The 72089-nt window shown below is 35.1% G+C and overlaps 2 protein-coding genes across 5 annotated transcripts; one reads left to right on the top strand and one right to left on the bottom strand.

Moving 5' to 3' along the window:
• The first annotated feature begins 26649 nt into the window (after window positions 1–26649).
• LOC107948431 (uncharacterized protein At5g41620) lies at window positions 26650–30759 on the top strand. 2 transcript variants are annotated; one of them, XM_041111343.1, is made up of 4 exons: window positions 26650–26809; window positions 27210–27767; window positions 28662–28784; window positions 29027–30759. In XM_041111343.1, exons 2-4 carry the CDS (start codon window positions 27279–27281, stop codon window positions 30419–30421), a joined length of 2007 nt encoding a protein of 668 aa, XP_040967277.1. In that variant the 5' UTR covers window positions 26650–26809; window positions 27210–27278; the 3' UTR covers window positions 30422–30759. The 2 variants fall into 2 exon arrangements, with proteins under 2 accessions (XP_040967277.1, XP_040967279.1); XM_041111345.1 differs by having other exon boundaries at window positions 26653–26809; window positions 27331–27767.
• A 686-nt stretch (window positions 30760–31445) lies between these two features.
• Window positions 31446–34008, bottom strand: LOC107947835 (bifunctional nitrilase/nitrile hydratase NIT4B). 3 transcript variants are annotated; one of them, XM_041111347.1, is made up of 4 exons: window positions 33302–34008; window positions 33067–33168; window positions 31934–32213; window positions 31446–31822 (listed from the first exon to the last, which is right to left on the bottom strand). In XM_041111347.1, the coding sequence occupies exons 1-3, from the start codon at window positions 33830–33832 to the stop codon at window positions 32154–32156; spliced, it is 693 nt and encodes a 230-aa protein (XP_040967281.1). In that variant the 5' UTR covers window positions 33833–34008; the 3' UTR covers window positions 31446–31822; window positions 31934–32153. The 3 variants fall into 3 exon arrangements, with proteins under 3 accessions (XP_040967281.1, XP_040967282.1, XP_040967280.1); XM_041111348.1 differs by having other exon boundaries at window positions 32464–34003; XM_041111346.1 differs by lacking the exons at window positions 31446–31822; window positions 31934–32213 and having other exon boundaries at window positions 32726–33168.
• Window positions 34009–72089: the final 38081 nt, after the last annotated feature.

Here is a 72089-nt window from a genome sequence, read left to right as displayed (position 1 = left end):
CGGAACATCAAGTGCCTTCAGGATTACTTCAGCCGATCATGATACCCAAGTGGAAATGGGATCGAGTCACAATGGACTTTGTGTCCGGACTACCATTGTCAACAAGTAAGAAGGATGCGATTTGGGTTGTTGTTGATAGACTGACTAAGTCGGCTCACTTTATCCCCGTGCGTACGGATTTTTCATTGGATAAACTAGCCGAATTGTATGTTTCTCAGATTGTGAGATTACACGGGGTACCTATTTCTATCGTGTCAGATAGAGATCTGAGATTCACCTCACGATTTTAGAAGAAATTGCAAGAAGCTTTGGGTACCAAGTTGCATTTTAGCACCGCTTTTCACCCCCAAACCGATGGTCAATCCGAGCGGATAATTCAGATACTTGAGGATATGTTGAGATGTTGCATCCTCGAGTTCAGTAGTTCATGGAGCGGTATTTACCTTTGATTGAATTCGCTTACAACAATAGTTTTCAATCAAGTATTAAGATGGCACCTTACGAGGCCTTGTACGGTCGTAAATGCCGTACACCATTGTTTTGGACCGAGCTCGGTGAAAGTAAAATTTTCGGAGTTGATTTGATTAAAGATGCCGAACAGAAAGTAAAGGTAATCCGTGAAAGTCTGAAGGTAGCCACAGATCGTCAGAAATCGTATGCGGATTTGAAACGAAAGGACATTGAATATCAGGTGGGAGATAAAGTGTTCCTTAAAGTTTCACCTTGGAAAAAGGTACTCAGGTTTGGCCGTAAGGGCAAGTTGAGCCCGAGATTCATTGGGCCGTACGAAATCTCTGAACGAGTTGTTCCGGTTGCGTATAGATTGATTTTGCCCCCTGAGCTTGAAAAGATTCACGACGTCTTTCATGTTTCGATGCTTCGACGCTATCGATCTGATCCATCGCATATAATTAGCCCATCAGAGGTTGAAATTCAAGCCGATATGAGTTATGAAGAAGAACCGATACGTATCCTAGCTCGTGAAGTGAAGGAGTTGCGAAACAAAAGGGTTCCGTTAGTGAAGGTGTTATGGCTCAAACATGGGATCGAGGAAGCTACTTGGGAAACCGAGAGCTCGATGAAAGAACGATACCCAAACCTATTTACCGGTAAGATTTTCGGGGACGAAAATTTCTTAAGTGGGGGAGAGTTGTAACAGCCCAAAATTGACCCTAGTCGGGAAGTGGTTTCGGGACCACAAACTCTAATCCATGACCTTATAATGGTCATCTGCCAAGACCTCTACGTAGACTTCCACCTGTGATCGTATAAAGCTTAATCATCCTATAACCCAACTTCCACATGATAGGTTTTCGAGTTAATGGTCTTATCTCGGCAAGATATATGAAATGTGTGTGTCTCGAAGTGATGTCGCATCACTGATAACTCAAGAATACCTCAAACAGGAAATTTTGTTATCGACAAAATTTTTTAACACTGAAGCGAGGAGGAAAATTGAGATAGAGAAATATTGTAAAGTGAAGGGATGATGGCCGAAAGAGATTATGGAGCCTAAAAGGATAGCCCCCTTTTATAGGCATAGGGGAGGGTGAGATTGAAAAAAAAACAAAATCGTGGTTGAAAACGTATTGTAGAAGAGGCATTTTCATTAAATATATAAAAGAGGAGCCTCAAATCTTACCAGGGATTCTCAAGATCAGGGTATTTTGCAATACTTTGAGTGCTGGTGGACAAAAAGCATGTCCAGCTAGGCGAGTTTTCCTGTTGACATGCCAGGGAAAGCACGCCTAGTTGGACACATTTTCTGTCCTCCACCACTCAAACCTTACCAATGGACCTTATCCCTAGGAATCTTAGGTACATTTTCAAGCACACTAAATACCATTTGAAGTACACACCTACTGAGATTGATTCTACTGAAATGCATTTTCGAGAACAAAAGACTCTTTCACTATTATTATTCGATGAAAACGCGTCTTTGACATGCATTTTGAAGCATACCTTCCTTCTCTCCTTGTTCTTTTTTGCTATTAAACTACTAAAGTATTCAATACTTAGTTACAAAGAAAATTCGTTCTTTTTTTAAGAGTTGCATTGCGAGTGTCATCTACATTTCTTTGGATAACCATTTAAAGATTTTTTTTGTTCTAAATATTGAATTCATTCTAAATTGAAACTAGTAGACAAGTGAAATCGTAATTTATTATGACAATCAAATTTGCAATACGGGCATCGGGGTCGTATTTGTAAGAGCCCAATCCATGGAATTGGCTTTCAACCGTACCATTCAATTGCATGAGCTATGGACTAAAATCAGGAAGAAAGTTGGGTGTTCAAGCTAGGGAGGAATTTTGAGCTTGTAATGTAGAAATCTAGCATTAGTAAACCCCTTTAAGTATGAGCTATTTGATGTGGAAGGTAAACTGGAGCTGGAGATGGTCACAGATTCGCACTGCTCAAGTTGAAATGCTATAATGGAGTTATATGTCGAGTTTGCCAAGGTTGATAGAGTTGGTTCATCTTCGACCACTGTTGTGGCTAATGCAGGAACTTAAGAAGAAGAAGAAAGTCCTACGACATAGTTATGTGGAGGGTTCATTGCTTTGTTATAAAGCTCCCATTATGATGTCCTTGAAGCATTAATAGGTAGACATTCTTCATTTTCAGGCATCGATTTCAACTTCGACATCCATTATTAGTTGGGGTGTGAGCATAACCTGAACCTCAACACCCAGGCATGACATTTAGTCAGTGCATTCAATTTCAACTTCGGAGTTCGATGTCTTGGGGAAGAAACACTTATACTGCATGTCCAACAATCTACATCGGTTGGTAGTATAGTGCAAATGTTTACCGTAACATGGAGTATAAATGAGCTGATGATTTACTCTCTACGACCGGGTCCGGCAATGGTACATCAAACCCTTTGGTTGAAGTTGAGGAAGAAGATGCAGGCACATACAAAGGGGTAGCAGATGTTTATGATAGATCAAAATCAGACTTCAATCCAATTCGGCAATCTAGGCTAGATAGTTCAGAAGTAGCACTTTTTTCTGAACCAGAATAGGTTCCAACTAAGCCAGAACCTTACAATTCTAACGATGATGTTTTGGACAATGCTCTGGATCTAGATCCGTGATTCAGGGCATATTAACCTCTGCCTCACATTACCAACATCGACCTTCCTGCCGAGGGTGGTTTAGAGTTCTCGCAACTCCCACACAAAAGACTTGGCAATGCAAGTTCATCATCAAATGTCTGGGTATTGGAAATTAGCATAGAGTATCCTGACAAATATGTTTTTCTTACTGCACTGAAGTGATACAGCTTTAATAATGGCATGAACTATCATGTCACAAAATCCAATTCAGACAAATTTGAGGGAAAGCGCGCAATGCTCAACAGGAGCTGCCAATAGAAAATCATGGCATCTTTTTGGATGAAGACGGACTTGTGGACAATAAAGAAGTATATTGGTCCACATACTTGTGTTGTAGCAAGTGCGCGATGCAATCACTCGATATTTGACATAACGTTACCTGACTAAGGTCTTCGTTTTTACCAATAATGTAACTTTAACTCGTATTTTGCTGGTGTAATTCAGGATCATCCGAGGGTAGAATCTGACATGATATCTAACATAATTCTACCTACAGTGAAAGCGAGTCCCAAGATTCTTGTACCGGTGTCGATTGCCAACATTCTTAGCTAGTATGGTTACACATTATCGTCCTACAAGGCATGGGTCGCAAAACAAAAGGTTGTGGATAAATTGCATCATAGGTGGGACAAATCATATAACAATTTGTGGAAATGGTGTCAGGTAGTATATCAGTACATACCATGTTCCGTAACTAAGTTGGAAACACACCCAGCGTACTTCTGCAATCATCTGGTCCTTGGGGAAAGAGTACTTCATCAATTCCTTTGGACTTTCGATCAATGAAAGGAAGCTTTTTGGTATTACATGCCTTTGGTTCAATTTGATGGCACTGGGCTATACGAGAGGTATGAGCATCAATTGTTGATGATCGTTTCCCAACATGGTAATCGAAGAATTCTGCCAATAGCATTTTCAAGAACTCCAAGAGAAAAGACAGATGATTGGAATTTTTTCCTTAGTTGATTGATTCGTCATGTTTGCCCGTAGCTGGACATACATGTCATCTCTGATAAAGGATCCAAAATCTTGGCCGCTCTTGAATGGCATGGTAGCCTTTGGGATCACACACACTATAGGTATTGTATATGACATGTCAACTCCAACTACCACTCAAATTGGCCTTTGGAAAGTGAGCGAGATCAATGCATTAACATGGGTACTTAGTTGCCACTACTTTTATAATCATGTTATACCATATTTTGTTCATTATTTGCATTCATGGGTATACTTTTCTTGAAAAGGTACAAGCTCGTCCAACACTGTTTCCATGAAATGTTGGATAACTTACGCACCATCAATAGCATTGGTGCATACTATCTCACTAACATAACCTTTGAATAGTGGACACAATCATATGATGGGGGTCTACAATAGGGGCACATGAAGACAAACCTAGCGGAATGCATCAATTCCATATTGAAGGGGACGTGTCATTTGTCGATAACCTCGGTTGTCAAAAAAACATACTTTCACTTGGCAGCCTTATTTCCAAAACATGCTAAGGCATATGTTGGATAGATAATGGACAGTTAGGTTTGGAGCGATGATGTCATGAAAAAAATTTGACAAAATGTAGAGAGAGAAAACACTATGTATATAGTGTGTCACTCACATCCAAACCTAAGATTTCGAGTCACGAAGTAAGCTAGACCTAACCAAGACATGTCAGGGACAGGATACTGTGTTGACCTACCAAAAGGGACTTACGATTGTGGGAGATTCCAGGCACTTTGATTCCTATGCACACATGTAATTGATGCTTGTGTGAATGCAAAAATACAGTACATGTCTTATATTAACAGTGTGTATATACTAGAATGCATGCACAAAGTATGGAGATCTGAGTTCTCACCCACCCCAAATGAGAGTATGTAGCCGCTAGTGTGTAGTGCCCTGTTTGAATTGGCACTGAATATCAACTTGTGTCGCCTCCCAAAGGGTCATCTGAATTCTACTTGGATACGCACCAATATGGATATTTAAGAAAGGGACAATCAACAGAGGTTATACGGCTATTGTAAGAACCCAAGGCATACAAAAGCAATATTTCAACATTTGAGGGATGCCTTGAGGCCTCAACGTCACTAATATATTTTTTTGTACAAAAAATTTGTTCATTCTTTTTTTTTGTATTTCATTTGTATTTTCCACAGTTTACTAAATTTCATATAGTGGAAAAATTACCACTTTAAGTCATACTTTAAGTACCAATTAGAATTTAACAAATACAATTATGACTTGCAACACAAATATAAAAATATTTGATCATATTTATCAATATCAATTATATTTACAACATAAAAAAGTAAATATCATCAGCATCGTTGGGCCAAATGCGTGCCACAAGGGGGTGGCTGGTGGTTGCGGGTAAGATTTCTACGTACAACTAGAGGTGTCGACTCCTCTTCTTGGTCATGATCATCATCTTCATCTTTACCTCGACTCCCATATTCATCTTCATCTTGACCCTCGTCTTCATCTTCACCTCCACCCCTGTTTTCGTCTTCATTTCCATCTCCTTCTATGGTTGACTACAGTGTCATCCTAACCTCCCATTATGTGTCCTCCATTCTACAAGAAGGTGATTTTGACAATGAGCCACCTTGATAAAACAATGATGCGGTAGGTGTTTGTGACACTATCAATGAATAACTATACAATGTCACAAAATCTGGTTACGCATAATATCTGGGAATCGTTGTTGTTAGGGGATACGTCAACATTTATGTCGGAATTGAAATTGACATTTGTGTTGTAATTTGTGTGGGAATTGATGTCGATATCAGGGTGTAATATGCTGGAGACGGAGGTGTCGTGAAAGACATATCTGCAGGAGGTGTAGATTTAGGATGCTGCATATAGGGTTAGTGAAAGGAACAGGAATATATGGAGGTTGGGTTGGAGCTGATGATGAACCCATTGTAGTACTTGCTCCAGACCTACAATGTTGGGGAAGTTGTCATCACCTTTTAGGATGAATTTGCCTACTCATCACCTCAACCGACAATAGATATGGCTTGCTGGAAAGTCTAAACAAAGGCATGTACTCCAAAGAGTCTTTGTGTCCTGTGTGAAAAAAAGGTTCACGAATGGGTAAGAAATTCATCCTACGATCCCAAATGTTGATATACTCATTTTGGAAATCTCGCAATTTTTTGTTGATTTTCCCTCGCAAATCAAGTTTGTACAGTGCTTCGATGTCTTGTAGTGGCGGCAGAATTTTTTGCCTCCACTTGAACTACCACATCACTCAGTCTGATTCGTGTATCTCTACCGTCGCATAAACTATCAATAGCACTTTCGCATCCCACATACTCCAAATGGCTAAAAATTCGAGCGGGACACATTCTATGATATTTGGATTGGCATATGACATCCATTCAAATTGTAGTGCACAATTATAAATTTTGTTATCTACAAAATTTTAATTGCAAATCATTGCATAATTATTACAGGCTTGAAAATTTCAGTAACTAACATCGGCTTCTAAGTGTTGATCTAACAACAATCGAATATCTTCGAGCTACTCCGGTAGTCCAACATAGCTTGTCCAATGGTTCCACCTACTCAAACAATATGTTAATTCAAACATATAATAAATAAACAATATTTGCTATGGTAACTATATATTATTATCAAATGAATTTTACCTTGTCTCTAATAGGAATGTATAAGGATCATTCACTCAAGGACATTAAAATGGTAGTCGCCACCACGCCCATGGCTACAGCAGGAGCAGGCAACCACCAATTGATATCTTATCCAATTTCATCGCCCGACACAACTCCCTTTGTAACGCCCCTTACTCGTGTTCGACACCGAAACAGGGTATGAGTCATTACCGAACATAAACACATGCAATCATATAAAACCGGGTCATGAATTTGCATTCAAATTTAAAACTTTTCACATTTCATCTTAAAGTCCCTAATATGGGCCTACGAAGCCCAAGTCCTGCTTTGGAAATAGGTCGAGACCAAACCGAAAACTTTAGAAAACTTTGAAAAATTTCATGAAAAATAGGGGCACACTCTCATGTGATATTAGGACACAGCCGTGTGGCTCGCATGGCCATGTCCCTAGCCCGTGTGCTAATCTAACTTACCATTGTGAACAAATTTATGTCACATATAGATATCACCACTCATTCATCCACATATGTAAGCATACACATCCTTGAAATGCATCATCATGGACTTTTAATATAGCCAATATACTAACATCAAATGGCTTTACACAACAATGAACTTTCAAATAGCATAGGCCAACATTTTAGGCCAAAACAATTATGACACAAACAAAAATAACCAAGTCCCGTATACCTACCATGACCTTAAGTATAAGAATGATCAATACCCAATTTGTTAGTTTGATAGTGTGATAGGTTCTCCGGTGACTTTTGACCCGAGCTAACCTGAGGATATTATAAACACAGAAAATAAAGGAGTAAGCTATATAGCTTTGTAAGTTGGTATGTAAATAATAAGAAATTTATTAACATGCTTTTAACAATTCTCATAATATGTTCTCAAGATAATACAATCATAATCGTACATAGTTCCACTATTTACTCTTGTTCATCTCAAGCCATCTACTCGAGTCATAGTAACTAAATTATTTATATCTTAAGCTGTGACAGCCCTAAAGTGACCCTAGTCGGAAAGCGGTCTCGAGACCGCTAGGCCGAGTCACCAAATTATTTGAATGTGATAATTATTGCCTAAAATATGTGAATATAAATGTGTGAAAGTTTTAAGCTTCGATTTAGTTAATTGCATGTGAATTTAGTTGATAGGACTTATGTGAGAAAATTTAGAAATGTGCTAGGCAAATGCAAGTGGCCTAATAGTGCATGTAATCAAAGGGGTGGACTTGCATGTCAATTTCCCCCCATTTAAGTACTAGTGGCCGGCCATGACAAGGGATGATGGGCAAAACATGTCATGAAACATGTTGTGTTAATGGAAAAATAAAATAAGAGGCATGGGCAATAAACTAATAAGAAATTGAAGGAAGAAAACAAAGAAAAAAAATGTGTTCATCATTCTCATGCATGACCGAAAAAAAAAGAAGGGAAAGGCTTCATACTTTAGTTCTTCTTAGCCGTGTAGAAGGGGGAAAAGGGAAAAAAAAAGAGAACAAAAAGTCTTTCTCATTTTGTTCTTCTTGGCCGATTGTGAAGAGGAAGTAGGGAGGGAGGCATTCGGTCATCCTAGGCTAATAGCAAGGTAAGAAGTTTATATTAGTTCATGAAATTTTGGTTAATCTTGAGTAAGATATCAAACTACTTTTGTAACCCATGTAGAAATTTTGATTTGTGTTATGGACTAGGGCTTTCGGCTATGGTATTTGACAATGGTGAATTTTGTTGTTCCATGTTAAATTTAGATGAGCAAAGATAGATGAGTGTTTGAACTATACAAATAATCATATGTGAGCAATGGGTGCTAAAGGGAAAGAAATCGGCCACCTTATTATGTACCAAGGCCGAATGTGTACTTGGTAAAGGAGGGGTTGTTATTGAACATTAGGTCATGTCCCTAGTGAATGGATGAATTGATAACCATTGTGTATGAAGATTTGCTTTACTATGTTTTTGTTAGCAAGATGAGAAACGAGTTAAGATGGTCTTGGTGTAATTGCCGAATGCATGTTTAAGGAATTGGTTAAGTACATTGTTATTAAATGCTTGTTGTTAAGGAGTTTTGAGTTGGTTATAAATTGGGTTTAGTGTTCGAGGAACATTGGTTTGGACACCTAGTGCCGAATGTGTTCAAACGCAACTTACCAAGTGCATAAATATGATAATGCTATGATGGTAGACTTAATTGGAATTCGGCATTGTAAGTGATGCTTTGGGCTCTTGTGTTGGTTAGGGACAAAATGTATGTTACGAGGAACTAAATTATGTATATGAATTCGAAAATGCAAGGTATTAAGCTAGTCCTATTATTCGGTGGTGCATGAGTAGAGCACATGTATAATGCTTGAATAACTAGTCAATAAAATTATTCGCACCTAATTGTATAATATAAATGTATTTAATCGAATAGTTAAATTGATAAATTATTAAATAAGCTCTATCTGTTTGAATTAAGCTCAAGAGCTTAGAGGACCAAAGTTGGATAAGGGGAAGGAAAAAGTGATCGAATAGCCGTCGAAACCGTTCGACAACATCCGAGGTAAGTCTTCGAGTAATGACCCTACTTGAATTATATTGAAATGATTAGTCATACTATGACGGATAGCCGAATGTGCATAGAGACTATGTTATAAAGCCAATTGAAATCATGCTCTTTGTGTGTGGCTATTGAGCCAAAATTGGAAAGGTTTAATAAATGTTTTGTGTTTGAGCCTTAGTAACGAAAATGAAATATGGATGTGTCATGATTATTGATATATGTGTGCATGAGCATTTGAATGATATCTGGGCTAGGTCCCGAAGGCATTTATGCTAGTGATTTTATCCGGGCTAAGACCCGAAGGCATTTGTGCGAGTTGATATATCCGGGCTAAGACCCGAAGGCATTTGTGCGAGTTGCTATACCCGGGTTAAGACCCAAAGGCAATTGTGCTTGTGGTTATATCTGGCTAAATTCTGAAGAAACTTGGGTTTGAAGGTGAGCATTTTGTGCTGTAATAAATTCAATTAATACGCTCGAAAAACCCAAACGATAAGGTATGTTTGCATGTGCATCGGAAAAGTCGATTCGTTTTAAATAGTATTCGTTCAATCGACTAACGAACTTTCGGCTTTTAGATAGGTTGATACCTTGTGTGTGTATATGTTGATGAAGTGTGAAGTAAGTATGATTATAAGAATGTGTATTAATAAAGTGATTCATTTAGCTATGTGAATGTAATACTTTAGTCAAAGCCGATTTCATTACTTGAAACTTACTAAGCTTTAAAATGCTTACCCCATTGCTTTGGCTCTCTGTTTTATAGATTTTGTTCGTTAGCTATCGGATTCGGGATCATCGAAGTCGAAGTCATCCACACTATCAAAGCCCTTTTGGTACTCTTTTAGTTGAACTCTGGATATGGCATGTATAGGACTACCCTTTGTTGTTTTTCAAGTACTTTTTGTGATGTATGTGTGTACAGCCATGCGAAAATGGCTCGTAGAAGTGGAGTATGGCATTAGACCATTTGTGTTTATGTATATATATATATGGTTTCATAATGTGACTATGGACTGGAATGGAAGTGTTGGGCAAATGATCAGCCATTGGAATGGCTAAATATGATCATATGTGGACCTATGTATGACAAAACTCTAGTTGGTCCATGGTAACCACGAAATAGGTAAAGTTTACCTTGAAAACAGATGCTGACAGCAGCAGTGGTGTGGATTTGAAAAATAACTAAAATTTTTAGGAATGGAATTAAATAGTTAATAAATTATATAATCGAACCTTGATGAATCTATTTTCATATGAAATTAACGAAACGATCATATGAATAGTATATTAAGAGATATTAAAGTTCTCGTGAAACAGGGCCAGAACGGTTTCTGGATCCCCTGTTTCAACTTTGAAAATTTACCATAAATTATCCAGAGACAATTAGAAGTCATGCCTTATATGTATAGATTCCCCTTTGAGTCTAGTTTCATTAGAAACAAACGGCATGAGTATTGAAGCTCTTTACAGGGAGATATCCAAGTCGTAATATGTGAAGGTCAGAGTAGTCGAACCCAGAATCAGGGGAGACTTTAACTAATAAACTGTACCAATTGGCCCAACCAAAAATTCTAGAAATAAATCCACAGATGGATATATGAGTCTAATTTCAGGGAAAATTTACGGAATTAGTTTTTGAGTTTTGGAACTCGAGATATGATTTTTAAGGCGACAGTGACGCGGTTAGCCAGCCTGTCTGGAATTTTTTTTAAATGGACTGTGAAAACAAAGTAATTAAGTCTGTTAGCACCTCGTGTTCGACTCCGGCAACGGTCTCGGGTACGGGGTGTTACAATTTTATTGGTATCAGAGCTACGGTTTAGTCGATTCTAGGACTACCGTAATACGTTTGGGTCTAGCTATACATGCCATTATGTGATTAATTGATAGTGTGGTGATTTCTGACATTTGAATTTGTGTTTATTTATAGTAATGGATCCCGATCCCAACCGAGCGATAGCTGATGATGTGGAGAGTGTGGCGCCTGCTCCCGCACAAGGGACAGCGCCGGTGGACTCTCAACCTATTGCTAGCAATCCGAATGATGAGGCTAGGCAAGCTTTTTATAGCGTGATGAATGATTGGTTCAACCAATACATTCGAACTAATACGGCTGTTCCACAACCTCCATTCCCGACTAATACAACCCCCGCACCTACAATACCTTCGGTAACTGACCAAATAAGGTCAAATAAGCCCCCAGTTGACAGAATCCGAAAACATGGGGCTACTGAATTTAAAGCTACGAATAGCGACGATGCCAAGCAAGCTGAATTTTGGTTGGACAACACTATCCGGGTACTCGATGAGCTATCTTGTACACCCGATGAATGCCTAAAGTGTACTATCTCCTTGCTACGTGATTCTGCCTACCATTGGTGGAGTACTCTGACTTCTGTTGTGCCCCGAGAGCAAGTAACTTGGGAGTTTTTCCAAACTTAGTTTCGGAAAAAGTATATCAGTCAGAGATTTGTTGATCAAAAACGGAAGGAATTTCTTGAGCTTAAGCAAGGTTCTATGTCAGTTACTGATTACGAGTGAAAATTTGTTAGACTTAGTAGATACGCTCGGGAATGTGTTTCGTCCGAGGCTATCATGTGTAAACGCTTCGAGGATGGGCTGAATGAAGATATAAAAATGTTCGTTGGCATTCTTGAAATACGAGAGTTCGTAGTACTTGTCGAGCGAGCTTGTAAAACCGAAGAGCTTAGAAAAGAAAAACAAAAAGTTGATGTGGGAACTGGAGAGTTTCGTAAAAGATCCTCGGGAAAGTCTCTTCAACAGGTATCGAAGAAATTTCGAGATGATGTGGGCCGGTCTAGAGGCACTTCGGGCCTTTTTAGACGAGATCGTGATCGACCCCCTGTGGGTACACGAGGCATTGTGGGAATGAACGTCGAGACAGAACGGAGTGTCAGCATTGTGGTAAATGGCATTCGGGGAGCTGTAGGTTCCATGACCGCTCCTGCTATAAGTGTGGATCAGTTGACCACTTTATCAAGGATTGCCCGAGGTTGCCTAAACAAAATGTAAGTCAGAGTGGGAAACCAGGTGCTACTACTGCTCGGGGTAGACCGTCTAGAAACACGGGCAATGCTAGTGGCGGTCAGAGAGGATCTAGAGATGCTACAACCAGATCTGAGGCTCGTGCGCCTGCTAGAGCTTATGCTATACGTGCCCGCGAGGATGCTTCTTCGCCTAATGTTATTACCGGTACTTTTACTCTCTTTGATACTAATGTAATTGCTTTGATTGACCCCGGTTCTACTCATTCTTATATATGTGAAACCTTAGCATCCAGTAAGACTTTACCTATTGAGTCTACTGAGTTCGTAATTCGGGTGTCAAATCCCTTGGGTCGTTACGTGCTTGTCGACAAAGTGTGTAAGAAATGTCCCTAGTAATTCGAGGTTCCTATTTTCCGGCGGACTTGATGCTTCTGCCGTTTAATGAATTTGATGTTATTCTCGATTTGGATTGGTTGACCGTGCATGATGGGGTTGTGAATTGCAAAAGCAAGACTATTGATTTGAGGTGCGCAAATAACGAAGTAATCCGAGTTGAGTCTAGGGACTTGGATGGGTTGCCAGCTGTAATATCCTCAATGTTGGCTCAGAAATATGTAAGAAAGGGGTATGAAGCATACCTTGCGTATGTACTTGATAACAAGGAATTAGAAAAGAAACTTGAGTCGGTACCAGTAATTTGTGAATACCCGGATGTTTTTCTCGAAGAATTACCGGGTTTACCACCTGTTCGGGAAATAGAGTTTGGCATCGAACTGGTACCTGGGACCACACCGATTTCGATAGCTCCATATCGTATGGCACCAACGGAATTAAAGGAGTTGAAAGCTTAGTTGCAAGAGTTGGTGGATAGAGGTTTCGCTCGCCCGAGTTTTTCACCTTGGGGTGCACCAGTGTTGTTTGTGAAAAAGAAGGACGGAACCATGAGGTTGTGCATCGACTATCGTCAGCTTAATAAAGTGACAATAAAGAACAAATATCCGTTACCGCGTATCGATGATTTGTTCGATCAACTGAAGGGAGCCTCAGTATTCTCAAAAATAGATTTGAGACCGGGCTATTATCAGTTGCGAATTCGAGATTCGGACATACCCAAAACTGCCTTCAGAACGAGATATGGTCACTACGAGTTCTTAGTGATGCCATTTGGGCTCACTAATGCCCCTGCGGTATTTATGGATTTGATGAATCGGATCTTTAGACCATATTTGGATCGGTTCGTAGTTGTGTTCGGTCTATTCAAGAGATGAGACCGAACATGCTGAGCACCTGAGATTAGTGTTACAAATTTTACGGGATAAGCAGTTATTTGCCAAGTTCAGTAAATGTGAGTTTTGGTTACGAGAAGTTAGCTTTTTGGGTCATGTAGTATCTGTATCGGGCATTCGAGTTGATCCGAGCAAAATTTCAGCCATACTTAACTAAAAGCCTCCAAGAAATATTACCGAAGTTCGGAGCTTCCTAGGGCTCGCTGGTTATTACCGACGATTTGTAAAAGGTTTCTCGATGATAGCCACACCAATGACGAAGCTAATTCAAAAGGATGTTAAGTTCGAATGGACGGAGAAATGTCAGAAAAGTTTCGATCAACTGAAAACTTATTTGACTAAAGCTCCAATTTTAGTGCAACCCGAATCAGGCAAAGAGTTTGTCATTTATAGTGACGCATCCCTACTTGGGTTGGGTTGCGTATTGATGCAAGAAGGTCGAGTTGTGGCCTATGCGTCGAGACAATTGAAGCCACACGAGAGAAATTATTCGACCCATGATCTCGAACTAGCCGCCATCGTATTTTCTTTGAAATATGGCAACATTATTTGTTTGGTGAGAAGTGCCATGTATTTTCGGATCACAAAAGTCTCAAATATTTGATGACCCAGCAAGACTTGAATCTGCGACAAAGGCGTTGGCTTGAGTTGTTGAAAGATTCTGAGCTTGTCATTAATTATCACCCGGGAAAGGCTAATGTGGCTGCAGACGCCTTAAGCCAGAAATCACTGTTTACTTTGCGAGCGATGAATGTACACTTGTCTGTTCTACCCGACAATGTGTTAGTAGCTGAATTAAAAGCCAAACCATTATTGATTCATCAAATTCGTGAAGCTCAGAAAGTCGATGATGAATTGGTTGCAAAACGGGCTGAGTGTGTTCCGAACAAGGAATCGGAGTTTCAAACTGATGATGATGATTGTTTGAGGTTCAGAAGTCGTTTGTGTGTTCCAAAGAATTCGGAACTCATTTCGATGATTCTAAACAAAGCCCATTGTAGCCGAATGTCAATTCACCTGGGGAGTACGAAAATGTACAACAATTTAAAACGTCGGTTTTGGTGGCATGGTATAAAACGAGACATCTCCGACTTTGTTTCGAGATGTTTAATATGTCAACAAGTGAAAGCGGAACATCAAGTGCCTTCAGGATTACTTCAGCCGATCATGATACCCGAGTGGAAATGGGATCGAGTCACAATGGACTTTGTGTCCGGACTGCCATTGTCAGCAAGTAAGAAGGATGCGATTTGGGTTGTTGTTGATAGACTGACTAAGTCGGCTCACTTTATCCCCGTGCGTACGGATTTTTCATTGGATAAACTAGCTGAATTGTACGTTTCTCAGATTGTGAGATTACACGGAGTGCCGATTTCTTTTGTGTCGGATAGAGATCCGAGATTCACCTCGCGATTTTGGAAGAAATTGCAAGAAGCTTTGGGTACCAAGCTGCATTTTAGCACCGCTTTTCATCCACAAACCGATGGTCAATTCGAGCGGGTAATTCAGATACTTGAGGATATGTTGAGATGTTGCATCCTTGAGTTTAGTGGTTCATGGGAACGGTAGTTACCATTGATTGAATTCACTTACAACAATAGTTTTCAATCAAGTATTAAGATGGCACCTTACGAGGCTTTGTACGGGCGTAAATGTCGTACACCATTGTTTTGGACCGAGCTCGGTGAAAGTAAAATTTTCGGAGTGGATTTGATTAAAGATACTGAACAGAAAGTAAAAGTAATCCGTGAAAGTCTAAAGATAGCCTCAGATCACCAGAAGTCGTACGCGGATCTGAAACGAAAAGACATTGAGTATCAGGTGGGAGATAAGGTGTTTCTTAAAGTTTCACCTTGGAAAAAGATACTCAGATTTGGGCGTAAGGGCAAATTGAGTCCGAGGTTCATCGGGCCATACGAAATATCCGAACGAGTCAGTCCAGTTGCGTATCGATTGATTTTTCCCCCTGAACTTGAAAAGATTCACGACGTCTTTCATGTTTCGATGCTTCGACGCTATAGATCTGATCCATCGCACATAATTAGCCCATCAGAGGTTGAAATTCAAGCCGATATGAGTTATGAAGAAGAACCGATGCGTATCCTAGCTCGTGAAGTGAAAGAGTTGCGAAATAAAAGGGTTCCGTTAGTAAAGGTGTTATGGCTCAAACACGGGATCGAGGAAGCTACTTGGGAAACTGAGAGCTCGATGAAAGAACGATACCCAAACCTATTTACCGGTAAGATTTTCGGGGACGAAAATTTCTTAAGTGGGGGAGAGTTGTGACAGCCCTAAAGTGACCCTAGTCGGAAAGCGGTCTCGGGACCGCTAGACCGAGTCACCAAATTATTTGAATGTGATAATTATTGCCTAAAATATGTGAATATAAATGTGTGAAAGTTTTAAGCTTCGATTTAGTTAATTGCATGTGAATTTAGTTGATAGGACTTATGTGAGAAAATTTAGAAATGTGCTAGGCAAATGCAAGTGGCCTAATAGTGCATGTAATCAAAGGGGTGGACTTGCATGTCAATTTCCCCCCATTTAAGTACTAGTGGCCGGCCATGACAAGGGATGATGGGCAAAACATGTCATGAAACATGTTGTGTTAATGGAAAAATAAAATAAGAAGCATGGGCAATAAACTAATAAGAAATTGAAGGAAGAAAACAAAGAAAAAAAAATGTGTTCATCATTCTCATGCATGACCGAAAAAAAAAAGAAGGGAAAGGCTTCAACTTTAGTTCTTCTTAGCCGTGTAGAAGGGGGAAAAGGGAAAAAAAAAGAGAACAAAAAGTCTTTCTCATTTTTTTCTTCTTGGCCGATTGTGAAGAGGAAGTAGGGCGGGAGGCGTTCGGTCATCCTAGGCTAATAACAAGGTAAGAAGTTTATATTAGTTCATGAAATTTTGGTTAATCTTGAGTAAGATATCAAACTACTTTTGTAACCCATGTAGAAATTTTGATTTGTGTTATGGACTAGGGCTTTCGGCTATGGTATTTGACAATGGTGAATTTTGTTGTTCCATGTTAAATTTAGATGAGCAAAGATAGATGAGTGTTTGAACTATACAAATAATCATAAGTGATCAATGGGTGCTAAAGGGAAAGAAATCGGCTACCTTATTATGTACCAAGGCCGAATGTGTACTTGGTAAAGGAGGGGTTGTTATTGAACATTAGGTCATGTCCCTAGTGAATGGATGAATTGATAACCATTGTGTATGAAGATTTGCTTTACTATGTTTTTGTTAGCAAGATGAGAAACGAGTTAAGATGGTCTTGGTGTAATTGCCGAATGCATGTTTAAGGAATTGGTTAAGTACATTGTTATTAAATGCTTGTTGTTAAGGAGTTTTGAGTTGGTTATAAATTGGGTTTAGTGTTCGAGGAACATTGGTTTGGACACCTAGTGCCGAATGTGTTCAAACGCAACTTACCAAGTGCATAAATATGATAATGCTATGATGGTAGACTTAATTGGAATTCGGCATTGTAAGTGATGCTTTGGGCTCTTGTGTTGGTTAGGGACAAAATGTATGTTACGAGGAACTAAATGATGTATATGAATTCGAAAATGCAAGGTATTAAGCTAGTCCTATTATTCGGTGGTGCATGAGTAGAGCACATGTATAATGCTTGAATAACTAGTCAATAAAATTATTCGCACCTAATTGTATAATATAAATGTATTTAATCGAATAGTTAAATTGATAAATTATTAAATAAGCTCTATCTGTTTGAATTAAGCTCAAGAGCTTAGAGGACCAAAGTTGGATAAGGGGAAGGAAAAAGTGATCGAATAGTCGTCGAAACCGTTCGACAACATCCGAGGTAAGTCTTCGAGTAATGACCCTACTTGAATTATATTGAAATGATTAGTCATACTATGACGGATAGCCGAATGTGCATAGAGACTATGTTATAAAGCCAATTGAAATCATGCTCTTTGTGTGTGGCTATTGAGCCGAAATTGGAAAGGTTTAATAAATGTTTTGTGTTTGAGCCTTAGTAACGAAAATGAAATATGGATGTGTCATGATTATTGATATATGTGTGCATGAGCATTTGAATGATATCCGGGCTAAGTCCCGAAGGCATTTATGCTAGTGATTTTATCTGGGCTAAGACCCGAAGGCATTTGTGCGAGTTGATATATCCGGGCTAAGACCCAAAGGCATTTGTGCGAGTTGCTATACCCGGGTTAAGACCCGAAGGCAATTGTGCTTGTGGTTATATCCGGCTAAATTCCGAAGAAACTTGGGTTTGAAGGTGAGCGTTTTGTGCTGTAATAAATTTAATTAATACGCTCGAAAAACCCAAACGATAATGTATGTTTGCATGTGCATCGGAAAAGTCGATTCGTTTTAAATAGTATTCGTTCAATCGACTAACGAACTTTCGGCTTTTAGATAGGTTGATACCTTGTGTGTATATGTTGATGAAGTGTGAAGTAAGTATGATTATGAGAATGTGTATTAATAAAGTGATTCATTTAGCTATGTGAATGTAATACTTTAGTCAAAGCCGATTTCATTACTTGAAACTTACTAAGCTTTAAAATGCTTACCCCGTTGCTTTGGCTCTCTGTTTTATAGATTTTGTTCGTTAGCTATCGGATTTGGGATCATCGAAGTCGAAGTCATCCACACTATCAAAGCCCTTTTGGTGCTCTTTTAGTTGAACTCTAGATATGGCATGTATAGGACTACCCTTTGTTGTTTTTCAAGTACTTTTTGTGATGTATGTGTGTACAACCATGCGAAAATGGCTCGTAGAAGTGGAGTATGGCATTAGACCATTTGTGTTTATGTATATATATATGGTTTCATGATGTGACTATGGACTGGAATGGAAGTGTTGGGCAAATGATCAGCCATTGGAATGGCTAAATATGATCATATGTGGACCTATGTATGACAAAACTCTAGTTGGTCCATGGTAACCACGAAATAGGTAAAGTTTACCTTGAAAACAGATGCTGATAGCAGCAGTGGTGTGGATTTGAAAAATCACTAAAATTTATAGGAATGGAATTAAATAGTGAATAAATTATGTAATCGAACCTTGATGAATCTATTTTCATATGAAAGTAACGAAACGATCATATGAATAGTATATTAAGAGATATTAAAGTTCTCGTGAAACAGGGCCAGAACGGTTTCTGGATCCCCTGTTTCGACTTGGAAAATTTATCATAAATTATCTAGAGACAATTAGAAGTCATGCCTTATATGTATAGATTCCCCTTTGAGTCTAGTTTCATTAGAAACAAACGGCATGAGTATTGAAGCTCTGTACAGGGAGATATCCAAGTCGTAATACGTGAAGGTCAGAGTAGTCGAACCCAGAATCAGGGGAGACTTCCCGACCAAAAATTCTAGAAATAAATCCACAGATGGATATATGAGTCTAATTTTAGGGAAAATTTACGGAATCAGTTTTTGAGTTTTGGAACTCGAGATATGATTTTTAAGGCGACAGTGACGCGGTTAGCCAGCCTGTCTGGAATTTTTTTAAATGGACTGTGAAAACAAAGTAATTAAGTCTGTTAGCACCTCGCGTTCGACTCCGGCAACGGTCTCGGGTACGGGGTGTTACATATGCTACAAAACTCCAAATTAAGATCCGCTAATTTTCCCTGAAACTAGGCTCACATATATTCTTACAATAAAATTTTCAAAATTTTTGGTCTATCCAATAAGTACAGTTTATTCTTTAAAGTCTCTCCTATTTTGTTGTCCAACAGTTTCATTCCCTCTTCACTAAAAATTAATTATCTCCTCATACGGGTTTCAGATGATGTTTTTGTTTGTTTCTTTTGAAAATAGGCTCATTAAGGATTTTAAGAATATAAATTATAACCCATAATTATTTTTTTACAATTTTTAATGATTCTCCAAAATCAAAACCGAGATCATTCTGACTCTATCTCACAAAAATTCAAATATCTCATTATATGAATTTTTTTTGCCTACACCATTTCTTTATATGAAAATAGACTCAATAAGATTTAACTGCATATCTTATTCAACCTCTAATTCGATTTCCACCATTTTTGGTGATTTTTCAAAGTCACGCAACTGTTGTTGTCCAAAACTATTTTATTACCAAATTTCACTCTTTCATGTTTTCTTTATAGTAACTTTCATTGTAACACTTACTCCATATCAATCTTACCAAAGTTCGATCACATATCGAGCACATTGCTCATAAGTTTACACACATGTACTTGCACTTATTCATCATATAGTCATGTTCAATTACACCTAGTCATTTCCCGTTGAACACATCAGAGTAATAACAGATACCCGGTGGGCTGCACATAGTACCACCCTTGTAGTCAAAGCTACCTTCTTCACAAAGTGGCCTTCACATAGTACCACACTTGTGACCAAAGCTATCTTTCTTTACAAAGTGGCCTTCACATAGTACCACACTTGAGTCACTAGTAACATGTCACTTGTATCCTATTCTGTTCCTAATGTTCAATCAGGAAATTTTTCACTTTTCAATACTTGTCAATTTCATTCAATATTCAGCCACATTTCACAAAACATAATAAAATGTTATAACGTAAGTAAAAACGATGCATTATTTACATACAAACTTACCTCGGTGCAAAATATGACGAATTTGCAATTTAGTCCACAATCTTTTCTTTTCCCCGATCAAGATCAATTCCTCATCTTTCTTGACCTATAATAACACATTTAACTCATTTAATACTCACATTATTCAATTTAGTCCAAAAATCACACTATGGCAAAATTACATTTTTGCCCTAAAGTTTCACATATTTACAATTTTTCCCCTAGGCTCGTAAGATGAAAAGAACTTATTTTTTCTCAAATCCTAAGCCTAGCCGATTCATAGTCCCTCTTATAGCAGCTCACATTTTTCACCAAATCACATTTTCTACACATAATTTTACAACTTTTACAAATAGGTACTTTTATGCAATTTCATCAAAAACCACTTAGTAAAAATTGTTCATAACATCCAAAAATTTCATATTCTTCCATAAAACATCAAAACACATGCATGTAATACAAACCGTAGCTCAAAATAATAGTGGAAATAGCTAAACCGAGCTACAAGGATCTCAAAAATGTAAAGAATATTAGAAACGGGGCTAGGATACACTTACAATCGAGCTTGGAACCTTGAAAAACCCTAGCTATGTCTTCCTCATGTGAAATTTGGCCAAGGGTTGAAGATGGAAAAAAATTGGCTTTAAATTTTATTTTTAATTCATTTTAATTACCAAATAACAAAATTACCCTTAATGAAAAACTTTAGAAATATACCAAACCATATTCATTTTTGTCCACCAACTTAACCAATGGTCTAATTACCATTTAAATACCTTCAATTTAAAATTTCATAACAATTGGACACCTCTAACATGTAGAACTCAACTTTTGCACTTTTTACAATTTAGTCATTGACTGCCCAAACGTTAAAATTTTTTAACAAAATTTTCACGAAATCATTCTGTGAAATCGTAGACCATAAAAATATAATAAAAACAAATTTTTTCTCGTCGGATTTGTAGTCTTGAAACCACTATTTTGACAATGCCCAAAATAGGGCTATTACACCCTATACAATGTAGCCAACACGGTCGATCCCTAACTCAGTCAACCGTATTCTTTGAAGTTGACTAGGTGTAGTAGTCACCTTATGTGTACCAAATTTTGAGATTTATCGAGCATTAGAATGCTCCTGATTAAGCTCACGATGAATGCTCGGGCGTATTGTTATTTGATGACGTCAGTCGTGTTCGGAGGAAGATCTTTGAAATTATCTTCCAACCATTTCATATCTATCCGACCACCTTGAAAATTGTTCGACATCTTCCCCAAAAATGCCTCACAAAGGTCCTCTTTACTGGAACGACCATTGACCTTGTAACGACCTATCCATTGGTAAACCAAAAGTGTGATTGTACACTCATCACATGGAAGATGGAATGAGTGTTTCGAGTCTCTATCTTTCCACCAATGCACTGATAAATGTAGGATCCAATTTTCAACCCTCGAGAATACTAGACGCATGTAAGAGTCTTGCATCTTGCAAATAACCATGAATTTTAGTGTCTGGGCTCTTTGATCAATTATGTATGAACCCCTCCAAAACACAATCATCTGCCTATTTAATATTTTAAATTTTCAAAAATTAAAAAAAGCTTTAAAATTAACTTAATTGAAAATAACGAAATTTAAATTTTTTTCTTACCATTACTAATTGAGCGGCGGAAATGTGCTTGTCGTCGAAACGAATCAGAGAACTTGTCATTCATGAAAATTTAATTGAAATTAATAACCTACAAAATAATAAAATAAAATTATAATATTTTTAAACAAGTGTATAATATTTTTAAACAAATGTGTTGGAAAATTTCGAACAAAACTTGAGAAAATTGAAAGAGTTGAGATAATTTAGAGAGAATAGAGAGAGTTGGATTTGACCAATTGACCAAAAAAATTATCGAAATGGGCCGCTTTTTTAAAATATGATGGGAATGGTCCAATTTTACTAAAACGCGCTGAGCTGGCATTGTTTTCAGGGGAAAGTCAAAAAAGCGCATCCAACTCAGCACTTTTCCCTTCGACTTGTAAAGTGCGTCCAAGTTAGTGTGTTTTATTAAAGCGCTTCCTGGTCAGCACTCTTTTGCCCATGTTCCAACAACTAAGTTTCCAAAAAAACATCATTTTATTTTAAAAAAATACAAAAATAGGCCAATTTTTAAAAAAAATTACAAGAATGGGCTTTCTATATAAACCCAAAGTGGTAGCACTTTTTTTTTTTAAATCTTTTGGTGCCACCAATTAATATGAAAATTAAACTTACAAAACAGGCATGTATATAAGCCCAAAGTCTCATTTTCTTATTTTCTTAAGTAATGTGGGATATAAGATATGTGTATATATAGACTCATGAATAGATTTGCAACTTGTTCCTAGACAATATGGGATTCCTTTCTGTTTTAACTGACAACAAAATATTAAAGGCTACACTATATTTTATAATTTTTTTTACAAAACAATTTCTATTTTTTTATATTTTGTTAACTTTTTCTCATATTATAAAATTACCTTTTGAGATCTTTAATCTTGTTGCATTTTAGAATTGTTAGCATATACAAAACGACCATAATAAAAATAAAAAGAAGAAAAAACAAATTATACATATGAAACTTGTACATGCAATAATTTTCTGTTCAATTTTAAATGTTTGAAGTTAATATTCATGCAATTCTATTTTTTAACATAATTTTCTATTATTTCAATTTAGAAGTTATACTTTTAATTTTTAATTTTTTATTTTATTTTATGTTATGAATGTTTGATTAATAAATAAATGGTGAGTATTTGGTACTCAGATAGTATACTTTTTTGTAATTTTAAAAAATTGATATCTCTTTTTTAAAATATTTTTTAAAATATTTTACTACACTCATTAATTTTTTTAATCCTAATTTTAATTTAATTTTCAGTACCTAATGAATATTGATAAATTTATTTCAGATGTATTTTGACTAGATAGATAATCTGTTTAAAAATAGCATATAATTATGTTAAATAAGTTTTTTTTTATAGAAATATATAATATACATAAAATATAATAATTATTTTTCATATTTTTATTTCTAGATTAAATTACATTAATGGTCACTTAATTATGATTTTTTGGCTATCGAATTATAAAAACTTACAAAATAATCACTCAACTATTATAATTTTTTTTTGTCACCCAATTATCTTGAATTTTGAGGTATGTAACAAAAAAAAGAAGAAGACAAATTTGAATAGTTGAATGACAATTTTTTAAACAGATAATTCAAAAAAATATAATTAAATGATTATTTTATAACATTTTATAATTAAGTGATAAAAAATTTACCTTAAATACATAGGAATAACAACTTCATAATCAATTTTTTATGTTACATATGTATAAAATTCTTTATATGCAAATGATTTTTGTTTCAATATAACTTTCATTCGTTTGAAAAGAAAACAAATGTATATGAATCAATTCATTAATAATTTCATACCTACACATTATATTGATTGTTTGCATTAATTTTAGTGTTCAGTAAATAAATTTATATAAAGTTTTTAGTGAATATCTAATAATATTAGTATTGAAGTATATAAAATGAAATTGCTTTTTAAAAAAACAAATACAATAAAACAAGCCTGCATTAATGATAAATACTATATAATCTTCCACACATTCCCCAAACACCTTTAATTCAAACCCATTTGGTCATCTTCAAACAAGAAGAGACCAAATCCCACATCATTTTATATTTTATAATTTTGTTACTTATAGAGTTTAAAATTTTTATTTATAATGTAATAAATGTTAACATTTTGTAAAAATTTTAAATTCTATAAGTAAAAAAAATTATAAAATATAATATAACATTTAATCTTATGTTGTTAGTTAAAAGAGGAAGGAATCCCACATAATTCTATATATACACATATCTCGTATCCCACATTGCTTAAGAAAATAAAGGAAATGAAACTTTAGGTCTATATAAAGGCCTGTTTTGTAAGTTTTATTTCCACATTAATTGGTGGAAAAAAATTTATAAAAAAAAAGTGCTGCCACTTTGGTTCTATACAAAGGCCATTCTTGTAAATTTTAAAAAAAAATTGGCCTATTTTGTAATTTGTTTTAAAATGGCCTTTTTTGGAAATTTAGCCTTTGGAATACAAGCAAAAGAGTGTTGATTTGGAAGCGCTTTACTAAAAAGCTTTGACTTGAATGTGTGTCACAGGTTAGAGGAGAAAAAAGTGTTGAGCTGGATGTGCTTTTTTGACTTTCCCTTGAAAACGACGTTAGCTCAGTACGTTTTAGTAAAATTGGATAATTCCTTTATTTTTAAAAAAAATTGACCCATTTCCGTAATTTTTTTAGGAAATGGGCCTTTTCTGGTCAATTGGTCGTTGGATTTGAGTTATAAGAATGAAAAATGACCTAGTATTTATAGCAAAATAAAATAATTGATGGGCTCTTTTAAAATTTTACAGTTGCCTTGTTTGAATTTTGACTATTAAAAAAATGACTGTCGGAGGAAAGCGCATATAACTCAACACGTTTTTTGTAAAATCAACTTATTTCTCTAAATTTTGAAAAAAAATTATTTTGATCAATTAAAAAAAACTACATAATTCTATAATTTAACCTTATATTTGAATCAATATTTAGTGATCTTGATTCCTAAATCCAAATTTAGGAAACGAAAAAAAAAATTATAAATACCTGATCCGAGTCCACCTATTATTAGTATTACCTCTGATTTTGTGAAGTAAAATCCAGTAATCATGAGATTCGAATATTAATAGCCAGAGATTTTTTTTCTATCTTAATATTACAAAATTTAAATAAAAGACAGAAGAGAAAAAGAAGTGTAGACAGGAAGCTCCTGAGCCAAGTTGCCCTCCACTAAGTATACTAACATGAATACATGATGGAAAGCACGTGCTTCAAGCTGTTTAATATTATAGACAACCAATCTTCTCATTCTCTTTTCCTTTTTTAAACAACATATTTGTACATATATTTAGGTGGGTCAGTGGAGTAGTAAATCTTACCAATTTAACTCATTTATATATATAAGGTCTTTAATTAATCAATCTCGGGTTAGCATAATAAGTAGCATTGAATGAAATACCAATTCTTTTTAGTTATTTTTGTTAGTACTTGTTATTGTTGTATTTAAGAAAAAAACAATAGTTATCACATTATTTTTTAGTTATTTATACATTTTTTAATATTGAAATATACGCGTTTGATACTTCTATTTAAATTGACGAGAAATTATGAATAATTTTAAGCATTATAAAAAAATATTTAAATTTTTTTTACTTAGTGATTATAAGCTCTTATTAACAAAAGTCATTTCTTTTTAAGTTTAAAATAGGAGCAAAAAAGAGAAAAAAAATGTAAACTTCAACCTAAAAAGAAAAGAATTTTTTTTTGTCTAAATTCAATCTCATTTTTTCAAAAGTTTATCAATACCAATTAATATAATATAAAAAAATCAACAAATGAACAATTAATTCAATAAATTAACTCCACTCAAATTAACTAACAAAATTAAATATAAATTAAAATCACACATAAAATAAAATTTGAACATAAATCTCCCATGTTTTGTACTTCATCCTTGTGGTTAAAATTGTTTGGTATCAACATTTTGATATTTAAATACTTTCATATACGGATAATATTACTATTGGCTTTAAACTTTCATTTATGTGCAATAGGGTATCTATATAAAGAAAATATTCAATTTGATACTTATATTATTTCACCATATATCCGTGTACCTCAAAGCTTTAATATTATTCAATTTACATGCTAATTTTGAGACAATAAATAAATGAATGTAACACGTAATTATATAAGGATTTTAGATTTTGAATATGATTATTACAAGTGGATGATTAAATTACTTGATATTTTCCTTTCATTTATATTTTTAAACAATAAACAATTAAAAAACCTTTAAAAATTATATGATTTTCCATTAAAATTGAATTTAAAAAAATTATATTCAAATTTTAAAAAGTAATTATATAACAATATGTGCCATTCATTTGTTCATTATTGTCAAGTCACCGTATAAATTAAATGATGTAAACATTTGAAAGAAAGTTTAGGAGAGATGAACCCTTTCATATAACATCATTTATGAAAAAAAACAATTATTTATTGTTTAAATCATATTTCTTAAAAAAGAAAAAGGAAAAACATATTTCTCTTACTCCGAAAATTTCCATGTCCTAAAGCGAAACTAAAGGGTCCCAACCAAAAAGCCAAATCCAAAATTTTCGCTAATATTTCCCCGTATTTCAAATTGTGGCTCGGCTGATGGGTTCGGCTTCTCCTCCCACCATTGACCAAAAGTCAAATCAACAAAACCTCTAATTTCCAATCATAATAAGACACGTAAGTTTTCAATAATTTGACCATACAACATCTCATATTCTTCTCTTTTTATGTAAAGTCACAGTCTGTATATGATCAGAGTGAAAATACTTAAATTTCTTTTCTTCCTAGTGCTTCGAGAAGCCATCAAAAGAAAGTTCTCTCTTATCTTTTTCTAGGGTTTGCTTCTGAATCTGAAAACTCCAACTTTCCCTCTTGTTTTCTTGCCTTCCAAACACTCCTAAAGTTAACGGTAAGTTCGTGAAAAAAAATTAAAAAGAAAAGAACAATGAAATTTTCTCCTTGTCAACTGATTTTCCTTCTTTTCCAATGCAATAAAAGAAATAAAATCTATTGTTCTTATCCCTCAATTTCCTACAGTTTTAGTTTTTTCTGTTTTCTGAAATCTGAACAGTAAACCGACAACGTTTAACTCAAATCTGTCTTTTTCATAGGTTTAGTTTATTCTGTAGTTTTACTTTACTCTCTTTTTTTTTCATCCCCCGAAAGATATGCTAATAAGATCTAAGCATACTACCACTCGTAGAAAATAAAAGAAAAAGTGGCAATTTTGGAGAAAAAAGTTTGATTTTGTTTTCATTTATTTGACGATTAATAATGGGTTTAATCTTCACTCATTGTCTTGTTTATAGATTTGTAAGATCTGAGAAGCAAAATTAAGCAATTAAAAGGAAGGGGTGGAATTGATTTAAAGAAAAAATATGATGTCAATGCAAAACTTGGGGGAGATTGACATGGAAAATTTACTCCCAGGCAAAATCAGGAAACGAGGGTGTTCATCTTCAGCTTCATCGTCATCATCAATTATGCAAAACTACAGATTCAAGAGGGCGATTCTAGTGGGCAGCAAAAGGGGTGAATCCAGTACCCCCGTGCCTACATGGAAGCTGATGATGAGATCGCCTTCAATGGCGTCAATGCTACGAGCTATGGAGTCTCCTAGGTATGCAGGATCACAAAGTGGGAGTAAATTGAAGGGGCAGCAGCAGCAGCAGCAGCCGGTTTCGGCCAGGAAGCTGGCGGCGACGCTGTGGGAAATGAATGAGATACCGTCGCCTAGAAGAAAGGAAGGAAATGTGGAGAGGAGGAAAATGAAAGAAGGGAGAGAAAAGGGAGCAGCTGCTAGGTCGGTTCATTCGGGTTCTTTGCCTCCTCACTTGTCTGATCCTTCTCACAGCCCTGTTTCTGAGGTCGGTTGTTTTTTCCCTTTCCCTTTTAATTTCTTTTTAGAAAAAAATAAATATATTTTAAAAAATTGCATGTTATTTGTCTTCACCATGGGAATGGAAATTTTAGGAAAAAAGGGTCATTATCAGGAAAGTGATCGCTCTCAAGGGATTTTTTATCTTTTTGGAATATTATGGTTCTTTTGTTCTTTTATTTGTTTTCAAGGAATGAGCAAATAGTTGGGGTAGGTTTGGTTTATAATGTGTATTCAAGATTTGACCAGTTGATAACTAATCTATTGAATTTTGTGACTTTTGAGTCTGAGTGCTGTGTTTGTAGTTTTTGCTTTTAGCTTTTAAAGACTCCTGAATTATCACTTGGATCTCCTTCTTAAAGAAGCACGTAAGATTCTGCTTTTGATGAAAGTACATTTTGATCAGAAAGCTGTAATACTAAAAGTGTTTTAGGATGTAAACCCATCCTCATCAAAACACCAAGTTTCTATGAAATATTGTAGGGTTAATTGCAGTGCTGCATCAAACCAGGCTTAAATTTCACTTTTAAATGATACATTTCTCAATAAGAAAATGGTGCTTAGCACTTCAGCAGAAGTTTGTGATTTAAGGATTTAGACTTACTGGTTTTTTGCCTAGTTGACAAATGTGCTCAAATTTAGTAGCTTGGTGATTTTATCTCTTAGAATGCCAAGTACTCAAATTTAGTAGCTTGATGTTTTCCACTCCAAATATCACTCGTCTGTAATTGATACTGTTTCCGACTGCTAAGCCTCAAATACATGCTGCCAAAATCTACTGCTATTCCTTTTTCAGTGTAATGATAACCTAACCTATTGATTTTGCACAGTATATCTTTTTGCTTGGATAAATGATTTTGGTGTTATATTGATTCCTCTTCAGAGAATGGATCGATCTGGAACTGGTAGTCGCCAGAGAAGAGCGTCATCTGTTTCCCACAGGCTTAGGCATACTGACAATAATGTTGGAGTGTTGGATTCAGTTAGCAATGCCAGTTTAATGGAGGTATTCCTCTTGGATTTTGGAAAGGATGCAATTGCTTTCTTTCTCACCATTTCATGTATAGTTTTTAAGTACAGAATACAAGGTAGAAGAGAAACTATTTATTTTATTTTGAATATTTTTATGAATGTTTACGTACTTTAATCTTCTTTAGCTCGCCGTCATTTCAGAGTTTGCTAAGGTGTAGGGTAGTTGAGATTATGGTGAGTGCAAAGGAGATTAACGATCTTTATTTGGTAATGCAGATTGAAACTAGATCTCATGCCCAGACTCCCAAGGGATCAACTGTTGGTGTTAAGACTCGTTTGAAGGATGTCAGTAATGCCTTGACAACATCTAAAGAACTATTAAAAATTATCAACCGCATGTGGGGTCATGAAGATCGTCCCTCGTCAAGTATGTCCCTTATTTCAGCTTTACATGCTGAGTTAGAGAGAGCTCGTCTTCAAGTCAATCAGCTTATCCAAGAGCAGCGCTCTGACCAGCATGATATCAACTATTTAATGAAGTGTTTTGCTGAAGAAAAGGCAGCATGGAAAAACAAGGAGCAGAAAGTTGTCGAGGCTGCTATTGAGTCTATTGCAGGTGAACTTGAGGTGGAGAGAAAGTTGAGGAGACGTTTTGAAAGCTTAAACAAGAAGCTTGGGAAAGAACTAGCTGAGACTAAGACATCTCTTTTGAAATCAGTGAAAGAACTTGAGAGCGAAAAAAGGGCCAGGGTTGTAATTGAGCAAGTATGTGATGAACTAGCCAGGGATATCAGTGAAGATAAAGCTGAAAGGGAAGAGCTAAAGAGAGAGTCTGCCAAGGTTCTTCAAGAGGTTGAAAAGGAAAGGGAGATGTTGCAGTTAGCCGATGTGTTGCGTGAACAGAGAGTTCAGATGAAGCTCTCTGAAGCTAAATATCATCTTGAGGAGAAGAATGCAGCTGTCGACAAACTGCGGAACCAACTCGAAAATTTTCTAGGTACAAAAAGAGAGAAAGAAAAAGGGCGCTGTTCTCTAAATGAACCTAACAGTGAGGAGATTGCTGCCTATTTAAACAGAGTCCATTTTGGTTCCCATCCTAGTGAGGAAAATGACGAGGATGGAGAAGTTGAAGATGCAATTGAATGTGAAGAAGACTCGGCTGAAAGTGATCTCCTAGAATTAAATATGGACAACAACAGCAGCAACAACAACAAAAACTACAAGTTGGTGTATGCTTTTGCTGCTCGTGATTCAAGAGAACCTCAAATAAATGAAGACATCACAGGTAGAAACTCTGCCTCTAGCAAATTACCAAGGAGGAGTACTTCTCTACAGAGGAGCATATCGGACGGAATTGACTGGGGCATGCAGAAGGACAGGCATCAAGATTCTGTTGATAATGATTTAGAGTGGAATAGATTTACTGAATTGGAGAAGCAAGTAGAAACAAAAGGTTATGGAGATGAAATGCATGGATATAAAGCTGTAAAGGGTCTTAGGGAACACCTTTTATCTGATACAAGGGCTGGTAGGGTTTATGCTAGTCCAACATGTTCTTCAAGAGATATCAACAATGTAGCTCAAGAGAGGCCACCTTTGGTGCCTGGTAGTGTTCCGAAGTCGAGGCTGGCAGAATCCAGGAGTGAAGCCAATAATGCTAGGAAATCATGATGGTGAAATACAATTTTGTTGAGTATTTGCTTTGTTCACTATTCTCTAGTTCCCTTCTGACCTTGCAAAAGTGAACTCTGGGCAAGGGGAAGTAGTTCCGGATCGAGCTTGTTAGATTTGACAGCAAGAAGATTCAGGATTTGGATAGAAACGAGTTTCTTTTTTTCGTTGGTTACTGCTTTGTGTGATGATTCCTCTAGAGGTGCTCAAATTGCAATGATCGCTACTCAACATGTTATGTACCAGTAATTGGACCATTGATATGATCCAGCATCTTTTGTAGAGCCCTTTTTTTTTTGTTCCTTTTTACTTAAAAGGAATCTATGCTAATTGAACCAGTTTTATCTTGTGCAAAGTCTTGCGGTATAATTGAAATGTAAAAAAAATGCTTTAAGTGTTCAAAATCTTCTTCTATACCGCCTTTGTCATTTTAAGTAATTGAATAATGGGGCAATGGCGACCAGGGATCTCTGTATGAATTTACAGACCTTTTAGCGAGTTATGCAGAAAAAAATAAAAGGTAAAAGAGATTCTGTTGGGATCAATACTTAGGATCAATAGAGAGGAAAACAGATATGGCAATAAAAGATATTAGAGTTGTATGATTTAAATTTCTGTTAAAATAAAATACAAGTGGTAGGATAAGAGTATCTGCGAGAGAAAAGATGAGGGCTGAAGGCCGCATGCAATCACAGATCCCAAAAAACCAAAATATTGGACTGGGGTCGCAACCGGAGGTGCAGGGGTCGAAAGCCCCTGCAATACGGTACAAGCTATACAAGTGAAATCCATACAGAAGTTTACTTCTTCTATTTGGTATTTGATTAGAATAAGGTGTTTTAACTTTACTACATTACTTCTAATAGACATGGTCTTTACTCTGCCCTTGGTTTTCCTGTGTGTTCTATTTTGCCTCTTTCTTTACAATTTATTGTCATTATCTACGTTCAATTTTTACAAAAGGATTGAATGGATAGGTCTCATTTCAATGACCATTGACGGCATTTATGGCTACCACTTTATATTTCAGTAAATAAAACTTCATTCCATTCATTTATCGAACTATACAAAAAGCCGTCTCTATACATTGGGGCATACAGAATGTTGATAACTTACCTTGGTGTTTTGTAACAAGGGAGGCTGACAATGAACCATCCACTGCATTTTTCAGAAGATCCTTTTAAGATCAGCAATTATGAAAGTCTAAACTAACTATTTTGCTGTTAGAAAGATATGAACTCAGTTATAGATCTAAGATAAATCAACGAAAGCTGCTGTCTTCACAGCAGTTTGATAAAGAACAAGGTTGGGTTAGTTTGCAGACCAACCAACAGAATCCGGTCCCATACCAAGTCCCTACTTCACCAAATTCTAGCTTTGCTGGAGTTGTCTCTTCAAGATCTAGAAGAGTAAGAGAATGTGTCAATGAAGTGAGGTTAAAGTATCTTCATAGATGATCAATGTTGAAAAATGTTATCCGGTCATGGAGATAAATATTAATAGGAACCTCACCTAGATCAGCTGATATAAGGGACTCTCCTTGGTAATTAGCTCCTGCCAAAATGGTCCCTGAGGGTGAAACAATAACACTGCCCCCACTGCATACTATTGTGTCCAGTAGGGTCACCATTTGAATCTCCGTCTATGCATTTGAGCGGCAGAGAGTAGTCTTTTCTGCAACAGAACTGATTGGCAGATAAAACAAAGCACCTGCCCTCTATGGCAATGTGAATCATGGATGCTCGCCATTCTTCCCTGGCATCAGCAGTTGGTGCACAATACATTTGAATACCTGTGAATACGGTGGACTAAATTTAAAAAAAGGAAAAAGAAAAGAGTTTGATGTTTGTAATGGAAAAATGGCAAGCTCTAGTCAGAGAAAGAAATATGTGATAACAGCAATGCTAGATCATCGTTAAACGATGTGCACAAAGAAATGCTGTTTGTCTATATTGGATTTGCAGGGTGAATCTAGTAGAAAGCCATGAACAAAACATAATTTATCAAGGATTCCTCAACTGGCAACAAACAATAAATTCTACCTTTAGCATACAATTCAGTTCTCAAAGATAGGATCCTATTGTCCAAATAAAGAAGGCCACCAACTTTCCCAATGGCTGTCCGATATAATGGCAATGATGATTTCTCTCCAGAACACCATACTACACATTCAGATGCACTTCGCATTATCTTCCGATGTTTTCCGAGATACTGTCCCACAAGATCAAAAAACAGAATCGTGCTAAAGAGATAGAATCCGTCTTTCTCCACTACTCCCATTACTAAATGAACTTTATATCTACATGAACTTTTCACAAGTCTATCAACTCCAGGACCTGTGTACATAAAAATAACCAATATAAAATCACAAACAAGACGAATAGGGCATCTCAAGTTCTGCATACAACATAATAGATCACAGAAACAAGAAACGATTGCAGCATCATCCATAGATAGACTAACTAACAAGTGCATCAAGTGTTAGAATCTGCTAAACTTCCAACTCAAGGTCATGTTTAAACTAGAAAGTTCAATTCTTTTCATTCTTGGACAACAATGTCTGAAGGTAAATTAATCCGGTATTAATTACTTTCATATACACATATGGATCCTATAAATCTGTTTGAAAGGTGAAGAGCTGGGACCTGCGACCTCAATGGCAGAAGCATGATACTTGGGAAGCTGCTGATTATCTTCATTTGGAGACTCAAAAGGACAGCCCCTTGGATATCCACCAACAAAGGCTTCTGGGAAAACAACTTACTGTGAACCATATGCAGCTGAGCCAGCAACTAGGCTCTCTGCTTTATCTACTCATTAAAAATAATAACAACACTCTCAATTATAAATAAATAAAAAAGAAAAGAAAACTGAGCTCACCATGATATGGGTAGGGACAGTTTCAAATAAGAAAGGGGGAAGGGCCCAGCTAGATTTAAACAAATTTCCCACCACAACCCCAAGAAATAAGACTATTGAGTCAAGTGGGGTACCCAGTGTGGCGGGAGTGTCAAAGAAAACAGTGGAAGCTTGAACCACCGTAGCCCTCACTCGACCCTTTTCCATGTAGGCAGGGGCAGAAGCGAATAATAGAGTCGGATGGGTGATGGGGTCGGGCGGGACTAAGTCGGGGCGGGTTTGTTGAAGGAGCCATTGAATGGTTCCGCCGTTGGTTCGGTGACCCATTTCCCGGGTCAAGCGGAATAGACCGGAACAGCAGGTTAAAGGTATCCTGATCCGCCGATCACGACCTTCTACTTTGATGTGGCGATCGCCCTTATAACGGCGTCGTTTCTTGGACTGTTGTAGAGAAGTGGGTCCACCTTCTTCTGCATTTTCTGGGAGGAAGGGTCTTTGTTCATTTTCTTCTTCCTGTTGTTGTTGGTCCACTGATTGAGTTTGGGAATCCATTTTTGGTTTCTTTTTTTCTTTGTCTGGTTTGTTTCTTCGTTATTCTTGCCGGAGTTGTTGTTGTAGTAGTAAATAACGATGTCTGAATTCGCAGTCGCTTGGTAAAAATCAGTCTCCGCTTTTGTGGGCTTTAATGAAACGAAAAATGCCCCCTTTTTTCCTTTTTTTACAAAGCAGCAAAACCCTAACAACTAAATAATTTATTACAACTCAAACTCAAGTCATGCTTAAAATAATAAACACCTTTAATTATCATATCATTAATATTTATTGAGCAAGAAAGAAAAAATATTTTTTTAAAATTCTATCCACTCCTTTTAAGAGAATGGCTAAACTACTTACAATGTTTAGAATTAGCCATTACCCCTCACAACTCATAAACAGTAAGATAATGCGTTTCAATACACTCGAACTTATATTAATTAATGCTCATGCCAATTAAGTTAAAACTCAATAAATAAGAAAAAAAAATTATTAAAAGTATATTATTCAAGTAATATATATTGAATTTATCCATTTAAGGTATTTTTTATTTAGTTGTAGCCTATTTCATCACATAGTTTGATTTGTAACACTAACACTGTTAGTTTATGATAATATGACATTAATAGTCAATTAGACGATAACATGTGATAATCTCTTATATAATAATTAAAAATATTAATATTAATATATATCCTTCACATTAAGAATAAACTTAGACAAATTATTGTCTTGATGTATTTGATATGAACAACTATTTATCTAGATACATTCTAAGATTTTTTTTAGTAATTTTATATATTTAAAATCATTTAAAAAATATCAAGTTATTTATATTATTATTTTAAAATTTAAAAATATATAAAAACATTTTCAAAAATTTAAAAATATAAATTAATAAAAAAAGTATAAAAAAATTTACAACTAAAATGAATCTGAACATATTCAAATCCATCTAAATAACCATTTGTTCATATTCATTCTAGATATACTTAGTAATTTTATATATTTATAAATTTGTATATATAAAATTTATATACTATATGTAAGAGCCCAATTTTGCCTGGGCTTAATAATAAAACAACAACAAAAAAAAATAACAGTCTATTTAGAAGGCTCGAGAGCCCAAAACAATTTATTACAAGCCCAAATATAAAGAAAGGCCCAATGGCCCAAAATTCTAATCTTTCAGCAGAAACCCTAGTTGCTCTAACCTCTTGCTGCGCCGCTCCCCGACATGTCAGTGAACACGGCGCCCAAAACCTTCCCCCTTGCACCAAAACAGCAGCAGCAACCCTGTTGACTTTCACCGCCCCTGCAAGAAACACAAAAAAGGAAAAGAAGTAGAAACAAACAATCGAAAAAACATATATTGTAATATTATTTCGGTTATAAAAATTGACCTTTGTAACACGCAAAAAAATCAAATACAAAAAAATAGAATTTTAAAAAGGTAGCTCTTTTATTTATTTATTTATTTTTCTTGTAACACCCCTAACCCATATTCATTACCGGAACAGGGTTACGGAGCATTGCCAAAATTTACAGATAAAAAAAACATTTAATATCATTTGTAAATCATATTAGAAATCAATCATATACAATCATATTGCCTCTTATTTAAGCCTTCAAGGCTCAAAACATACATTAGAAACAGGTCGGGACTAAATTGGGTACTTAGAGAATTTTTCGCAAAACTTTAAAATTTTCTAAGAGTGCAGAGGCAGACACCCATGTGGTTAGGCCGTGTGGGTATTCGAAGTAGGGCACACGACCGTGTCCCAACTCGTGTCCGTACCCATGTAACTCTCTGACTTGGGTCACATGGCCAAGTCACACGCCCGTGTGTTAGGCTATGTGTAAGTGTAGGGGTCACACGACCAAGCCATACGACTGTGTGCTAGGCCGTGTGATCAATTCTGAGCATTTTGTTTTGAAATTTTAAAGATGTAGAGGACACACGGCCAAACCACAAGCCCATGTGCTAGGCCATGTGTCAGACAAGGCTTAGAAACACGCCCGTGTCTCTGCCCATGTGGACGAAATAAGGCCATTTCTAAGTCATATTTCTCACTCATTTGGTCTTCCACCTACATTAACATTTTAACACAGTCAATAACCAATCCAAGACATTTAAACTAAACCAAAACCAAGTCATAATCATGTCATATACCTCATTTCTCAACATTCAAATTTACCAGATTAATCAAAACATCTATTTGCTTACTTATACCAACTATACTATCTCATCTCATACATCAATATGCCTATAACTTATCCATCACTCAACCACATCAAACACAACAAACATGAAGAAGCCACACATATATATACACAACAAAAGTATGTCCAACTCAAGCCATTCCAATGGCTATTTATAACTAAAACACATATTTGTTATCAATGACTCATTTGCACCTATACATGTCATTATATTAGTAGTTCCTTACATATACCGAAATGAGCTAAAGGATAGTGTGATGATGCTCCGACCAACTTCCAACCACTTCGAGCTTCTGAATTACTATAAAATAGGAAAAATAATACAGGGTAAGCATATTGTGCTTAGTATGTTAGTATGACGGGAAATTAACTTACCATTCATTTACATTTAATGTAACAGCTCATTTTTAGTGAAATTGGAACAGTGGTTTTAGGACTACAAATCTGAGTTAGAAAAAAAATTGTTTTAATAATATTTCATGGTCTGCATTATGATAGGAAAGACGTACGAAAATTTTGTTAAGAAAATTTTACCAATGACATGTTTAATTATGGAAAGGACAAAATTGCATAAAATGCAAAAGTTGAGTTCTAGTAGCTATGAATATCAAATAGCTATGGAATTAAAAACTTGAGGTCCTTATATGGTAATTAGACCATTAAGAAAATTTAGTAGATATTTTTGATGATTCGTCCATGAAAAATGAGAAAAAGGAAATGACTAAATTGGAATTTGAAATAAATAAAGATGATAATAGCCTAATATCATCTTATTTCATCATCTTCCCCAAAATTTCTATGGAAACCCTAGGAAAGAGAAAGAAAATCAAGCAAGCTTAATTAGGTAAGGAATCATGTCCCGTTTTTAGTAATTTTCATATTTCCAATATCGTAATAACTTAATCTATCTATTTTGGGGATCAATTTGTAAAGATATTAAAGTATTGAAATTTTTTCATGGATAAATATGCTGAAAATTTGAAATTTATGGTAGAAAATGAAAGGTTGTTGATAGATAAACAACTTTTGTAAAGTGAATTATCATGAAATTGTGATTTAGGGATTAAATTATAAATATGTAAAATTCATGGAATTTTTTTTTATCTTTATGAAATATATGTGCTATAAATGTTATATGTAAAAATTGGTTAGGCTTGGAATAAGAATTAAATTGCATGAATTTCATTTTCCAAGCCTAGGGACAAAATCGTCATTTATGAAAAGTATAGGGGCAAAATGGTAATTTTACCTAGGATGTGAATTGAATTAAATTGTGTATGAAATTGATTAAATTGACGTTAAATTCATTTATATAGATCTGAAAAGACCTAATACTAAGTTGGATCGAGGAAAATAAAAAATATCGGATTAGTAGATCCTTGTATATGAACGTTTATCGAGGTAAGTTAGTGTAACTAAATTGTGTACATTTATATATTTGAATAAATTTTGTAATTGTCATGTATATGAAATTTATTGAAAATCTGATAATACCTGATAAGTGTTAAATTACATTTGAACAAATAAAAATCGATGGATACAAGTTTCTCGTATTGGTTGTGGTCTTACATATGTTGCAAACACACCATAGCTCAAAAGAATATCTTGGATTAGCCCTCTCGAGCTTCCTATATATGGTTCTTGCGAGCTTCCCGTTACAGCTTTTCGGATCGTCCCGATAGGTTGTGATCCTACATTTGTTGTGGGTACACCTTAGCTCTTATGAGCATCCTAATTATAGGCTCTTCATGAGCTTCTTTTTTAATTGGCTCTTTGTAAGCTTCCCGATAGTGCTCGCTTGAACTCCCTGATATATGGGTATTTGCAGCTTCCCATTTACATGGCTCTTTGTGAGCTTTCTGATAGGCTCTTTGTGAGCTTCTCGATTTTGGCTCTTATGAGCTTCCCGTTAAATAACCCTGATAAGCTTCCCGATAGGCTCTTTGTGAATTTCCCGAAATGGCTCTAAGTGAGCTTCCTGTGATAAGGCTTGAGAGTGTGCTTCCTAATTATGTGCTCTAAAGAGTACCCCCGTATAAGAATTGACGGATCAATGATAAGTACATCTTGTGTATACTACCTGGGTTATACATCGATATTTCAATGATTCAACGAACAAAGGTCTTAATATGAGAAAATATGAGAATTAAATGAATTATATCATGAATATCCCTGAAATACCCGGAAATGGATGTATGATGAGCTCATCTCTGTTTTCTTGATAATCATATAAATTTCATGACTAACTTGTTTCATGAGAGCATGTGTTTAAGCAATTGGTCACATAGTTTTGGATGCATGTTTGTATGCTTACTTTAAATGAATATGATTGGTAAGTTAATTTCCTATTACACGAACTTACGAAGCATTTGAAATGCTTATGCGGTTTTCTTTTCTCTGTTTTATAGTGCTCGGAAGCTCGTAAAGGTTGGAATCGGTTGGAGCACCATCACCTATCCTTCAGCTCGTTTTTGTATAAATAGAAAACTTATTTTGGTATAATGACACGTATAGGCTAACTTGGTCAGTGTTGGCATTTAAATGGTTGATTGTAATATAGCCATTGGAATGGCTAGTGATGATATATTTAGTGAACATATATATATATACGAGGTTATAATATGGTTAATATATGTGTGCTTGATATGTTTAGATTGAATCATGGTAAACATAAGTGTTTTACAAAAGGTGAATTTAAATAGACGTGATGATATATCATGTATAATGTTAATGTTGGCTTGATTCTAATGTCTTAAATTGGATGGTATATGTATGCAAGTATTAATGTAGGTACAAGACAAAAAAATTTTGGTGAGAAATAAGGCTTGGGAATTGCTTTATTTTGTCCACAAGGATAGACACACGGGCGTGTGTCTCAACCGTGTGCGACACACGGCCATATGTACGGGAGTATAGTTTGGCCGGGGGTATAGTTTCGCCGTGTGTCCCCTGCATCTTAAGAATTGAGAAACAAAATGCTCAGAATTGGTCACACATATAGAGACATGGGCGTGTGTCTCAGCCATGTGAAACACACGGCCCAACACACGGGTGTGTGTCTTGGCCGTGTGAATCTTGCACAAATTTTTGAAAATTAAATTGTCCACACTAGCCTGTGACCCAAGTCAGTAGCTACCCTAATTTGAACACGGGCTGGGACATGACCGTGTGCCTCATATCAAATGCCCACACGACCTAAGACACGGGCGTGTCACTTGGTTGTGTGAGCTACACGGCCTGACCACATGGGCGTGTGTCTCCTGCACCTAAGAAAAATTTTGAAATTTTGTGAATTTTTTTTTGAGCTTTCGGTTTAGTCCCGATTTGATTCTAACATGTGTTTTCGGCCTTGAAGACCCAATTAAGGGACGATATGATTGATTTTGAATATGAATTGTAAATGATATAAATTTTCTGTAATTGATCTATAAACTCTAGTAATGCTTCGTGATCCTGTTGTGACACCCCTAAAGTGACCCTAGTCGGAAAGTGGTTTCGGGACCACTAAACCGAGTCATAAAGATAATTAACCGTCATAGTTGATGCTCATTATATGTACATATGCATGTGTGAAAATTTCATGTTTGAATTTTGTTAATAGTAAGTGAATTTTATCAAATAGGACTTATGTGAGAAAATTTGGAAATGTGCTAGGCAAATGTAAAGTGGCCTAATAATGCATGTTGTGAAATGATGGGTTTGCATGTCAAATTACCCAAAATTAAAGCATAGTGGCCGGCCATGCTATGGGTGGAAACATGTTGCAAACATGTTGTGTTAGTGAGTTATGTTAGAAAGAATAAAAAAAAGGGGTTAGGATTAAAGTAATGCAAAAAGGTGGAGTGATGAAAAAAAAATGGTCTCATCCATGCCCCCCCCCTTTGCCGTGAATGGAAGAAAGGAAACAAAGAAAAAAAAAGTGTTCATCCTTGAACATCTTTGGCCGAATAGAAGAAAGAAAGGAAGGGAATGAGCTTGGAGAAAAATCGGCTATGAAGGCTCACTAGATTAAGGTATGTTTAGTGTTGCTTTGAAAGTTCATACATCCCTTGGATGATTAGTCTAAATTCTAACTATCTCATGGATGGATTTGGGATTATTAGAGAGTTAGTATTCGACTAAGAGGCTTCAAAAGTTTTAGTTGAAGCCTTGAGACTATTAGCATGTTAGCTATATGGATGTGTTAAGTTACTTGAAATGCTAGATAAATTTGAACTCCCTACCAAATTCTTTAGGCAACCCATGTTAGAAATTTCGGTATTGAGATGTCTAGATCTTTCGGCCATTGTAGCTATGGAGGAATAAAGTTTTTGTTTCTTGTTAAATTGGATGAATCTTGTTGTATGAGTGCTTGAACAAACTATGATTAAATGGATGCATAGATTCAAAGTGGGAAGAAATGGGTTATTATATTTGATGCTAATGCCGAATATGAAGATGATGAACTTGAATAAATAATATTCAGCTAGCATGATAAGTTATGAAATATTAAGTAGATGATATAATTGATTGATGAAGTGGCTAATAGGGATTTCTAATGAAATTGTTGCCAAGGCCGAATGTATCATGAAGTAAATAAAAAAAAATTCTAAATGTGCATTATGTGCTTATATGTGTATTCGGCCAGGGAAGTTCGACAAGAAACTTTGATAGGTTTGAGAGATGAATGACCGAATGAGCTAGAGGTTATGTATGGATGAATTTTATGCACATGTGTGTGTGTGGCATTAGTAGCTAATGGCATTCGGCATTGTTTAATTAAAATTAGAAATGAATGCTTGAAAGTTAAATAGGTCACTCTAATGACCAAATATGCTAAAAGCTAATATATGGACAAATGATACGAACGAATTGGTTTTTGAAATGTATATGGTTGCCATATATATGTGTTTGATTGAGAAGTAAATTTGTTTGATTTAGCTCAAGAGCCTAGAGGATCAAAGTTGGATAAGGGAAAGGAAAAAAGTGATCGAAGAGCCGTCGTAATCGTTCGGCAACTTCCGAGGTAAGTTTTAAGTGTTTAAACGTTGAGTAAATTCAATTATAATAGGACATGATGAGTTGATTTAGTAAGATATGATGTGGCCATGATATGTTCTAAGCTCAAATGGTAAGTTCTTAAGTGTTTGAGCTTGGGAATTTAAGGGTAATTTGAAATAGTCTGCTTCGGACAGCAGCAGTAACGTGACTGTAGAAAATCACCATAAATTTATGGACTTGAATTAGAGGCTGAATGGGACATGAAATTAAAGCTTAATGAGTCTAGTTTCTTATAAAAGAAACAGTGTAAGCAAAGGAATTTCCGATAATGAGATATTTAAAGTTGTGTGAGACGGTGTCAGAATGACTCCGAAATCCCCTGTTCTATTTTTAGAAAATCATTATAAATTGTACGAAAATGGTTATAAGATAAAATTTATATGCTTAGACTCCTTAATGAGTCTAGTTTCAAATGAAATCAAATACAACACATTTTGAATTCTGTAAAATGAGAAATTTGATTCGTAGTGAAGAGTGGTCAGATTAGTCAAACAGTGAAACAGGGGAAACTTTAAGAAAAATCTGGTATTGATTGGCCAAACCTAAAATTCTAGAAATTTTATGGATGGAAGATATACGAGTCTATATTCAGGAAAAATTAACGGAAAGTGATTTGGAGTTTTGTAGCTCCAGTCATAAATAATTTAGTGACTATTGCTCAGGAAAAACAGCTTGTGCTGAATTTGAGATTATGTTGTGAACCTTGATAAACTTGTTTTAGTTGCTCACAAGCTATTGATTAAACCCATACTTGAATTGTAAATCGTGATATTGTAAGTTTATGAGTATTCGAATATGAAATGATAGTATGGCCTAATGGCCGATATGATGAATGTGAAAGTGTATATATGTGATAAGGCCTAATGGCCGATGTGATGAATGTGAAAGTGTATATATGTGATAAGGCCTGATGGCCGATGTGATGAATGTGAAAGTGTATATATGTGATAATGCCTAATGGCCGATGTGATGAATGTGAAAGTGTATATATGTGATAAGGCGTATATATGTGATAGGGCCTAATGGCCGATGTGATGAATGTGAAAGTGTATATATGTGATAAGGCCTGATGGCCGATGTGATGAATGTGAAAGTGTATATATGTGATAAGGCCTAATAGCCGATGTGACGAATGTGAAAGTGTATATATGTGATAAGGCCTAATGGCCGATGTGATGAATGTGAAAGTGTATATATATGTGATAGGGCCTAATGGCCGATGTGATGAATGTGAAAGTGTATATATATGTGATAGGGCCTAATGGCCGATGTGATGAATGTGATAAGTCCCGAAGGGCATTTGTGTCAGTACTATATCCGGGTTAAAACCCCGCAGGCTTTATGCGAGAATATTATCACTGGTTAATGTCCGTAAGCTTCGTGCTCGTACTATATCCGAGCTCTAAAGACCCGATGACTACGTGTGGGGATTTTGTCCGGGTAAGACCCGATAACTTCGTGTGGAGATTATGTCCGGGTAAGACTTCGTAATAAGAATTGCTTATAAATATATTCAATGCGAAAGGTTAAACAGGTATGTACTCCAAGTTTATATGTGAGCTTGATTTGCACTAAATCATAAGGTAGTTATGTGACGCATACGAGAGCAATCTATGAGACTATTCCTATGATTATGTGACATCGGATCAGAGTGAGAGGTTATGTGAAATCATACGATATATCTATGTCACATGAGCTCACTTTTATGTGAAAGTTTATCTGCCTATTGTATATGATGAGATGTGCATATTCGGTAAAGGGATGGTATGCCCGAAGGAAGAGTGAAATAAAAATACGAACAACTATGTTATAATTTGATTGTTATCTGTTGACACTGCTTAAAACTTATTACGCATTGTAATGCTTACTCCGTTTACTCTGTTTCCTCTGTTTTATAGATCTCATTGCGAAGCTACAGGCTCGGGGATCGTCAGCAACTAGTCACACTATCACTATCCACTGTTTGGTACTGCTATGTTTTGGATTATCTTATGGCATGTATAAAATAGACTAGTGGCGGAAGAATATTTTGGTTAATGTATATAGCCATGCGAAAATGGCTTATATATGTTTGAGCATAATGTTATAATCATTTGGTATGGAATGGTTAATCACTATCATAATTTGTGCTATTCATGCTAAAAGGGCTAGTTGAATCATGGAAACTATGAAATAGGTAAAGTCTACCTTAAAGGCAGATGCTGGCAGCAGCAGTGATGTAGATTTGGAAAATCACTAAAAATAGTAGGATTGTAATTAAATAATGAATAAATTATGTAAACAAACCTTGATGAATCTATTTTAATAGGAAAGTAACGAAACGATTATTTGGACAGTATGTTAAGAGATATTCAGGTTCTCGTGAGACAGGGCCAGAACGGTTTCTGGATTCCCTGTTCCGACTTTGGAAATTCATTATAAATTAACCAGAGATAATTAGGAGTCATGCCATATATGTATAGATTCCTCTCTGAGTCTAGTTTCTATAGAAACAAACGGCATCAGTATTGAAGCTCTGTGCAGCGAGATATCCAAGTCGTCATGCGCAAAGGTCAGTGTAGTCGATCCCTGTAACATGGGAGACTTTGACTAATAAACTGTACTAATTGGCCCGACCAAAAATTATAGAAAAAAATATGTAGATGGGAATATGAGTCTAGTTTCAGGGAAAAATTACGAAACTGATTTTCGAGTTGTGAAACTCAAGATATGATTTTTAAGGTGACAGTGTCGCAGTTAGCCAACTGCCTGGAAAATTTTAAAATGGACTGCGATAGTAAGCGAATTTAGTCTGTGAACCCCTCGTGTCCGACTCCGGCAACGGTCTCGGGTACGGGGTGTTACAATTTTATTGGTATCAGAGCTACGGTTTAGTCGATTCTAGGACTAACGTAGCACGCGTGAGTCTATTTATACATGCCATAAAGTGATAAAATGATAGTGTGATGATTTTTGGCTATTAAAATGTGTTTGTTGTATTGTAATGAATCTTGATCCCGATCGAGCTGTAGCAAGCTTCTGACTATGAGAATTTACGATATAACTTCATTTAGATATGCCTAAATTATTAAGTTGATCAGGTACGTATCATGTACTCGTATTTGAATTTCGATTTGGATTGAATTATAAGGGTATAAGTGATGCAATTTTGAAGGAGTGTTATGACTATAAATGTGATTTTTGTATGTGGCTATGGAACTGGAAGTTGAATGGTCGATAAGCATGTTGTGTTTGTATTCAAGTAATGTAAATGATATACTAATGTGTATTGCTATATGTGTATATGTATGTAGAGACGAAATTGTCGAATGTAAAAAGGCAGTGAAGCGTATAGAGTGGTTGGTTTTCAGCACTAAGTGTGCGGGCAATAAGTGTTCACGGTTGTGAGATTGGCACTAAGTGTGCGGGCTTGAAATGCATGGCACTAAGTGTGCGAGTTTAAAGTACATGGCACTAAGTGTGCATGGTTGATTATTAAGCACTATGTGTGCGAACCCACTATATATATATTTTCTATCAATTATTTATATTAAGGGTGCGACCTTACCAAGTCGATTTCGGACAGCGGAAAGGGGTAAGTTCTTGAGTAATAGAGCTTAAATTATGATTTGATTAGATCATGCTTTAAGCAAATCAAAATCATGCTCTTTGTGTGTGGCTATTGAGCCGAAATTGCAAGAATGATAAGTGTCTTGTGTTTGAGTTTTGCTAATGAAAATGAAATACGAATGTGTCATGATTTATTGTTAAATGCGCATGGTTATTCGAATGATGTCCGGGCTAAGTCCCGAAGGCTTTGTGCTAAGTGACCATATCCGGACTAGGATCCGAAGGCATTGGTGCGAGTTACTAAATCCGGGCTAAGTCCCGAAGAGCATTCATGCTAGCGATGTATCCGGACTAAGTCCCGAAGAGCATTCATGCTAGTGATGTATCCGGGCTAAGTTTCGAAGAGCATTCATGCTAGTGATATATCCGGGCTAAGTCCCGAGGAGCATTCGTGCTAGTGATGTATCCGGGCTAAGTTCCGAAGAGCATTCGTGCTAGTGATATATCCGTGCTAAACCCCAAAGAGCATTCGTGCTGGTGTTATATCCGGGCTAGGTCCCGAAGAGTAATCATGCTGGTGACGTGTATTCGGGCCTTCGTGCCTAGTAGGCTTCGTGCCGGTAATTTGAGCAAAGTTTAAGTGCTCATTACTATACGAATTTAAATTTAAATGAGATGATATGTTTAAAAGTGTACATACATGATGTTTATAGACTTGGTTAAGTCATATCAATGTGTATTAACGAATGAATAAGAGCACTATGTATGTGAATGATTAGAGGCACTGTGTGTGTGCGAATTCCTTTAACCGAGCACTATGAGTGCGAGATCGGTCAGTGGGCACTAAGTGTGTGAAGTGGAGTTCATGTAAGACATCGTTTGGGACGAAGGCATTGATTTGAGATAGTGTGTAAGACCATGTCTGGGACATGGCATCGGCTCGATATATGAGAATATGTAAGACATATCTAGGATATGGCATTGTAAGAGCTATATGTGCTATTGCTGAATGGACACTATTTTGTTAATCTTGTTCAAGAAATCATTTTGATTAAGTTTCGACATTCGAAAGTTTGAAAGAATTTTTGATGAATGTTGATAATTTTGGATATACGAGTTATGCACTAGAATAAATCTCATGCCAGTGTATTATATTAGGCTTTATGCCTATTCGACTGTATACGGGTAACGTTAACTATGATTGAATGTGCTAAATGAACTAAATGTTCAGGTACGTGGAAGTTGACTTTTCTTTTGGAAATGAGTTTAGTTGAATATTGAGATGTGATAAAGTTATAAAGGATATTTATTGGGATGTTTGAGTATATGTGTACTTTCGGTTAGGTTACAGCTTATTCATGAATGAAAATGTGGGTTACAAATATGTGGGTTGATGATGTGAATTATACATGTTAATATGTGCTCAATATGTGTTTGAAATGCATTTGTGAATTAAGTTAAGTGATTATTGCTTATGAAATCAAGAAAATGAGATATATGTGCATACTTGTAGAAATGTTTATGTATTTGTTTTAAGATAAGAAAATGATTTTATGGATCGATGCGAAATCAGTAATGAATTACAATTGCCATCGATGAGCTAATGTTTATATGGATATAATTCAATAAGAGGACGTTATCCTAAACTATGCATCGGTAGAAATTTTCGAGGACGAAAATCCCAAAAGGGGGGAAGAGTTGTGACACCCCTAAAGTGACCCTAGTCGGAAAGTGGTTTCGGGACCACTAAACCGAGTCATAAAGATAATTAACCGTCATAGTTGATGCTCATTATATGTACATATGCATGTGTGAAAATTTCATATTTGAATTTTGTTAATAGTAAGTGAATTTTATCAAATAGGACTTATGTGAGAAAATTTGGAAATGTGCTAGGCAAATGTAAAGTGGCCTAATAATGCATGTTGTGAAATGATGGGTTTGCATGTCAAATTACCCAAAATTAAAGCATAGTGGCCGGCCATGCTATGGGTGGAAACATGTTGCAAACATGTTGTATTAGTGAGTTATGTTAGAAAGAATAAAAAAAAGGGGTTAGGATTAAAGTAATGCAAAAAGGTGGAGTGATGAAAAAAAAATGGTCTCATCCATGCCCCCCCCCTTTGCCGTGAATGGAAGAAAGGAAACAAAGAAAAAAAAAAGTGTTCATCCTTGAACATCTTTGGCCGAATAGAAGAAAGAAAGGAAGGGAATGAGCTTGGAGAAAAATCAGCTATGAAGGCTCACTAGATTAAGGTATGTTTAGTGTTGCTTTGAAAGTTCATACATCCCTTGGATGATTAGTCTAAATTCTAACTATCTCATGGATAGATTTGAGATTATTAGAGAGTTAGTATTCGACTAAGAGGCTTCAAAAGTTTTAGTTGAAGCCTTGAGACTATTAGCATGTTAGCTATATGGATGTGTTAAGTTACTTGAAATGCTAGATAAATTTGAACTCCCTACCAAATTCTTTAGGCAACCCATGTTAGAAATTTCGGTATTGAGATGTCTAGATCTTTCGGCCATTGTAGCTATGGAGGAATAAAGTTTTTGTTTCTTGTTAAATTGGATGAATCTTGTTGTATGAGTGCTTGAACAAACTATGATTAAATGGATGCATAGATTCAAAGTGGGAAGAAATGGGCTATTATATTTGATGCTAATGCCGAATATGAAGATGATGAACTTGAATAAATAATATTCAGCTAGCATGATAAGTTATGAAATATTAAGTAGATGATATAATTGATTGATGAAGTGGCTAATAGGGATTTCTAATGAAATTGTTGCCAAGGCCGAATGTATCATGAAGTAAATAAAAAAAAAAATTCTAAATGTGCATTATGTGCTTATATGTGTATTCGGCCAGGGAAGTTCGACATGAAACTTTGATAGGTTTGAGAGATGAATGACCGAATGAGCTAGAGGTTATGTATGGATGAATTTTATGCACATGTGTGTGTGTGGCATTAGTAGCTAATGGCATTCGGCATTGTTTAATTAAAATTAGAAATGAATGCTTGAAAGTTAAATAGGTCACTCTAATGACCAAATATGCTAAAAGCTAATATATGGACAAATGATACGAACGAATTGGTTTTTGAAATGTATATGGTTGCCATATATATGTGTTTGATTGAGAAGTAAATTTGTTTGATTTAGCTCAAGAGCCTAGAGGATCAAAGTTGGATAAGGGAAAGGAAAAAAGTGATCGAAGAGCCGTCGTAATCGTTCGGCAACTTCCTAGGTAAGTTTTAAGTGTTTAAACGTTGAGTAAATTCAATTATAATAGGACATGATGAGTTGATTTAGTAAGATATGATGTGGCCATGATATGTTCTAAGCTCAAATGGTAAGTTCTTAAGTGTTTGAGCTTGGGAATTTAAGGGTAATTTGAAATAGTCTGCTTCGAACAGCAGCAGTAATGTGAATTTAGAAAATCACTATAAATTTATGGACTTGAATTAGAGGCTGAATGAGACATGAAATTAAAGCTTAATGAGTCTAGTTTCTTATAAAAGAAACCGTGTAAGCAAAGGAATTTCCGATAATTACATATTTAAAGTTGTGTGAGACGGTGTCAGAATGACTCCGAAATCCCCTGTTCTGTTTTTAGAAAATCATTATAAATTGTACAAAAATGGTTATAAGATAAAATTTATATGCTTAGACTCCTTAATGAGTCTAGTTTCAAATGAAATCAAATACAACACATTTTGAATTCTGTAAAATGAGAAATTTGATTCGTAGTGAAGAGTGGTCAGATTAGTCAAACAGTGAAACAGGGGAAACTTTAAGAAAAATCTGGTATTGATTGGCCAAACCTAAAATTCTGGAAATTTTATGGATGGAAGATATACGAGTCTATATTCAGGAAAAATTAACGGAAAGTGATTTGGAGTATTTTAGCTCCAGTCATAAATAATTTAGTGACTATTGCTCAGGAAAAACAGCTTGTGCTGAGTTTGAGATTATGTTGTGAACCTTGATAAACTTGTTTTAGTTGCTCACAAGCTATTGATTAAACCCATACTTGAATTCTAAATCGTGATATTGTAAGTTTATGAGTATTCGAATATGAAATGATAGTATGGCCTAATGGCCGATGTGATGAATGTGAAAGTGTATATATGTGATAAGGCCTAATGGCCGATGTGATGAATGTGAAAGTGTATATATGTGATAAGGCCTAATGGCCGATGCCTAATGGCCGATGTGATGAATGTGAAAGTGTATATATGTGATAAGGCATAATGGCCGATGTGATGAATGTGAAAGTATATATATGTGGTAAGGCCTAATGGCCGATGTGATGAATGTGAAAGTGTATATATGTGATAAGGCCTAATGGCCGATTTGATGAATGTGAAAGTGTATATATATGTGATAGGGCCTAATGGCCGATGTGATGAATGTGAAAGTGTATATATATGTGATAGGGCCTAATGGCCGATGTGATGAATGTGATAAGTCCCGAAGGGCATTTGTGTCAGTACTATATCCGGGTTAAAACCCCGCAGGCTTTATGCGAGAATATTATCACTGATTAATGTCCGTAAGCTTCGTGCTCGTACTATATCCGAGCTCTAAAGACCCGATGACTACGTGTGGGGATTTTGTCCGGGTAAGACCCGATAACTTCGTGTGGAGATTATGTCCGGGTAAGACTTCGTAATAAGAATTGCTTATAAATATATTCAATGCGAAAGGTTAAACAGGTATGTACTCCAAGTTTATATGTGAGCTTGATTTGCACTAAATCATATGGTAGTTATGTGACGCATACGAGAGCAATCTATGAGACTATTCCTATGATTATGTGACATCGGATCAGAGTGAGAGGTTATGTGAAATCATACGATATATCTATGTCACATGAGCTCACTTTTATGTGAAAGTTTATCTGCCTATTGTATATGATGAGATGTGCACATTCGGTAAAGGGATGGTATGCCCGAAGGATGAGTGAAATAAAAATACGAACAACTATGTTATAATTTGATTGTTATCTGTTGACATTGCTTAAAACTTACTAAGCATTGTAATGCTTACTCCGTTTACTCTGTTTCCTCTGTTTTATAGATCTCATTGCGAAGCTACAGGCTCGGGGATCGTCAGCAACTAGTCACACTATCACTATCCACTGTTTGGTACTGCTATGTTTTGGATTATCTTATGGCATGTATAAAATAGACTAGTGGCGGAAGAATATTTTGGTTAATTTATATAGCCATGCGAAAATGGCTTATATATGTTTGAGCATAATGTTATAATCATTTGGTATGGAATGGTTAATCACTATCATAATTTGTGCTATTCATGCTAAAAGGGCTAGTTGAATCATGGAAACTATGAAATAGGTAAAGTCTACCTTAAAGGCAGATGCTGGCAGCAGCAGTGATGTAGATTTTGAAAATCACTAAAAATAGTAGGATTGGAATTAAATAACGAATAAATTATGTAAACGAACCTTGATGAATCTATTTTCATAGGAAAGTAACGAAACGATCATATGGACAGTATGTTAAGAGATATTCAGGTTCTCGTGAGACAGGGACAGAACGGTTTTGGATTCCCTGTTCCAACTTTGGAAATTAATTATAAATTAACCAGAGATAATTAGGAGTCATGCCATATATGTATAGATTCCTCTCTGAGTCTAGTTTCTATAGAAACAAACGGTATCAGTATTGAAGCTCTGTGCAGGGAGATATCCAAGTCGTAATGCGCAAAGGTCAGTGTAGTCGATCCCTGTAACATGGGAGACTTTGACTAATAAACTGTACTAATTGGCCCGACAAAAAATTATAGAAAAAAATATGTAGATGGGAATATGAGTCTAGTTTCAGGGAAAAATTACGAAACTGATTTTTCAGTTGTGAAACTCAAGATATGATTTTTAAGGTGACAGTGTCGCAGTTAGCCAACTGCCTGGAAAATTTTAAAATGGACTGCGATAGTAAGCGAATTTAGTCTGTGAACCCCTCGTGTCCGACTCCGGCAACGGTCTCGGGTACGGGGTGTTACACCTGTTCCGAAGACGGATAGGGGTTAGGGGTGTTATGTTTAAAGTAAGCATACAAATTCATCCAAAGAAATTTGGAAATTTGCCTAAACACATATAATCTCAAGAAACATGTTAGTCACGTAATTCATGTGAATATCAAGAAATAAGGATGAACTCATCGTGTAACAAATTTTCATGTACATATGTTTTCGACATCATATATTCATATAACATATACATTTCCATAATAATTTATCTCAAATTCAGATTATTCCATATCAGAACTTTGCCCGTTGAATTTATTAGAAATATCGATGGATACACAGGTAGTACACTTGAAATGTACAAACTATAATCTATCAATTCATATTCAGGAGTGCTTCGTAGAGTACATAATCGGGAAGACCTCTCTAGAGCCATATAATAGGAAGCTTATGGGAGCTGTATAACAAAAAGCTTATCTGGGCTATATAACGGGAAGCTTATAAGAGCCATAATCAGGAAGCTCATGCAAGCCAATAACGGGTAGCTTCGATAAGCCATTAATTAAGAAGCTTCGGATAGCCATATATCGGGAAGTTCAAGCGAGCCATATCGAGAAGCTCTGGAGAGCCATTAATTAGAAACTAGCAAAGAGCCTTTAATCAAGAAGCTCACAAAAAGCTATATAACGAGACACTCATAAGAGCTGCGGTGTGCCCACAACACATGCAGGATCACGACTGATCAGGATGCTCCGAAGAGCTATTAACAAGAAGCTCGCAAGAACCATATAACGGGAAGCTTGAAAGGGCCAAATATCAGGATGCTCACGAGAGCTTATAACGGGACACTCTTTCGAGCTGTGGTGTGTCCACAACATATGCAGGATCACAACCAATTCAGGAATCTTGTATCCATCGAATTTCATTTATTCAAACGAGACTTAACATTTATCGAGCTTTGTCAGATTTGTAATCAATTTTATGTACATGGAAATTACACAATTCACATACATAATATTCAATTCAATCATATGATTATATAATTTAGTTACACAAACTTACCTTGACAAGTGTTCGTTGATTGGTTGTTTACTAGTCCGGCACTTTCTCTTTTCCTCGATGTAATTTCATATTTTCTCTATCCGGATTTATACGAGTAAATTTAACTCAATTTAATACAATTCATATTCAATTCAATCCAATTTACATCTTAGGAAAAATTACTATTTTGTCCCTATATTTTTATTTAATTATGATTTCGTCCCTAGACTCGGAAAATAAAATTCATGCAATCTAACCCTTAATCCAAGCCTAATCGATTTTTACATGTAACAATAACAGCCCATGTATTTCACAAAATTTAGAATTTTTCCATGAATTTTACAACTTTTTAATTTAGCCCCTAAATCATAATTTCATCAAAATTCACTTTACAAAAGTTGTTTATCTATCAAAAACCTTTCATTTTTGACCATAAAATTTCATAATTCATGCATACTCATCCATGGAAAAGCCCTAGTATTTTGATACTTTGCAAATTAATCCTCGTGATAACTAAATTAAGCTGTTACGATCTCGGAAACATAAAATTTTCTAAAAACAGGACAAGAATCCATACTTAATTGAGCCAAAACAACTTGCTTGAACTCAACACCCAAAAACTAGGGTTTCCATGTCTTTTAATTGGGAAAGAAGATATAAAATGATGATATTAGATATTTATTTTATTTATCATCTTTAATTTATTTACTTTCCAATTTAGTCATTTTCTTTTCTTAAATTTTCATGGATGAATCATCATACTTATCTACTAAATCCTCTTAACGGTTTATTTACCATATAAGGACCTCCAATTTTGAATTCCATAGCTATTTGATACTTATAGCTACTAGAACTCAACTTTTGCATTTCATGCAATTTGGTCCTTTTATCAATTAAACATATAATCGATAACATTTTCTTAACGAAAATTTTATACGACATTCCTATCATAATGCAAACCATGCAATAATATTAAAATAATTTCCTTACGGGCTTGAATTTGTGGTCTCGAAACCACTGTTCCGATTTCACTAAAAATAGGTTGTTACATTTCTATTTTTGAAGCAAATATAAAAGAGAAGAAGGAAATGCATTTTTTAACTGTTTTGTCTCGCCTCCATCGTGAGGGTCCTCTTTTTCGACTTGAGAGGGCTCCGGATCCCTTGAGATTCGTCGACGGCCCCTTCGGAAAAGGGAGAAACCTTTCGGTTTCTCTGCTTTGGATCGAATTTTGGCTGAGATTTTGGGGGTTTTAACCCTATATTCGCATTTTAAACTTTTAAAAGATAAATAAAAACCTTTTTTTGAAATTTCTGGCCACTGGAGGCAGCAGTCGCCATCCTCGATAACCAGTGGCCATGGCGGAGCATCGACGGCCTTGTGGCTGGACTTACGGAGAGCAAAAAAAAAAAGGGAAAAGGGATTTTTTTTTTGAAAACAAGGCTAAAATGATTTTTTTAAAATTTTTTGACTTATATAGGCATATCAAAATGACATCGTTTTGGCCTGGCTTTAGAAACCCCAAAACGACATCGTTTTGGAACTCAACCCGAAACCTAACCTATTTCCCTTTAGGATTCGCGTGTTTTTGAAAGGAGAGGATATTTGTAGCTTTGGTCCTTCCGCTTTTTTTCACCTTTTTAATTTAGTCTTGTTCATTTTTATTTGTTTTAATTTTCATCCCATAATTTAAATTCTTGTGCAATTTAGTCCCTTGACCCATTGTGAACCCTTTAGGGAGTGACACGTGTCAATATGATAGGGATAATTGCCATTTGACCCCCTAAAGTTTTCTATCTTATTTTAATTTAATCCTTTATATTTTGTTTCCTTGTAATTTAGGCTCTAAATTTTGTTATATTTTAAATTTAGTCCTTTACTTTCCTTTTTCTTATTTATTTTGCAATTTATGCTTTAAGTTTTGTTTAAATTTCAATTTAATCCTTCATTTATTTAATTCTACATTTTTATTTACTGTTTTTATTATTTTATCCCTAAAATTTTATTATGGTTTCAATTTAATCTTTTTTATTCAATTTTTTACATTTTTAATTCCTTATTTATATTTTATCCTTTAATTTACATAACTTGCATTTTTATCCTTAAGTTTCTTAATCATTTCATTTTAGTTCTTTTTTTGTGCTGTTTTTTTTATGTTGATGTTATTATTAAATGATTATTTTTGCTAGTTAATATTTTATTTTGTCATCATTAATACTACACAACCATGACCATAGCATTATCATACCTTTTTTATTATTTCACCAATTTTTGGTTATTACTAATGTTCCACTTATTATTTTACTATTGTTATAATTATTAAATAGTATTATTAATCGGCTAAAAATTATTACGACTATCATATGTTATTATTTTGTTATCATTTTGTGACCATATAAGTTATTCTATATTATTTTTGTCATTTCCATATTATGCAACATGTTTAAATATTCCTTTATTTTTGTACCAACACTTGGATAAAATGATCGCATATTGCATTAAATGTCATATCTATTTTTTACCCGATGCACACAAAAGAAAAATTTAAAAAACCGAGGCAACATTCTTTATTTAGAGATTCAAGAAGTTGTTCCCTAACTTATAGGGTTTGACTTTCTCTTTGAACCTAAATAACCAAACATCTTTTTTAAAACTAAAAACACATGAGATTTAAATAATAATTAAATAATAAGTAATCTTATTTTCGAGGATTCTAGATGTCGTACCCTAACTTACGGTATATGACCTTCTTGTTTTGGTTACCTCGAGATAAGAAGGCCTTTTACATAAGTTTTAATTTAGTTAAGTGATTTTAATTAAAAAAGCACATTATGCAAAGAGGGACTGTGTTTTAATTTCTCTTCAAATTTTTAACTTTCGATACTAAGACATCAAGTAATAAATTTGGTACCAATTTTGGGCATTTTAATCCTTCCTCATACGTAATCGACTCCGGAACCCATTTCCTAGATTTTTGTAAACCAAAAATGAATTTAATAAATCTAGCATTTATTAAAATGACAAAGCCTTGAGGTGATCCGATCACATTTAATTAAAAAAGATTGGTGGTGACTCCATTTTCGTTTTTAATATAAAAATTGATTTCAAAAAAAAATTTTCTGCACTATATATTATATATTTTTCAAAACATTATAAGCTTTTTACATATTTTTAATATAATTTTACATTTTTAAAATTTATATTTTATAATAAACTAAAATGTGATATTTTATAATAAAAACGCATCTCGATGACAAATGATTCTCTAGATAATGTTTTTTGATAATGATTTGTCCAGTTCATTTTAGATGTGAAAAGATAATTTTAATATTTTTGAAATTAAACCAAATCTGTCAATCGAACCAGTTGGATCGATAACCAGTCGATAGACCAATTCAATAATAGACAAAAAGCTTATTGAATTTTCAACCGATCAAAACTGCCTTTAGACCGTGAACCGAAATTCGGACGGACCGAGGATTTGAACCAACATTTTCTCCACCAGCCCACAGGCCTGATCTTGACATTTTGGACCCTAGGCAAAATAATAAATCGAGCCCTTTTAAAAAAGATTATAAAATGTAATACAATAAAATAAAATCATATACTAGTAATTTCATTAAAATAATATGTTTTATGACAATAAGCGAATGATATATTTTTCTAAAAAACTTAAAAATATATATATTTTTCATTCAATCTACTCCTATTTCATCAATTACAAAAACACAAAAAAAATCATAAAAAATGGGTTCTACGAGCATTCTAAGATGTAAAATCATTAATGTCTGTTATCAATATTAGCGCAAGTTCTAGGATCATAAATATCCAAAAAAAGAATTGTTTGTTCTTCATCAATACCAATATTAGGAGGAATTGTTTGTTCTTCATTAAGACCAAGATTTTCAATATTAGATACATTTGGAACATCATTAGGCTCATTTGGCTCATTTGGACCATTAATTTCATCATTCTCATTGACATCATTATGAAAACTTTCATTTGATTCATCCAAATTTTCATCAAAAATAAATTTATCAATAACACATTGTTGTGATTTTTTTTAACTCTTCAGCTTGTTTTTTCTTTTTCCTTTTTTCACTTCTAGATAAATGCTTTTTAGGCAACATTATATATAAAAGATAAATCAAATACTCAAGTAACACAAGAAAATAAAATAATAGCACTTGATAGAAGAATTCTAAGTTGAATATTTTCTTTCACATTTGCTAATTTCAAATGTCAAATTGAGTCACTGGAACTCTGTAAATAAAATTATAATAATCAATTACAAATAAACATTGTAATTAAGAATATCCAATTATTTGTGAGGAAAATGTAACTAAAAAATTAAATGAGTAACAAAAATAATTAAAATTTCAATCACATAAAAGTCATAAAAAAGGGTATGTACTAGTATACTGTACTATGATTAATCAAAAAAGAAATTAGGGGGAGAAGCTAAATATAAGGATGACTTAATGAATTTATTAGTTAAAAGCCAAAAATGTCATCAAATTAAGAATGAAAAGATTCCAAGAAAGACGAGGAAAGAGGGAAACTTATACCTGCAACAATGGTAGATCCCGCAGACCGTGGATGGGAGGCTCTCAATCTCTCAAATATAAAGTAAAAATTAATAACGACAATTGATTAATGCTAATGACTGATGAATGATGTATTATTGAAATCAATTTTGGCCTTATTTAATTTGTAGAAATATTTTCCTATTATCATGGTTATGGGAAAATAAAGAAGGTTGAGTGCCAATAATGGTTGATTTTTTTAGGGAAAATTAAAATTCTTTTTTAAATTTAATGGTAGGAGTTGGAATTTGGAAATTAGAGGAGGTTTGGAGAAGCCAAGGAGTTGAAGATGAAGTATTTATGGCTAAGAATTGAAAGTCGTAGCATTTAATTAATCTATTTTAATTTGAAGATTTTTTTCCCACATTAAAAGATGAATAAATAATTTATTTTAGGCCCCTTTTAGCCTTGAGCCCTGGGCTGCTGCACTTAAAAATAGACCTCAGAGCCGACCTTGCTAGCCCATTGTGTAACACCCCTACCCGTATTCCGGGCCTAGAATAGGGTATGAGGTATTACCGAACTTAATATGATCAATCATGTAAAAATCGGCCATAAAATTTCTTCTAAATTAAAAAATTTCATACATATGTTTAACGTCCCTTATATGGGCCTACGGGGCTCAAAACATACATTCAGGGTGGTTCGGGACCAAACCGTAAACATATGAAACTTTTGCAACACTTAGAAAATTTTCACACTTTGGAGAGTCACACACCCGTGTTTTCAACCTGTGTAACTCTCTATTTATAACTTCATCACCCTTGTCAGTCTTACACTTCATATAAATAACAAGAAACGTGTATGGGCTCATTTCTCATTAAATTTCTCATATATATACACAATTTCACGTTATGTAATCATACAACATATATCAGCAATATCTCTGTAATCTAAATATATTTTCATAACAACTTATCTTGATTTCATACTTAAGCTTAAATAACCAAAGTATTTGAAATATCATCTTTATGCAAATAGTACACATGAGGTATATAATCCCATAATTATGAATAAACACATTTATCAAACATTTTCCATATTCATATATCAATGTCTCATGTCTCCATATATCAATAACCGTCATTTTCATGAATTTCGAGTTCAATTTCATAATTATTTGTCTCGTGTTCAATTTATTCCATGTCGAAACTTTATTCATTAAAACATTTGAATTATCAAAACATATGGACAGTACATTCAAGATGAACAATTATATAATCACAAATTAATTCATTTATCAACCAAGTTCTATACTCATATCTTATTAACTCGTACTTCCTTGTATCACATAATTCCATGTAACACTTACCAAACTTTGTCAAATTAGTGAACGCCTTACGGAATTGAGTACTTCGTTTTCTCGATGCCATAGTTCAACTATGGTCTTACACATCTTCACATAATGATGCCATAACCCAGCTATGGTCTTACACGTAATCACATATCACATATCGATGCCATAGCCCAGCTATGGTCTTACACAAATCACATGTCTCACTGATGCCATATCCCAGATATGGTCTTATACAGTAGCATATATCACACCGATGCCATATCCCAGATATGGTCTTATACGGGAATCACTTGTCACTTGTAGCCGAAGCTACCACTATTCACTGAACAGGTAGCTGGAGCTACCATTTTTCACTGATCAGGTAGCCGGAGCTACCACTTTTCACTGGTCAGGTAGCAGAAGCTACCACTTTTCACTGATCAGGTAGCCGAAGCTACCACTTTTCACTTGGCATTTGTCCTTGATCAAATAAGTGTAGCCGAAGCTATCACTTATCACTTTCACTTGTCTTTGATCAGATAAGTGTATCCGAAGCTATCACTTATCACTTGTTGCCATGGTCCAACCATGGTTTTTTTTCCTTCAATTCATCTTGTCACTGAACTGAAATGCTCAATTTGATCATTTATTCAATTTTCATGCTTTTACATTATTCACGATTTTATCATCAATACATATGAAATAACACATCATGAAATTCATAAAATTAACAAATAATCACTAAAATTTAGCCATATAAACTCACAAGTTCAATTTTTGTATTATAACGATAATCATAATTTCATAATAAATATTCCAAATAAAACATTATATCATTTCTAATCCAACACTTATCGATTATAATCGGGCATGTGATCAATTTATACACAAGTCATTCATATATTTTTCCTCCTCCTCTCCATCCACATCCTTGGTATAAATAACACAATTGTAAGTAACCTTATCCATGATTTTCACTAATTACTTATGTGAATATTCAAGCTATCCACCCGTGTCATAGTCACTAAATTATTTATATCTGAAGCTACGGAACTCAAAATTAAGATCCGCTAATTTTCCTGAAACTAGACTCACATATCTTCTTACCATAAAAATTTCATAATTTTTGGTTAGGCCAATTAATACAGTTTATTCATTGAAGTCTCCCCTGTTCTGTTGTCTGACAGTTCCGACCATTCTTCACTAAAAATTAATTATCTCCTAGTACAGGATTTGAATGATGTTCCCATTTGTTTCTCTTGAAATAGACTCATTTAGGATTCTAAACATATAAATTTAAGCCCATAATTATTTTTATCCAATTTTTGCTGATTTTACAAAGTCAGAACAGGGGAACCCGAAATCATTCTAACATTGTCTCACAAAATTTATCATATCTCATGTTTTACAATTCCATTGCTTACATCATTTCTTCTATAAGAAACTAAACTCAATAAGATTTAATTTCATATTTTATTCATCCTCTAATTCCATTTCTAAAATTTTTGGTGATTTTTCAAAGTTAGACTACTGCTGCTGTCCAGAACAGTTTTAGTGCAAAATGTTGATTTCCATTTTGACCTAAATTTCACAATTCATACAATTCAGTCCTTGCTCAATTAACCCCTCAATTAAGATAATTTTCTCAATTAATACTTTTACTATACATTATAAGTTATTTCACAACTATTGAAATTCAGAATTTCCACATAAAACTCTAACTTCAAACTCTTTTACAATTAGGTCCCAAACATTCACTTTCTATTCAATTCTTTCAATAAAATCAGCATATAAACAATTTAAAGCTCTAATTCCATGCCAAATCATCATATACATCCAGCACATATTCATAGAAACTTTCAATTTCTTTCATAGAATCAAAAACTAATGAGTTCAATAAGTGGACGTAGTTGTAAAAGTCACAAAAACACGAAAATTTCAAGAAATAATCAGGAATTGAACTTACTTGAAGTAAAAATATGAAAAACCAGCTTAAGGGAACTCTTACATGGTGTTTTTGCTGATGAGAATGAAGAAAAATAAAGAGAAATCTAGATATTCCAATTTGGTCCCATTTTTATTTAGTTAATTTTGGCAATTTTCCAATTTTGCCCTTAATTCACCAATTTCTTGATTTTTCTCAGCTATTGCCGCCCAAAATATCTCCTATGGGCTTATTTTCACTTTAGGTCCTTCCTCATTTGACAATTGAGCTATTTAATCCTTTTAGCAACTTTTACACCTTTTTCAATTTAGTCCTTTTTATTTAATTAACCACCCAAACGTCAAAATTTTCTGACGAAATTTTAATACTACTTCACTAACACTCCATAAATATTTCTAAAAATATTTATGGCTCGGTTTCTGAAGTCGAGGTCTTGATACCTCATTCTCAACCCAATTTACCTAATTAATTCTTTTAAATCACCAAATTCACTAGTTCAAAAAATACTTCTATATTCACATTTGACTCATAGGTATTAATTTATTAAATTTTCGACTCAATCATCGGATTTGGTGATCTAAAATCAATATTCCCGACACCATTGAAAATTAGGCTGTTACACATTGTCATTATTGCTTCTTATTGCCGCTGGCCAACAACCCTTTCATTCTGCAACCATTGATCATCGACTTCAAGATCCAGTCAATAACACCCAAGTAGAAAGTAGAAGATGAAAATATGAGCTGAAAAGAAAAAGAGTCTAAGAATGAAGGAAAAAAAAAGATGAAAAGATAATAAGTAGAGGCAGCAATGGATTAAGAAGAAAATAAAAAAAAAATGAAAAGATGGTGTTTTGTAACTTTTGTTAAGTTATTTTATTTTTTACTTTGGGTTTAATATAGTTTGACTTTAATATGTTAGGCCTTAATGGCAACTAAAAGGTTTATTTTAAGTTAGTTTTTTAATAATAATAATATTATTATTAAACAGTAAATCAATTGGGTTGATCAATTGAACTAGTCGTATCGAAAATTAATGGTTTGACTAGTTTGATCATTGGCCCAATTCTAAAAAGATTGAAAAACTTATTTTTTATTTATATTTGCCATGTAGTATGTTGAAATGGTTGTCATGTGTCACCACCTGATTGACTATCATTATCATGTCAGTACAAACTAATGGTCTTACTGCTTGTTGAAAAAATATGGCTTAAAAAATAATTTTATAAGCATAGTGGAAAATTAAAAAATTTTAGAACTGTGTGCTTGTGTTATTTATAACAATAAACCCTAACCAAATTTGTATTTGTGCTTTAAGTTAGGTGGTCTAAATTGTTTCTTGACTTTGGACTAACACGGTCTTCTCAGCTATTCTCGAACTTCAGCTTACTTAGAGTGTAGGCTCTAACTTCATGAATCAATTGCATAAAATGAAAACTTTATTAATTTTTTTGTGGAGAAAAATAATTCTCTTTTAGGGACAAAAACCTGATAAACTAAGCTCTCTAGAAAATATAATTTATCTTATAATAAATTACCACTATTTTTTGACAAAGTAGAAACACTCAATGTGATGTATTTTTTACTTGAGTTATGTCTCCGTATATAAAGAAAAAAAATAAAAATATTTTACTTAAACAAGAGTTAAATAAATAATATTATTTTAATAAAAATACAAATATTCTCCACTAGGAATACTTAGGGGTGGGAGATAGCTTTGTCGCCTCTTGTATAATAGATAGGTTTATTGGGCTTGCATATTGTATTGGATTTAATTATATGCGTTATTTAAACCTTCAATCAACTTATATAATTTCAGTAACCCAATAATTTTTTTCTATTTCCAAAATATTATTTATTTAAATGAATTTAAATAATTTTTCCAGTTAAATAATTTTTTCAACGAAATTCTAATTCCATTAAAATCACGACAATATTACCATCCTAGAATCTATGAGTAAATTAATTTAATCGACTTTTCAATAAAATTGCGATGACTTATTTAATTTAATTTTCACTTCGAACCTTAATTATTTAATTTCAATCAATTAAATAATAATTTGAATAAATTAATTTAATTCTAAGTCATCTCTTGCGTATGACGAGAAAATGCATCTAGTGCGATAGTGATATATATGATATATTTTGCCACATCATTTTCATTTTATTTATCATGTTGATTCAATTGCAAACTGGCAAGAGTTGTACCAAGTTAGAGGAGGGATCAATTGAAGACATAAAATTAGAGCTTAAATAATTTGCAACTAAGTTCTGACTTTTCATCAATTAATTACAAAATTATTTAGCCATTGAGTCATTCTACTAATTCAGGTGCTCGTCCGATGACCTTTTCAGAAACTACTTATTTAGGTACTCGTCCAATGACCTTATCATATGTGTGCTATCTTCGTAGGATATCTTTAATCTCTTTGAGTTAAATCTATTTACCAACATGATCTTATTTTATCTCATGGTAATCGTTACATCTTATTTTATGAAAAAGTCACTTAGCAACACATAGTAATTAAATCACTTGTCTCAAAAAATTGACTCATGCTTTCAATACATTAAAATATATGAGTCATGCTTACATAACCTGTCACTTACTTAGGATTGAGGTAAGCAACATTATGAACATTACAAGTGATTAAATCTATAAACGAAACTAAGATTTTTTTTCTTGGGTCCTATTCGATGTACTATTAATCCAGACAATCAGATTTATGTCTCTATTTTTTAGGAGTCATTTGCTCTAATATATAAGGCAAAGTATCTCCCACTTAGACTTTGATAAACAACATAATAGTCTTTTAATCGAGTTGCTCAATTTATATTAGACTATGAACCATTTAGATTACCTACTAATATAAGTTGTCTTCTCGTACTATAATTAGACCACATAATGCAACTTATTATTAGTTATGTAACATTCCACGCCTGATCCTTAAGGAGGATCCATGAATGGCGTGTCACTTCCTTAAAATCATTATTTTCCAAAACTATGTCTAATGTAAACCTATTTACGCCACAATATAAAATGTAAACTACTAATCATTCAAGAATAAATAAGATAGTACTTTTTGAAAACAAAAAAATACTTCACTGAAATTTCATTAGAACCATAGGTTCATGATCATGTTTTTAGGTACAAAATACATTCCTTAAATTGTAAATGTCTTGACACCACCCCTATATCATGCATAATGTAAAATATAAGAAGTTTTACAGTGACGATAGTCCTCTAGTGTAGTCTTCAGTGATTCCCTTACTTCGTCAGTAGGCTTGAGAAGGAAAAGTAACCAAGTAAGTTCAAAGAACTTAGCGAGTTCCAGAAGAAAACATTGCAATAGTTACATATAATTCAATAAGCCTTTCCAACTCAGTAAAGTCATATAGTTCGCCAGTTGGCGCATACCAAACACAGATAGGCTATACGTCAGACACTATTCCTTTGACATGTATACTACACCCATACAACCATACAAACTACCTTTTGTTAACCACAAACCTTAGTCCATATGCAAAGCCATATCAATCTTTCATTCATTTTCCTTTGTCATGATTTGCCAATCTAGTTTGCAATAACACTTGCCCTATCAGACTGAGGACTTAACGTATTCGTCTAATAGCCCGAGTGACATATACTCTTCAGAAGAGTCCACTAATCATCAAGCTCGGCTATCACGGGCTGCGCCCAAGGGTGCGCTCATAGACTTACATACTTAGTCACAATTAATAACTTCCCACTTGAACTTGCTCTAAACACCATACTTCGATAAACAATATCCGAACACTAGGACTACGCTGGGTAGGATGTTACAAAATGTTCATGTGAGATGGTTTTGGGTTCATAAAGATGGCAATGTGGGTGCAAACTTGAGGGACTAGATTTTACTTTTGACTTGGATTTGTTATTGGACTTTCTATGGACTTTTTAAGGACTTTTATAACTGTTTGTGTGTTTAAACAGTTTGAAATATGCTTGACAAACACATCAATGGTAGATAGATTGTTAAACTGTCAAATGTATTAAGGGGTTCACTATAAGGGTTCGCATGTATCTGGTGATAGGGGTTCATATGTGTCTAGTGATAGAGGTTCGCAAGTGTCTAGTATAGGGGTTTGCAGGTGTCTGGTGATAGGGATTGTAACACCTATAACTTGATTCCGTCATCAGATTTAAGGTTACAACGTATTACCATACTTTATAGAATAATCGAAAACAAATAGCATCAAGTTGTCAATTTAATTAATAGAATTTCATAATAATTCAAATCGAAGTAATATATACATTTACGGACATTAAATCGAGCCTACGAGGCCTTAAAACTAGTTAGAAACAATCAAAGACCAATTCAAAACAAATTAGAAAGTTTAGGGAAAAATTGAAAATTTTCAAAATAGGGATCACACAGCCGTTTGACACAGCCCAGCTGTGTGGCGCAGGAACATCGTCGTGTAGTCAACCGTGAGATAGATTGTGTACCTTTTGAAATAAATCCACACAGCCGTGTCGTAGGCCAGGTGCTAGCCCATGTAGCATTCAAATACCTTTACACGGCTGTATCGCAGACTGTGTGCCAATCCGTGTGAAAACTGCACCTAACACATTCAAGGAACACGCCCGTGTGTGACACACGACCTTGTAACAACCCGTGTCCTAAGCCGTATGTACCCAAAAATGACCCAAAACATATTCAATTCACATCCAAATGTTTAGGTACCTAAACCAATTCTCAACACATAATTATAAGACTTTAAAATGTATTTCAATGACACCCAATACATGCCAAAACAATCATCCTAAGGTCTAGCCAATATGTCATCAATGACACCACATTTCAAGTACTTACACAATTCATTTTCTTAACGAAGTATACAAGTTACAAGCAAATTCAAATAACTTATTTTCTATCCCAAAATTCTATACCAAAATTCAAGCCAAACTTACCATCTTATGCTCAACCTTTTATGCTTTACCATAGAATCAAGTATGCACATCTCACTTAATTACTTATATTGCATCATCATATGCACATTAACAACACCAACAAGTACTTATGAACCTTTACAAACATAATCAATCTCTCCTATTGCATGCTATATAAGCCAAATAGAATCCAAAATCTACCAAAAGATCCCCGGATAGTGTGATTTTTCGAGTTGATTCGACCGCCCAATTATCCGCGAGACATTATCTACAAGGAAACAAGACAAATACACGAGTAAGCTTTTATAAAGCTTAGTAAGTTCGTTGATAAAACAAATAATCTTTTTGAATTAAAACACAACAAATCAAATAACAAGATTAAAGAACAAAGTTCTTGTCACAAGGTTATTATCAGAAATTCTATTAATCACAGCTTACAACAAATAAGTATTGCACAGTACAATAATTCAAATCATATTCCAAGTTATTGTTTAGTAAGATCACCAACCACCAATATCCAGTACAAATTGTTACACCGGCCTGAAGCCTGCTAGGCACTAAGCTTGATAATTACACTCACACAAAGCCTACTATGCATTAAGCCTAATAGATACATCAGAATGAAGCCTGCTAGGTACAAGGCCCAATATATTACAGTACACCGGCATAAAACCTGCTAGGCTTAAGGCCCGATTCGATACACTCAATACATTTTTTAGAATCCTAGTTTTGAGGTTCGTTTATAATTTAGTGGTCTTGTTTTAAGATCCATCTGGTTTAGAAATTTAGTTTTGAGCCCTAGTTTTTAGGTCAATTTTCTATTTAGATACTTAGAATTGAAGTTTGTTCATGACTTATAGGCTTAGTTTTTAAGGTCCATCCATCTAGAGACCTAGTTGTAAGGTCTAAGACTTAAGTTAACTCTTTCCATTTAGTTTAAAGGCTTAACATTAAGGTCCGTGTTAGTTTAAAAACCTAGTTTTAAGGCCCATTTTTAGTTTAAAGACCTAGTTTTGACATTTATTTCTACCTAACGACTTAATTTTGTGGTCTATTTCCATTTAAAATCCTAGTTATGAGGTCAACTTATTTTTCCACTCAGGAACCCAATTCCCATTTCCATTAGTTTAAAAACCTAGTTCTGAGGTCATTTCCATTTAAAGGCCTAATTTTAGATCAAATTCCCATTTTTATTTAGAAAGCTAGTTATGAGATTCACTTCCATATAAGGACCTAGCTGTGACATCAGTCTACTTTACCTTTTGGAAACACAATTTACTTGTCCATGTTAGTGGCCTTGTTGTGAGGTTTTTTTAAGTTTTCAAAGCCTAGTTTTGAGGTTTGTCCATTCAAAATTTTCACAAAAATCATATCTGTAGATTCCTTTTGTTTTTAATCACCCTATTTTATTTTTTTGAAATAAAAATAAAAATCCTTTCAATAGTGTCTTATTATGACTTGATATATCATTTAGATGGCTTTATCATGACATATTATGTGCTTTTATGTAAGATTTAACTCGAGTAAGTATGCCATGATCACCTAACCCACATCACACTCACTTTGGTATCTATTGCACGCTCATATTGCTATATTATGGATTAATATGATCCTTTCCATTAGATTCCATTATGAGATTCATTAATAAATCTTGGCCATTTATTTTATATTAAATTAAATTAACTTAATTATAAGTGTATATATATATGTATGTACACTTTTGAGGTACGAGCATGCTAGTATTAGTAAAATAAATGGATTTCATTAATGACATGATTTGAGAATATTAGTTAATCAAAAATGTTATGCATTGATTAAGTGATATGTATATTAATGCTTTGAATGTCTTATTAAACAATCTTGGATAGAGTTACGAATATAATTGGTAAGCCATAGGAATCATTATACAGGGATATTTTGAATTATATCGATGAGCATTAGGCACGTATTACTTTGAATGTTTCAATGAGTGTTGGACACACATTACTTCAGTTTATACCAATAAACGATGGACATATTACTTTGGTCATAATGATAAGCACTAGGTGCATTTTATATTGGTGTGTTGATGGTTGATCTGCGTATCTATCTTGAGTCTATGTCCAGTTAATAGGGGTGGTCAAACTAGAATGACACATTGTTTCATAATAAAGGATGTGTGATGTAATTGTGAAATTGGAAACCAATATTTTTTATATTTGATATTGATGTTAAAACTTGAATAACATGTGAAAGGCCATGCAAGGTGTAACAACCCGATTTAGGGCATAGTCGGAACAGTGGTCTCAGGACCACAAATACAAAGTTAGAAAAATTATTTTTATTATTTTTATGAGTTATGGTACTATTATATTAGTGCATGAAAAATTTGGTGAGTTAATTTTAATGTTTTCAAGCCCTATTGCGAAAAAGGACTAAATCACATAAAAGGCAAAAGTTTCATTTTAGTGCCCAATGGTGCCAAGTAGCTAGAGAATTGAAATTAGAAGTATTTAAAGGGCAATTAGACCCTTGTGCATTGGCTTGGCCGGCCATGGGGAGACAAATTGGAGAGAAGGTAAAAATTAGGTGAGGGTGAGGTCATCAATTTTGACTAGTTTTATATTAAACAAAACAAAGGCCATTTCTTCTTTATTTTTCTTCTCTTTCACCAATTTTTACCAGCCATAGGAGGGTTTTGAAGCTTGAAATTGGCAGCAACTTATCATCTCTAGAAGTAAGTGATTTTCATACCCTTTGTTGAAGATATTTGCATTTTTAAGACCCTTGAAGCTTGAGCTTTCAAATGAGGGTGCTATTTTGTTAAATGATGAATGGTTTAGGGTTTTTTCATGAAAATATTTATGAGTTTTTCTGAGTTTTAATGGAAGAAAATGAGTCTTGGGTGTCTTATGAACAACCTTTGTGAAAGGTGTTAGCATGGAAACACCTAAAGGGACTATTTTGCATAAGTTGCAAAATAAGTGGTAAGTGGGTGAAATAGTGAGAATTTGGGATTGATCTAGTAGTAAAAAGAGTTTATCTAGGCTTGAAATACGAAGAAATTCGATAAAAATTGATTTTCGGGCATAGGGGTAAAATGGTCATTTTACTAAAGTTGTGAATTTATGAATGCTTAATTGTGTTTAGTGACTAAATGGATGTATATTGTTAATATAGATCAAGATTTACCAAAACTGAGCCTAGACCGAGGCAAAGCCAAGCAATCCGATTAAGCCGTCTAGTCAAGCACTTTTTGCAATTCGAGGTAAGTTGTATGTAAATAATGCAACTACACTGTTAATACTTGTATTCATATTGTCATTGAATTGATATTGTATGAGTTGTTAAGTTATAAATTGAGAATGCCTTGTAATATTTGAGATAGTAGAAATATCCTGTTGAAACTTTAGGATATAAACTGGATATTCGTGCCAAGACATTGGGTGATTTGAGAGCCAGTGTAAGACATGTCTGGGACATGCATGAGCCTCAACAAAAATAGCTAGTGTAAGACATGTCTGGGACACGCATCGGCTAATAGTTGTGCTAGTGTAAGACATGTCTGGGATATGCATCGGCCTTAATAGAGATAGCTAGTGTGAGACGTGCCTGGGTTGTGCTAGTGTAAGACATGTCTGGGACATGCATCAGCACGTTTATATGAGAGCCAGTGTAAGACCATGTCTGGGACATGGCATCGGCAATGTATCCTATGTTGAAGGTTCATAGAATATCCAATAGTATTCCAAACGGTTCAATGGTGAAAATTATAGTTCAATTTTGATAAAAAAATAAAAGATGATCATATTGTGAGTGTTACATGTACCTATATGATAAGCATGAGTAACGAGTTTAATTTAGAAAATGAGATTCGAGTAGATAATAATGAGTAAGTTAAGTTATGTTTACTTTTAAGCTGTAAGCAGGATGGCAAATGTGGGATTGATGTTGTATATTTATTCATATGCAACTTAGTAAGCTTTATACTTACTCTCTTTTCTTTCCTTCTTCTTTCAGTATCGCCAGGCTAGCTTAAGGGTCCCGTAAAGTCAGAGATATCGATTACACTATCAGCCGCAGCACTCGGTATAGTTTGATTTATATTTTTGAATGTGGCATGTATATAAACTAGGATGTTGTATTAAGAGGATTATTCATATATTTTGGCTCCAGTCAAAAGCCTTTTCACCTTGTATTAAGTCTGGAATAATGGTTATTATTCATTTTGATGAATGCATATAATGTTCTTTCTATGGATGAATTGGTGTCCATTGTGATGAAATTTGTATATTGACAGGATCTCGAGTAGGTTGTGCAAAATGGGTGACAAAATGGCTTGGGAAATAGTCTAGTTTGTCCACGCGAATATGACACATGGGCATGTGTCTAGGCCGTGTATGACACACGGCTCTCACCCATGGGCGTGTGTCATGATCGTGCATCCCCTGCATTTAAAATTTGAAAGTCATTTTAGTCCACGGGCAGGCCATACAGGCATGTGCCCATGCTGTGTCATAAAGTCAGTATGCATGCTAGTGGTACACGGGCAAGAGACACAGTCGTGTCTATCAGCCGTGTGAAGGACACGGTTATAGGGCACGGGTGTGTGCTTAAGCCGTGTGGTTTTGGCAGAATGTCCAGGTTTTCAGACATGGATTCGGGACATGGGCGTGTCCCTATCACACGGTCGTGTGTTTTATATCCATACAGGCGTGTGAGGTCTTAATGCATGAAATCTTCTAAGTTTCTTATGAGTTCTCGGTTGGGTTTCGAATCACCCAGATGTATGTTTCGGGCCTTGTAAGCCCGTATATGAGATAGATTGCTTGTGAAAGGAGAAGTTTTTAATTTGTTTGAAAAATTTACGACCCAGTTTTATACAGTTGGTTGAGTTTAAGTCAGGTAGCACCACGAGCCCTATCCTAGCATCGGATACGGGCGAGGGGTGTTACATTTAGTAGTATCAGAGCATGGTTTAGTCTATTCTAGGACTGAACTAGCCAGAGTACGAGTCTAGCTATACATGCCATGTATATGCATATTGAGAGTGTGACGATTCCTGACGATTGTAGATTGTGTTTATTATAGTAATGGATCCTAATAGAACCATGGCAGATGAAGTTAAAAGTAATACGTCGGCTCCTGCAGAAGGGACCGCACCAGTAGAGAGTGAGCTCGTAAGTATGGGCCAAGGCAGAAGTGCTAGGGAAGCCTACCTCCGAATGATGGATGCTTGGTATACAGAGTTTGTTCGTGCGAACCCGAACACTCCACCTCCCCCACCTCCTCCGATTCCTTAGTATGCCCCGGTGGCTCCGCAAGGTACGAACGTATTCAGGAGAGAAAAACCTTCAGTAGACAAGATTCGGAACCAAGAGGCCGAGGAATTTCGGGCTAGTGTAAATGATGACCCAGAGAGAGCGGAGTTTTGGCTAAAGAATACCATGAGGGTATTTGATGAGCTATCATGCATACCCGGTGAGTGCGTGAAGTGTGCCGTGTCACTTTTACGAGACTCGGCTTATTAGTGGTGGAACACTCTCGTGTCTGTAGTAACGACAGAAAGAGTAACTTGGGAATTCTTCCAAGAAGTGTTTCGAAAGAAGTATATTAGCCAGAGGTTTATGGACCAAAAAAGGAAGGAATTCCTTGAGTTGAAGTAAGGTAATAAGACTGTGACAGAGTATGAGCGGGAGTTTATGAAACTCAGCAAGTATGCACGAGAATGCGTATCCACTAAAGTTACCATGTGTAAGAGGTTTTAGGATGGCCTCAACGAAGACATTCGATTGTTTGTGGGCATCCTAGAGTTAAGAGAATTTGTAGTGCTAGTTGAAAGAGCGTGAAAAGTAGAAGAATTGGTGAAAGAAATGAGGAAAACGGCCAGCGAGTCGCGAGATTTAAAGAGAAGACAGATGGGGAAATCATATCAGTCATCCTCTAAGAGGTCAAAAGAGTTCACTACCCAATCGAATATTTTGGTTGGATATTCAAAGAGAAACAAAAGTCGACAAAACATGGCATCTAAAGCCTAAACTACTTTAGTGGCAAGTGTTGGTAGTGCTCGGCCAAATAGACTGGAGTGTTCGCAATGTGGAAGACGTCACTTGGGTGAATGCCGAGTAAACGAGAGGGGCTGTTTCAAGTATGGGTCACTTGACCACTTTATCCGTGAGTGCCCTAAGATGGACTAGAGAGAGAGAAAATAATAGGTGAAAGCAAGCAGTGCTCCTTTGAGGGGTAGGCTTCAAAGAACCCCTAGAGTGGGAATAGTAGTAGAGGTGCACTAAAAGAGGCCGTGGTAAGGTCTGAAGGTAGAGCGCCAGCGAGGACCTATGCTATATGAGCCCTAAAAGAGGCAGAGTCTCCAGACATGATCACGAGTACCTTTTCTATATACGATATAACTGTTGTCGCTTTAATTGACCCGAGATCTACCCACTCTTACATATATATGGAATTAATACCTAGTATAAACATGCTAGTAGAGTCCACTAAGTTTGTAATAAAAGTCTCTAACCCGTTGGCAAGCATGTATTAGCAGACCGAGTATATAGAAATTGTCCTTTGGCGATTAGAGGCCATTGTTTTCCGGCCAACTTGATGTTGTTGCCGTTTAGTAAATTTGATGTAATCCTTAGAATGGATTGGTTGACCTCCCATGGCGTTGTAGTAGACTGTGGGAGAAAAGTAATTCAGTTAAGATGTGAGGATAGAAATATTCTTCGAGTTGGGCCAAATAAGTCAGATAACTTGTCTTTGGTAATATCGTCTTTGGCAGCCGAAAGATATTTGAGAAAAGGTTATGAAGCTTATCTAGCTTTTGTGCTGAATACCCAAGTGTCTGAGTCGAAGATTGAGTCAGTACCAATGGTTTGTGAGTTTATAGATGTCTTTCCAGAGGAGTTACCAAGGTTAGCCCAAGAGAGAGAGGTTGAGTTTGGTATCGAGTTGGCTCCTGGTACGACGCCAATCTCGATTGCACCTTATAGGATAGCCCCCACTGAGTTAAAGGAGTTGAAAGTGCAGTTGCAAGAGTTAACAGATAAAGGTTTTACTAGACCGAGCTATTCACCATGGGGTGCTCCGGTACTTTTTGTGAAAAAGAAAGACGGGTCGATGAGATTATGTATCGACTATAGACAACTTAACAAGGTTACAGTGAAGAACAAGTATCCCCTACCAAGGATCGATGATCTCTTTGATCAATTGAGAGGAGCCACTGCATTCTCTAAGATAGACTTAAGATTGGGTTACTACCAGTTAAGAGTCAAGGAACAAGATGTATCGAAGACCGCTTTTCAGACGAGATATGGGCATTACGAGTTTCTTGTCATGCCTTTTGGATTAACAAATGCCCCGATAGTGTTTATGGACTTGATGAACCGCATCTTTCGGCCATACTTGGACAAGTTCGTTGTCGTTTTTATCGACTACATATTGATTTTTTCGCGTGATGAGAGTGAGCATGCGGAACATTTGAGAACTATGTTACAGACTCTGAGGGATACACAACTCTGTGCTAATTTAATAAGAGCGAGTTTTGGCTTAAGGAAGTTGGATTTCTAGGACACATTGTGTTGGGTGATGGGATCAGAGTTGATCCGAATAAGATCTCAGCTATTGTAGAATGGAAACCACTGAGGAATGTGACAGAGGTTTGCAGTTTTCTGGGGCTAGCGGGATACTATAGATGATTTGAAAATGGAT

The sequence above is a fragment of the Gossypium hirsutum genome, chromosome A04, assembly GCF_007990345.1.
Source record: "Gossypium hirsutum isolate 1008001.06 chromosome A04, Gossypium_hirsutum_v2.1, whole genome shotgun sequence".
Classification (NCBI taxonomy): domain Eukaryota; kingdom Viridiplantae; phylum Streptophyta; class Magnoliopsida; order Malvales; family Malvaceae; genus Gossypium; species Gossypium hirsutum.
The sequence above is the reverse complement of the archived record's forward strand: the minus strand, read 5'-3'. Positions and strand labels throughout refer to the sequence as shown.

Excerpts from the sequence above, each read along its gene's own strand:
- LOC107948431 (XM_041111343.1), top strand. The coding sequence starts at position 27,279 with ATGATGTCAATGCAAAACTTGGGGGAGATTGACATGGAAAATTTACTC. Across the intron at positions 27,768-28,661 it reads CTCACAGCCCTGTTTCTGAG|AGAATGGATCGATCTGGAAC; the intron begins GTCGGTTGTTTT and ends ATTCCTCTTCAG. Across the intron at positions 28,785-29,026 it reads GCAATGCCAGTTTAATGGAG|ATTGAAACTAGATCTCATGC; the intron begins GTATTCCTCTTG and ends TTGGTAATGCAG.
- LOC107947835 (XM_041111346.1), bottom strand. The coding sequence starts at position 33,832 with ATGGATTCCCAAACTCAATCAGTGGACCAACAACAACAGGAAGAAGAA. Across the intron at positions 33,169-33,301 it reads CTGTCCCTACCCATATCATG|AAGCCTTTGTTGGTGGATAT; the intron begins GTGAGCTCAGTT and ends TTGTTTTCCCAG.